Below are 51,001 nucleotides of genomic sequence, written 5' to 3'. Positions count from 1 at the left end.
AACAGGGTATAAGATAAACAGAGTAGCAGCAGCTTGTATGTGAGTGGCTATGCGGGCGTGTAGAGTCAGTATAAATGTATGTTCATGGTGTGTGAGTGAGAAGATGATTGATGGAGTGAGTGTGTGTAGAGCTCTGTGAGTGTGCGTAGAGACAGAGCAAAACAAAGAATATAAGGTCAATGAAGATACAAGGTGAACTCCGATAATCTGTGTAGCTATTTTGTTAGCTATTTATCAGTCTTATTGCTTGGGGATAGAAGCCGTTCAACAGCCTGGTAGTTGATGCACTGGTACCGCTTGCAATGCGGAAGTATAGAGAATAGTCTGTGGCTTGGGTGGTTGGAGTCTATCAATTTTCCGGGCCTTCCTTTTACACCGCCTGATACAGAGGTCCTGGATTGCTGGGAGCTCGGCCCAAGTGATGTACTGGGCTGTTCGCACCACCCTCTGTCGTGCCATGTAATCGAGGGCGGTGCTATTGCCATACAAGGCAGTGATGCTCTCAATGGTACAGCTGTAGAACTTCTTGAGGATTTGAGGGCCCATGCAAAACTCTTTCAACCTCCTGAGGGCGGAAGAGGCTCTGTCTCGCCTTCTTCACAACTTTGCGTGTGTTTGGACCATTTAAAGTATTTTTTTGGGACACCGAGGAACTTCTCAACTAGCTTCTCAACTATGCTTGCCCCCATCCACATGTCACATGCACAAATACAGTGAAATGCCTTTCTTGCAAACTAAAAATCCAATAATCAATAACAATGTACAGTTGAAGTCGTAAGTTTACATACACCTTAGCCAAATACATTTAAACTTAGTTTTTCACAATTCCTGACATTTGATCCTAGTAAAAATCCCATCTTAGGTCAGTTAGGATCACCACTTTATTTTAAGAATGTGAAATGTCAGAATAATAGTAGAGAGAATTATTTATTTCAGATTTTATTTATTACATCACATTCCCAGTGGGTCAGAAGTTTACATACACTCAATTAGTATTTGGTAGAATTGACTTTAAATTGTTTAACTTGGGTCAAATGTTTCGGGTATCCTTCCACAAGCTTCAAACAATAAGTTGGGTGAATTTTGGCCCATTCCCTCTGACAGACCTGGTGTAACTGAGTCAGGTTTGTAGGCCTCCTTGCTCTCACATGCTTTTTCAATTCTGCCCACACATTTTCTATAGAATTGAGTTCAGGGCTTTGTGATGGCCACTCCAATACCTTGCCTTTGTTGTCCTGCAGCCATTTTGCCACAACTTTGGAAGTATGCTTGGGGTCAATGTCCATTTGGAAGACCCATTTGCGACCAAGCTTTTACTTCCTGACTAATGTCTTGAGATGTTACTTCAATATATCCACATAATTGTACTACCTCATGAAGCCATCTATTTTGTGAAGTGCACCAGTCCCTCCTGCAGCAAAGCACCACCACAACATGATGCTGCCACAGTTGGGATGGTGTTCTTCAGCTTGCAAGCCTCCCCCTTTGTCCTCCAAACATAATGATGGTCATTATGGCAAAACAGTTCTATTTTTGTTTCATCAGACCAGAGGACATTTCTCCAAAAAGTATGATCTTTGTCCCCATGTGCAGTTGCAAACCATAGTTTTCTATGGCGGTTTTCTAGCAGTGGCTTCTTCCTTGCTGAGCGGCCTTCCAGGTTATGTCGATATAGGACTCGTTTTTTTACTGTGGATATAGATACTTTTGTACTTGTTTCCTCCAGCATCTTCACAATGTCCTTTACTGCTGTTCTGGGATTGATTTGCACTTTTCTCACCAAAGTACGTTCATCTCTAGGAGACAGAACTCGTCTCCTTCCTGAGCGGTATGACAGCTGCGTGGTCCCATGGTGTTTATACTTGCGAACTATTGTTTGTACAGAGGAACGTAGTACCTTCAGGCATTTGGAAATTGCTCCCAAGGAGGAACCAGACTTGTGGAGGTCTACATTTCTTTTTCTTCTGAGGTCTTGGTGATTTTTTAAAATGTTCTAATGATGTCAAGCAAAGAGGCACTGAGTTTGAAGGTAGGCCTTGAAATACATCCACAAGTACACCTCCAATTTATGTCAATTAGCCTAACAGAAGCTTCTAAAGCCATGACAAACTTTTCTGGAATTTTCCAAGCTGTTTAAAGGCACATTCAACTTAGTGCATGTCAACTTCTGACTCACTGGAATTGTGATACAGTGAATTAAAAGTGAAATAATCTGTCTAAACAATTATTAGAAAAATGACTTGTGTCATGCACAAAGTAGATGTCCTAACTGACTTGCCAAAACGATAGTTTGTTAACAAGACATTTGTGGAGTCGTTCAAAAACGAGTTTTAATGACTCCAACCTGTCCATGTCTGCTCCTGCTCTTCCCTTCCCCTGGCGCTTGAGGTCACCAGTTTGCCATCCATCACACATACCTACCTTCCGTCTTCACACGCATCAGCGAAATTGGACTCACCTGGACTCACTTATCATCTGATTTTTTCATCCCCTATATTTGTCTGGTAGGCTCACTGGGCAGCTTTCGGCTGGCTTTCCCTTTTGCGTGATATTGATATAAAAATGTTTGCATTGGGCCTTTAACCTTTATTTAACTAGGCAAGTCAATTAAGAACACAAATCTTATGTACAATGATGCCATACCGGGGAACTGCCTTGTTCAGAACGACACATTTTTACCTTGTCAGCTCGGGGATTCAATACATCAACCTTTTGGTTACTGGCACAACACTCTAACCACTAGGCTACATGCCGCCTTACATTCATGTTTATGATAAGAGGGAATCTTTTGTGTAATATTCCCCCCTAGGATATCCCATACAGTACTATTTTCAGCACAGGGCAGTGTACATTGTAGTCTCTGGTGACAGACTGTTAAAACAAACAAGTTACAGTCATATGAGTAACCAAATCGTGTAGCTGGCCAGCAGGCATGTGGGATTTGGTTCTGGGTTCTCAATATTATACATTCCTACTCCGTCTCCTCACATAACAATAGTCTTGTCATTTAAAGGTTATCACTGAAATGACTGAGTATATTGTTTGTTAATATTTACAAGACAAATGAATGACCTTCAAAGGTAACTCACATAGTTTTTAATGTACTATTTTAATCTAACTTCCTGAAACCCTGCCCTCATTTCCTCTGCATTTACCTGCCTATGTTCCGCTAGTCACTACCTGCATATTTGGGCTGTGTTGTTACACATATAAGCACCTTATCACTGGTGATGTGAATTGGTGGTGGTATTTCATCAGAGAACATATCTATTCCAAACCCTTTGTCTTATTTTTTAGCCTGTTGAATGAATGAGTGAATGGGTAACACTTTATAATAAGTATCATGAAAAAACATGTTTTTTTCTACTTGGGTAAGATGGGAAGGTGCATCCATCTTCTGCTCCAAGGGAAGGATCTGAAGTTCGGACAGCTGCTTTCTTAGCATTTAAAAAATAAATAAATGAAGAAGGGAGTTTCCCTTAACTCCATGCTTTTTACTGAATTCTGGACATGTTTTAGATAACTACTTATTTAAAGTAGGCCTTTAAGCATTACGCACAAGTCATACGCCTTTATAACATTTACAATAATTGATGAAGCATTTAGAAGCATTTATAATGGCATATTTATGTGTTACAAATGAAGGTATACATATTGTGTGACCCATCCCTTTATTAGACACATCTTCAGGAAATCAAGTTACAATGATAAACACACTTCGAGTGATACATGATACTTTTTACTTAAGTCTTTACACCACTGCTGCTAACCGACCACCCCCTCCTCAAAGTATTTGTTTTGCTCCCACCCTCCCCCCACCTTCCCACTTCTCTCTCTTGCTCTTGTCCAGTTAAAACCCTCCCCTTCTCCCTCCTCCAATCCCTTCTTCCCTCCCTCTATTCTCAGTGCCAGTATTTCACAGGCAGGCAGGGAGAGAGGCAGTCAACTTGACCTTCACCAGAGCAGTTGTCGACCCTATCAGTTTGATCAAGGAAGGGACTAATACATACTCCCTCACACCGGACACACACATACTAACACACTAGTGGGGAGACCAGGGCAGAGACCAGACACACACACTCACTCACCTGTGCTTTGTAGATTGGAGACACACCTGCAGTCCAGGAAGCGGATACACACTCAAACTCACCCACTCACCTGGACTATATTCTTTACGCTCCAGCTCTACTGGTTCACCTCTTTCCTGACTCGACTGAAGGAACAACAGGTAAAGTCCTGTTTTCGGTCCCTTCCTCTCTCCGATGTCACTATCCTCTCTAGTCTCCAACACACTCTACTTTCTTTCCTCTTCTTTCCTGTCCTCTCACTCTCCAGTTATCTGTCTCCCCTTCTCCTCAAAACACTCCCAGAGCCTCATACAGGGACAGGGAAAGTAGGCTAACAGCTCTGCAGTTAGCTCCCAGAGATACTGAGGTAAACACCCAGAGGCAATAGCAGTAGTTAAGGTTGTTGAGGTAGCTGTACAAGTCTGCTGTTGTAATTAATAAAGCCACTTTTCTATAGAAGAGCTATGGAGTAGTTATATACAGCTGAAGCAGCGGTAGTTGGAGAGCGTTGGACTCCAGGACTGGTTGACTGTGTGTTCTGTGTTCCAATAGGACTGTGTGTGTTGTGTACAAAGGAGCCTATCATCCTGCTCTCTCTGCTCTACTCTCAACAGAACTCTGTTTACACTGTGGGAAGTGAGTGAGAGCTTGTCAGTCTGTACTTTCTCTCTTGCTTTCTTTTATTCTTTATTTCTTACTCTCTCTCCCTACCTATGTTCTCTCTCTCTATCTATTTTCTCTCTCTTTCCGTTGTCTTAGTACTGTGTAATCAAGTGACAATGCCAGAAAAGCCGGTGTTTGGAAGATGTATTGGCACGGGTGTTGTTAAGCCCAACTCTATTCCTCCAAACACTGACTCCGAGGGCATTGTCAACGGTTACCGACATATTCAAATAATGATTGACATATGTATATAATTAAAAAAAAAATGTATTCATACTATTTCATCCTTCAACAAGATATAGTCCCGACATAAATCTAGGGTTGCTCCCCAAGCCGGCTGGTCATTTGTTCTATCAGTTCGGTTGTCAGAGAGACGACGACCCGGTCGTTCAGTCTTTTTGTTCTGTATCTATGGAACAAAAACACCCAGACCATACTGGCTGGCAACGTTCTTATCCCTTGCTTGCTAGCTAGCAAACTATGGATAACTTACAGCCATGTCAAACAGCTAGAATAACAACAGTAGCTGCATTTGTTTTAAGCTGTTTTCTAGTGAAATTTATTTGAATACTTCCATAACAATTTCACCTGGCATAGAAACTGTTCTCTCTCGTCAGGACACTGTTGTTCAGAGGAGCTAGCCAACAACACAGCTAACACAATCACTTCAAACTGAAGCTGGAAAAACTGCAAGCTAGCTGCACTTCGTTTCTTTGAGCTTTTTTTCAATTGACATTTCTTTGTATATATATCCATAAAAATGATGCCAGCTGATTCATGTTTTCGACTGGCTGAGAAATGCGGCCTGCCTGTCTGTCATGTTCATTACTATGGGACAGCTGGAGATCGAATTGGAATATTGAACCAATGTTGCAAATGTCTGATAGACAGACAGCAATATACTCCACCGTTGACAGCTAAATATTAGTCTGAAAGAAATGTGAGAAAATGTCTAGATGCTCTTAATAGTGGAGATTAAGTTTATACATTTCCCGACTGGGCTGATGAGACAGTGGATTGCGCAGTCAGATGGAACAGAGTAAATAGGTATTTTAACGTTATAGATTTAGCCGGTGGTAACTTATGGCATAGACACCGGCTCGAATGCGGTTTTAACCAATCGGCATTCAGGAAAAGACCCACCCATTGTATAAATAAATATAATGTACTGAAACTTGTTGGACAAACAATGACATTGCAATACTGTGTTTGAGCTCATGCAAAACCAGTAAAAGCATTTCTCTTTACTTTACAAACAGAATACCGGTATGTTCAGTCACACAATCTTAGTAAGCAGGACCAAGGTCAAGTTTTTTTTATGTCACATGCACAAATTCAGTGAAACGCCTTTCTTGCAAACTCAAAACCCAACAATGCAATAATCAATAACGTAAAAAAAACTACTATAACTAACAACTATAACTACTATAAAAAAAAACACAAGAAATAAGAAGAAATATGTAAGTAAATAAGCATACTATATACAGGGTCCGTTCCAATACCGTATTTACAATGTGCAGGGATACTGTAATGATGGAGGTAGATATGAATAGGGGTAAGGTGACTAGGCAACAGGGTATAAGATAAACAGAGTAGCAGCAGCTTGTATGTGAGTGGCTATGCGGGCGTGTAGAGTCAGTATAAATGTATGTTCATGGTGTGTGAGTGAGAAGATGATTGATGGAGTGAGTGTGTGTAGAGCTCTGTGAGTGTGCGTAGCGACAGAGCAAAACAAAGAATATAAGGTCAATGAAGATACAAGGTGAACTCCGATAATCTGTGTAGCTATTTTGTTAGCTATTTATCAGTCTTATTGCTTGGGGATAGAAGCCGTTCAACAGCCTGGTAGTTGATGCACTGGTACCGCTTGCAATGCGGAAGTATAGAGAATAGTCTGTGGCTTGGGTGGTTGGAGTCTATCAATTTTCCGGGCCTTCCTTTTACACCGCCTGATACAGAGGTCCTGGATTGCTGGGAGCTCGGCCCAAGTGATGTACTGGGCTGTTCGCACCACCCTCTGTCGTGCCATGTAATCGAGGGCGGTGCTATTGCCATACAAGGCAGTGATGCTCTCAATGGTACAGCTGTAGAACTTCTTGAGGATTTGAGGGCCCATGCAAAACTCTTTCAACCTCCTGAGGGCGGAAGAGGCTCTGTCTCGCCTTCTTCACAACTTTGCGTGTGTTTGGACCATTTAAAGTATTTTTTTTGGACACCGAGGAACTTCTCAACTAGCTTCTCAACTATGCTTGCCCCCATCCACATGTCACATGCACAAATACAGTGAAATGCCTTTCTTGCAAACTAAAAATCCAATAATCAATAACAATGTACAGTTGAAGTCGGAAGTTTACATACACCTTAGCCAAATCAAATCAAATTTATTTATATAGCCCTTCGTACATCAGCTGATATCTCAAAGTGCTGTACAGAAACCCAGCCTAAAACCCCAAACAGCAAGCAATGCAGGTGTAGAAGCACGGTGGCTAGGAAAAACTCCCTAGAAAGGCCAATACCTAGGAAGAAACCTAGAGAGGAACCAGGCTATGTGGGGTGGCCAGTCCTCTTCTGGCTGTGCCGGGTGGAGATTATAACAGAACATGGTCAAGATGTTCAATGTTCATAAATGACCAGCATGGTCGAATAATAATAAGGCAGAACAGTTGAAACTGGAGCAGCAGCACAGTCAGGTGGAAGTTGAAACTGGAGCAGCAGCATGGCCAGGTAGACTGGGGACAGCAAGGAGTCATCATGTCAGGTAGTCCTGGGGCATGGTCCTAGGGCTCAGGTCCTCCGAGAGAGAGAAAGAAAGAGAGAAGGAGAGAATTAGAGAACGCACACTTAGATTCACACAGGACACTGAATAGGACAGGAGAAGTACTCCAGATATAACAAACTGACCCCAGCCCCCCCGACACATAAACTACTGCAGCATAAATACTGGAGGCTGAGACAAATACATTTAAACTTAGTTTTTCACAATTCCTGACATTTGATCCTAGTAAAAATCCCGTCTTAGGTCAGTTAGGATCACCACTTTATTTTAAGAATGTGAAATGTCAGAATAATAGTAGAGAATTATTTATTTCAGATTGTATTTATTACATCACATTCCCAGTGGGTCAGAAGTTTACATACACTCAATTAGTATTTGGTAGAATTGACTTTAAATTGTTTAACTTGGGTCAAATGTTTCGGGTAGCCTTCCACAAGCTTCAACCAATAAGTTGGGTGAATTTTGGCCAATTCCCTCTGACAGACCTGGTGTAACTGAGTCAGGTTTGTAGGCCTCCTTGCTCTCACATGCTTTTTCAATTCTGCCCACACATTTTCTATAGAATTGAGTTCAGGGCTTTGTGATGGCCACTCCAATACCTTGCCTTTGTTGTCCTGCAGCCATTTTGCCACAACTTTGGAAGTATGCTTGGGGTCAATGTCCATTTGGAAGACCCATTTGCGACCAAGCTTTTACTTCCTGACTGATGTCTTGAGATGTTACTTCAATATATCCACATAATTGTACTACCTCATGAAGCCATCTATTTTGTGAAGTGCACCAGTCCCTCCTGCAGCAAGGCACCCCACAACATGATGCTGCCACGGTTGGGATGGTGTTCTTCAGCTTGCAAGCCTCCCCCTTTCTCCTCCAAACATAATGATGGTCATTATGGCAAAATAGTTCTATTTTTGTTTCATCAGACCAGAGGACATTTCTCCAAAAAGTATGATCTTTGTCCCCATGTGCAGTTGCAAACCATAGGCTTTTCTATGGCGGTTTTCTAGCAGTGGCTTCTTCCTTGCTGAGCAGCCTTCCAGGTTATGTCGATATAGGACTCGTTTTTACTGTGGATATAGATACTTTTGTACTTGTTTCCTCCAGCATCTTCACAATGTCCTTTACTGCTGTTCTGGGATTGATTTGCACTTTTCTCACCAAAGTACGTTCATCTCTAGGAGACAGAACTCGTCTCCTTCCTGGGCGGTATGACAGCTGCGTGGTCCCATGGTGTTTATACTTGCGTACTATTGTTTGTACAGATGAACGTGGTACCTTCAGGCATTTGGAAATTGCTCCCAAGGAGGAACCAGACTTGTGGAGGTCTACATTTCTTTTTCTTCTGAGGTCTTGGTGATTTTTTAAAACGTTCTAATGATGTCAAGCAAAGAGGCACTGAGTTTGAAGGTAGGCCTTGAAATACATCCACAAGTACACCTCCAATTGACTCAAATTATGTCAATTAGCCTAACAGAAGCTTCTAAAGCCATGACATAATTTTCTGGAATTTTCCAAGCTTTTTAAAGGCACATTCAACGTAGTGTATGTAAACTTCTGACTCACTGGAATTGTGATACAGTGAATTAAAAGTGAAATAATCTGTCTAAACAATTATTGGAAAAATTACTTGCGTCATGCACAAAGTAGATGTCCAAACTGACTTGCTAAAACTAGAGTTTGTTAACAAGACATTTGTGGAGTCGTTCAAAAACGAGTTTTAATTACCTTTCATGTCTGCTCCTGCTCTTCCCTTCCCCTGGCGCTTGAGGTCACCAGGTTGGCATCCATCACACACACCTGCCTTCCGTCTTCACACGCATCAGCGAAATTGGGCTCACCTGGACTCACTTATCATCTGTATTTTTTCCTCCCTTATATTTGTCAGTTCCCCAGCTCTGTTCCCCGCTGCCTCATTGTATTGTTTTTGTCTTTTTTATAAATTTGCTGACGCTGGTCCTGTCTCGTTCACTTCGATGCATCTGCTTCTTTTTCGAGCATATCAAAGTGCTAATTAATAAATAGTTCCAGATTCTCTATTATCCAGAATGTTTGTTTCGTAGTTATCAGATAATCCTACATTTTTGTGATGAATTCACGGGACAAGCTGTGCCTACCACGCTGCCGCATACCATGTCATCACCCTATACGGCCCTGTTTGTAACCTCAGGTTGCACTGTGGAACATCCAGATGCTCTTTTGCGAACTTTTTGTTTTTTTGACAGCAGTGGCTTCTTTTGTGGTGTCCTCCCATGAACACCATTCTTGTTTTATGTATCGATGACTCGTCAACAGAGACGTTAGCATGTTCCAGAGATTTCTGTAAGTCTTTAGCTGACACTCTAGGATTCTTCTTATTGAGCCTTCTGCACGGTGCTCTTGGAGTCATCTTTGCAGGATGGCCACTCCCAGGGAGAGTTGCCACAGTGCTGAACTTTCTCCATTTATAGACAATTTGTCTTACCGTGGACTGATGAACATCAATACTTTTAGAGATACTTGGAGGGGACAATGGTTTTGAATGCTGAACTGTAGTCAATGAACAGCATTCTCTCATAGGTATTCTAGGTGGGTGACGGCAGTGTGGAGAGTAATTGAGATTGCATCATCTTTGGATCTGTTGGGGCAGTCTTTGTTTCTCTACGAACATTACCGATTTTCTGACTCAGAATAGTGTGTTATGTGTGGTTTTGCATTATGGAATTTTTAATGTTTTTGGTGATCTGTCTCAGAGTTTTATGTGTATCATCTTTATTGATTTAGGAAGAGGATGTGGAATTGCAAGATTCAAGTAATGTATTATGTGTTGGTCAGGTCTTTAAAGACTTTGATAACCTTATCAGTGGTAGCTCAGTTGGTAGAGCATGGCGTGGTTTCGATTCCCGGGACCACCCGTAAGTTAAATGTATGCACGCGTTACTGTAAATGCATATCTGGGTCGTTCTTGAATTGTGGTGTCATTTGGTAACGGAAATGTGTAAAGAATTTACAAATCTAGGTACATCTAAATAAACTAATATGGCAGCGTAGCTCTTTCAACTGACAGCCTCTGTCATCCCATATAGGGGTTGAAAATGGCAGATTTTGTCATTGATAAACTACTACATTTGAACGCAGTGGGTGTACAGTAACATGCTATACGTGATGTCAGAGCTCAGGTTCTCCACCACAGCGCTTCATTCGTTTTGACTAATAGCCGTTAACTTGAACACAGAACACAACAAGAAGATGCCCTCATCCCTCCCGCTAATTGGGCTACTTTTGCACATTTGTTGTTGACCGAGTCAGGGAAATGCTGTAATCGAGGTTGTCCTGAAAATAACGAGCCTATGTTTGTAGTATGGTGAAGAAAACTTGCCTCGGAACACTCAATTGAATGCACTCAAAACTCCATTCTATGCGCACCAAAATTACAATATGTTTGTCTGAAGTGCCTTTTGAAAGCCTAACACTGCAAGATCGTATTCTATAATTTAGCTAGCCATGTTGGCATTAGAATAAGCTTTCAAATTATGCCCACCTGACCCAGATTGTGATTTATATTGGAAGGTTTTGGGATTGCGTAAACAACAACAGTAATTGTGTGACGTGGGACGCAGGGCTGTTTTCCAAACAAAAAACTTGCTACAGTTCCTCAATGTTAAAGCTAGGAGAGATAAAAATAAATAAATAGCACTTTATAGTTAAAGGCTCTTTCCTTTTGTCATAAAAGTACATTTAAATGACTTAACTGTGCACAGTTTGGAAAGGTGTTTGGCCACTTAGAGACAACAGTTAAACCTCTCATTCAAACCATTGTAATCGGGGTTTTTTTCAGCTTGCAATTTCTCAAATTCCAATGAATAATATTATGTTACTGAATGTTTCCAGAGTATTTTCAGATTTCATTATTGACAAATGCTGTGAAAATGACAAATGTAAAATGCACATAAAATCGTATTGTAATTTTTGGATTCAGTCTTGTCAGGTGAACTGTTGTGTCCTCGCCTTTAGTTGGACAATTTCCCCGTAATCTTCAGTGTTCTCTTTCAATTGCTACCATGGTTATGCATATGCTTTTTAGAGTTCTTCTTTAAAAAAAAGAAACATTTCAATTTGGCCCTATTCATATGCTCTAGACAAATTTCCACGAGTGTAAGGGGTTAATGACTTTGAATAATTTTGACCATTATGATAATATTGTGCCACCAGTAGGAGTAGTAACACCAATGATGGTTACACCAATGATTTTTTTCGTTTTATTTTGTTTTACCTTTATTTAACCAGGCAAGTCAGTTAAGAACAAATTCTCATTTTCAATGACGGCCTAGGAACAGTGGGTTAACTGCCTGTTCAGGGGCAGAACGACAGATTTGTACCTTGTTAGCTCGGGGGTTTGAACTTGCAACCTTCCGGTTACTAGTCCAACGCTCTAACCAATAGGCTACCCTACCCTGATGGTAACACCAATGAAAAAAATTGGAGGTTATTAAGGATTTTCTTAAACGGAGGCCACAGATGCGCAAATCTAAGGTCATTAACCGTTTGAAAATAATTGACTTAAGCAATATGATTAATAATTTTGTTCACAATGTAATAACATCAAGTGCTTTCTCACATTCAAGTGACACATTTAGACACCAAATTATAAATGGAATCCTCAAATTTATGACCTACTAAAAGGGTGTGATTAGAAAATAATTTTCTTTAAAATCGACCCTTCCCTCGATAACAGTTTGCTATTGGAGGGAATGATTTTCAAGGTGGTAACTCCAATGACATAGAACTGGGGGACAGACATTATACTAGTAAAAAATTGGTATTGTAATAGCTGCCTTCGTTTTTATTGATCTATACAATATACTATCTATCTCTCATCGATACTCGATACATCGATAGTCATCGAATGGTGTTCATGGGAGGACACCACTATCACTAATCACTTTCTAAGCATTCAAAATAATAGATATCTCTAAATCCCCAAAACATCTCTCTACAATTCTACACGTCACTACTGGTACAAGCCAATTTTCTAACCCTAAGTACTTTAAACAATGCGTAAACAAAGTTTTGCAGTATGTTTTATCATTGATATATTGATATCATTGATATGTTCAATATAAACAAAAACATCATTCTTTTGTCATTTTAATGTGTTTTTCATGGTTGCATAGGCAAGGGACACAAATGCCACCACAATTCAAGAACGACCCGTCTACGAAATGGCATGTACTATGGTAGAGCCTAAGATAGACATGGTCTCTAGAAAGATGTTGTGCCAAATGTTTACAGATTATTAGGGAAGCGCTTTACACATGAACAGAAGAACGTTTCCCTTGTTATCACGTTTATGGTTTCCTTCAAGGCAGGATTTCTTACAATTGCTATACAATACTTTATTATACAATACTTTACTATACAATACTTTACTATGCAATACTTTTACTATACAATACTTTACTATACAATACTTTACTATACAATACTTTATTATACAATACTTTATTATACAATACTTTATTATACAATACTTTACTATACAATACTTTACTATACAATACTTTACTATACAATACTTTACTATACAATACTTTACTATACAATACTTTACTATACAATACTTTACTATACAATACTTTACTATACAATACTTTACTATACAATACTTTATTATACAATACTTTACTATACAATACATTTACTTTCCAGTGCCTGCACTTTTTCACAACAATCTCATTACTTCTGTGTTTTTCTTGGCTTTCTCCTCTGTATCCGTGTGTGTTTCCACCCTCACCCCAGTCTCTCTCTGCTCTGTGCGTTTGCAGGCCCAGCAATACTGAGATTGTGCCATAAGTTGATTGCTCCACACAAATTTCTCCATCCTTACCCTAGCACACCCTCCGGCCCTGTCTCCAGCTGCAGTGATGGGAGCATATAGGAGAGTTTGGAGGTTGGGGGGCTGCGTCGGGGCGGTGTTGGCCTGGATTGGGGCACTGTTCCTGGGTTCCAGCTTGGCCCAGCCTCCCGCTGACTCCTGTCCTACGGGAGTCACTCCCTTGAACCTGAGCCAGCCCCAGTACCAGTCAGTCCCAGGAGCAGACACAGGCTTCATGTCCGGGGTGGTCCAGTCCTTCCTCCACACCGTCCAGCCCAACCCCTTCCCCAAAGGTCAGTCTAGGGCTGAATTTGTCTGGTAAAAAGTAGTGTACTACAGTATACAAAGGGAGCAGGGTGCCATAGTCAAAAACAAAACAAGTGCACTATAAAGGGAATATTGTGCCATTTTGGACATAGCCTAGTCTATATATCATACTGACCTCATATTGACCTAGCCAGTTGTGTGTAGCCACTATGTACATCCCATACAAATACATGGGCTTCCTCCAATTTGCAGAGTGAAAATGGTATAGAGCTATAGGGGAATTGTATTATAATTTTTCTTCTGTTGCCAACTAATCTCTTGTGAACAGACTACGTAAACATTAGGCAATATTTTATTTCTAGGTTAACTGAGATTAGTTTCCATCAGGAAATGCACTGTTTGCTTTACTCCTAACTCTCCCCAAAGATATGAGCATGTGTGCCTATAGTGATGTAATGAGGTTAAACATTAGAGCCAACCAGCGCTCTTTAACCATAGAAACTGGCGACGCCGTTAGCCAGTAAGTGCGTTCATGGGAATGCCTTTGGTGTGTTGTGGGTCAGGCTGTCAATGGTTAACTACTGTAGTCAGATGAAAGTATTTTGTAGATGGTGTGTTTCCTTTTATTTAGTGAGTGACTCATACACATGTTTACCCCAGAAACCACAGAGCAGAGTAACAGCGTAGGCCTGTGGACAATACTCCACTGTAGTTTGTCTCACTGACAGAATCTGATTGTCCATCTCCCTTGTCACGACAGTACATTTCACTATGATGTCAGAGCTGGCTCAGTTTATCTATTGCCTCCTTGTTAGAGCCATTATTGATTCTGTTTGACAAACAACAGCGAAGGTCCCTCAGGTATATATATATACACACACACACACACACACACACACACACACACACACACACACACACAAGTTAATCAGTCATTGACCTTTGCCCAGGTGAAACTCGTCTTAGATCAGAGAGCTCTCAGGTTGCTATGCACGGATTGGATAGCGATAGTCTCTCTGATCATGGCTTCTATCCAATCAGGATTGGAGGTATTATTGCTGCTTAGTATTTCAACCCTTGTTTGCGCATGTTTTGGTTTTATGTTTGTTGAGAACACTGACATTCGTCTGTTATTATGTGCCAGGCAATGAGCAGAAAATGTAAAGAACTTTAAATTTCTGAACCCAACTGTAAATACGGACTGATTCTCTCTCTCTCTCTCTCTCTCTCTCTCTCTCTCTCTCTCTCTCTCTCTCTCTCTCTCTCTCTCTCTCTCTCTCTCTCTCTCTCTCTCTCTCTCTCTCTCTCTCTCTCTCTCTCTCTCTCTCTCTCTCTCTCTTTTATATATATATTGAACATGGTGACAGTAGCCTTGTTCTAGGCTTTATTTCTTGTGATTCCTTGTGCGTTTTATTATGATGGTGACAGCTCTTCCGTAGTTGATTTACTCAACATGTGTGGTAGTCACCAACACACATTTGTGCAACAGAGAAGAAAAACACTCATTTAAAAAAAAAAAGTGGTTCACACCTCGTTGTTACTCTGTAACAGTTTTCACAATTCAATGCAACTTATCTAGTCCGTCAGCATTCACTAGACTGTGAGTGGCCTCTGTGTGAGAGAGAGACAGAAAGAGGGAGCGAGAAATGCAGAATTAGAGAGAGAATGTGAAAAAGCAGAATGTCCTCCTTCCCAACTAGACAGTGATATATCTCCTCTCAGGTTTCTCTCCAGAATGCCAGCTGTTGGTGTATGAACAATAACCATAACTACCAGGGTTAGACAAGACAATGGTGGACAAGCAGTTCTTTAATGTGTGGTTGGCTCAGGTCTTACAACACCGGTATGGTTACCCATGGTTTCATGATCCTTAGGTTAGGTTACATCTAAATAACATATGGGTAAGTTTGATTTCCTATCTCACTGTTGTCAGAGAGAGGGAGAGAGAGAGAGAGAGAGAGAGGGTGAAGGAGGAATGAACGAAGAGAGGGAGGGAATGCGGGTGGGAGAGATCAGAGGGTTGATGTAAAAATGTAACGCCTGATCTCCATTCAGCCTTGTGAAAGTGTGAACTCTGATCCTCTCACATGAACACGCCAGAAGATGTTTATATGTTTATAAAAAAGAAACTTCCCTTTATCAGGACCCTGTCTTTCAAAGATAATTAGTGAAAATCCAAATAGCTTCACAGATCTTCATTTGTATAGGGTTGAAACACTGTTTCCCATGCTTGTTCAATGAACCATAAACAATTAATGAACGTGCACCTGTGGAACGGTCGTTAAGACACTAACAGCTTACAGACGGTAGGCAATTAAGGTCAGAGTTATGAAAACGTAGGACACTAGAGAGGCCTTTCTACTGACTCTGAAAAACACCAAAAGAAAGATGCCCAGGGTCCCTGCTCATCTGCGTGAACGTGCCTTAGGCATGCTGCAAGGAGGCATGAGGACTGCAGATGTGGCCAGGGCAATAAATTGCAATGTCTGTACTGTGAGATGCCTAAGACAGCGCTACAGGGAGACATGAAGGACAGCTGATTGTCCTCGCAGTGGCAGACCATGTGTAACAACACCTGCACAGGATCGGTACATCCGAACAACCGCAACAACAACTGCCCGAGTTACACCAGGAACGCACAATCCCTCCACCAGGAACGCACAATCCCTCCACCAGGAACGCACAATCCTTCCACCAGGAACGCACAATCCCTCCACTATAACACTGGATGGATGGATGGATGGAAAGCTGGCAAGTTACTTAGCTCCAGAGGCTACAAAGAGGGCTAACCCTAGCACGATGAATACATAGTGCTGGTTCTCTACGGATCAGCTGGACAAAGTGTACTTCACTGAGGGTGTGGCGGCCCGGTCATTGAATGTGGTCACAATGCTGCTGATGTATTATATTGATTTGCTACAGGAGCTGAATAAGACCACAGAGTCGGAAGTCGGTTTCAGAGCTTCTCGATGAAATCCGTGCTGCTGTTGATTTTGTACTGCGTCCGTCCTGCTGTACTATCCTGGCTATGGTGAGAAGTATGTGTTCACCACCACCTCTGCTTGACATTGTCCTGGATTCCTGACAGGGACAGGAGGATGTATTTGGATGAGCCAGTTTCACCAACAAGGGCAATAGTGCTCCCAAGTGGCTCAGTCAACTGGGACAAGTTACTGGTTTGCAAAGTCCCCCAAACCCGGTGTGGGCTGGGTATCAGAACAGCAGTAGCAAGAAAGCGCATTGTTTCTACAAAAGTTCCTCTGTGTTTATTGGGAGTGCGGTCTCATCCAGTTGTGGGTATAATAAACAGTTCCTTCCCCTAGTTCAGACACACGGTTGTCAAGTAGTGGATATTAAATCCCACCCACTCTGGGTGGTGCTCTGCCCGTTCAGGAGACAATGCATGGGAGACTGGCAGCGTGCATGGGAGACTGGCAGCGTGCTCCGTCCAGTGGCTGGCATGCACAGTTTCACCATGGGCGATGAGGATGGTGACAAGGGGTTACAGTCTGTAGTTCGCTGTGCGTCCTCCTTTTCTTGATGTCATTATGTCAATGGTCTCCGAGGTCCTAGCACCTGTCTTGAGAGAGGAGATTTCCTCTCTCCTTCAAAAGCAGGCTATTCGGCTGGTTCCCGTGTCAGTTCCCAAGAGCGATGGAACGTTGAGTCCCAGCGTTTGGTTTATTCATATAGATCTGAAAGATGCATGTTTTCATGTGGCTACACATCCTCCCCACAGAAGGTTTCATTTCAAGAGGTTTCATTTTGAGGGTGTGGCCTACGAGTTTCTGGTCCTGCCTTTCGGACTCTCCCGATCGCTCTGCACCTTTTCTATGGCAGTGGAGGTGACGTTGGCACCGGTGCAGTGCCAGCGGATCAGAGTATTGGCCTATCTGGATGACTGGCTGGTCATAGCGGAGTCGAGGGAACAGGTGGAGCTCCACCCTGCCACGCCGGTTTCCCATATTAAGTCTGTGGTGCAAAGTGGATTACAAGAACAGTTGTTTGACTCCGTCTCAGTGCTTTCAGTGTCTGGATCTCATTCTGGACATGGTTCTGAATCCGGTGTTTATTGTCCCAACAAAGGAGGGTCGCATTCCGGCTCTGTCCGGCACGGTTTCAGCTGGGGCACTCTGCGCCTTTTCGCTTGTGCCTGCGGTTATTGGGTCTGATGGCCTCTATGAAAGCTGTGGTGCCTCGAGGACTTCTGTTGAGGTGTCTGTTGAGGCGCCAAATGATTGCTACGCATCTGGACACATCTCGCTACTGCCATTGATTGCTCAAGATATAACCGTCATGCCTAAGGGAGTTGACTCCATGGAGGGACCCGCGTTTGTTGTTGCAAGGGGTTCTCATGGGCCTGGGTAGTGTGCTGCATGTTGATCACGACAGATGCATCTTTACTGGGATGGGGAGCGCTTTGTGTGGGCTACTCGAAAATAGGGATTTGGTCAACAGCGCAAAGGGCGCTGCATATCAATTACCTAGAGCTACAGACTGTTTGCTAGCCCTGAGGCATTTCCTTCCAATGTTGGAGGGACAGAATGTGTTGGTAATGTCCGACAACAGGCTGGCGGTGGCGTACATCAACAGGCAGTAGGGGGACGCTCGTATGAAGCAGTGCGCATTTTCTGTCACTCAGGGCGATGTATCTTCCCAGATCTCTCAACATGGGGCAGTTCTACTTTCCAAGGGGGAGTGGAGACTGCACCCCTCTTTCCCAGATCGCTCGAAAAATGTGCATTGTCATTTGTTCTGCTCAATGACGGTTATGGGTGCTCCCGTTTGGGAACAGACGCTTTGGCGTGTCAGTGGCCTCGGACCCTGCTCTATGCGTTCCTCCGCTGGGCCTGATTCATGCCCATGTGGAGAGGGTCCATCAGGAGGGTCTGGTGTTGATTCTGGTGGCAACCCCGTTGGCCCGAGCAACCTTGATTCCCAGAGATCATCCATCCGCCTGTTGGACAGGGATCCATGAAGGGTTCTGTGTCGTTGGGATCTATTGTCCCAGTCGCAAGTGAGAATTTGTTACCCACGGCCGCAGATATGGATCTGTGGGTTTGGCCCCTGAAAGGCTGAATTTGACGGCTAGGGGTTTAACCTCGAATGTGATTATGTCCATACACTCGGCCCGTGCGCCCTCTACAAGACGGTTGTATAACATATAAGTGGCGTGCGTTTGAGATTTGATGTCAGGTTAAAGGAGATTCTCCTTTTCAGAGCTCTTTGGTGGACATTTTGATGTCCTTCCAAGAGCTTTTTGAGCAGGGCCTTTCTTTTTATACATTTGAAGCTTATGTGGGAGCCATCTCGACGTGTGATGTAGGTATTGTCAGTTCTACCCCAGGGTCTCAAATCAAATTTTATTTGTCACCTGCGCCACATGCGCATTTGTCACATGCGCCCCTCCCCTCCCCTCCCCTCCCCTCCTGTGTGTGCATGGGCTGTCATAGGCGTGCTAGGCTTGGGGAGTGATTGTATGTTTCCATAGTATGTTATACAGAGTGACAACGGAAAAGGAACGTACAGTTATGAATATAACTACTATTCCCCGAAGGAGGGAACGAGGTATAACATACTATGGGAACATACAATCAATCCGCGCCTACAGTGGAATTGGGCTCGCTGAAGAGCGGTACTTAATTGAGGAAATGTATGCGACCCACAGTATTATAGTCAGGAAGGCGGGACTTCCGAGGGCGGGCTTGGCATCCGTTTGGCGGGATTTCAGTTCTTCAGGTGAATATGATTAGTTGTTGACTCCCCATAGTATGTTATACCTCATTCCCTCCTTCAGGGAACAATAGTTATATCATAACTGTACGTTTTCATAATTGCTTTCATATGCCGTATGATTTCAAGATCCTTACATATGTACGTATTGTGTAGTGCTTATCCAGATCCTCTGTCTTCTTTTTTTTTTCTCCCTCTCCATCTCTCTCTCTTAGATTTGCTGGTGAAATTATTGGAGGAAAATGGCAATATATACAATGATGACAAGACCATTAAAGAGGTGAGAACAGATGCGCGTAAGACTCCTGTCCACATCACAGTCAATCTATTGTCTAGTGATATTTGACAGAGTGTGACGTCACATCGAACAACAATGACTCTTCATTGTTAAAGATAGAAGATTGGTCTAATGAATATTTCTGGTCATTCGGTTTTCATAGTATTGCATGAGTAGTAGATGACAGTGTAAAGTACGCTAACACTACACAGTAATGTGCAACGTTAATATATTTGAGCAAAGTGTCACCATCCTTCTCTTCACCAATGATGAATCAGCCAACTTTTTTTCTTCTTATTTACACTGTGCTCATAATCCTATATATCATACTAGTGTATCTGTGTGTTTATGTTAATGTGTGTGTCTGTGTATGTTAACTGTGTGTGAATCTCCTCAGATCCTTCTCTATGAAGTTGGTTTCCTAGTGTGTGCTGCTATAGGGATCGTGTACATTATCCTGATGCCCCTGGTGGGGTTCTGCCTGGCCTGCTGTCGCTGCTGTGGACACTGTGGGGGACACATGTACCAGAAGCAGACTAAAGCTGTCCACTGTCACAGGAGAGGATTCTACTGGGCTACGTTACTCACCACGCTAGTCATACTGTAAGTGTGCGCGCATATTTTAAGCCTTTGGATAAGAAAAAATAACTGGAACATTTTTTATATGAAGTGAAACAATGAACACACACTAACTTTTCTGTGCATGTGTGTGTAGTTCAGGGAACATCTGCATGTTCTTCAGCAACCAGTTTCTGAAAGGGAGTGTCGAGGACAGCTCTGTAGAACTCAACAATACACTTGACAACCTCCAAACCTACCTCACTGCTGTCCCACAGGTGTGTGTGTGTGCGTGCGTGTGAGAGAGGACTTACCTGTGATTTTCAGAAGGGAGTAGAAAACCTAAGTAATAAATGAAGAAGGAAGACCAGTTTAGTTTCTAAAACATTATAGACATGTCAATACAGACAGTTTTATAGATAAACAGTGGGGTCTTAAATTATTGACACCATTGATAAAGATGAGCAAGAATGACAATAAAATAAATCATTCAAATACTGGAGCTATGGAGTATGCTCTACAGGCAGCAAGTGGCACCTTAATTGGGGAGGACGGGCTCATGGTAATGGGTGGAAGGAATAAATAGAATGGTATTGAACAAATCAAACATGTTTTCCATGTGCTTGATACCATTCCATTCACTCTGTTCCACCCATTATTATGAGTTGTCCTCCCCTCAGCTGCCCTTGGTATGCAATTTCTTTGGGGGGGGGGGGGGGGGAATTACATTGTTTTATACTAATACAATTGCTCAGAGAAAGAGATTTTGTTTAACAAGTGATATGTTTTTTTTCTCAAGAAGGTTAGGGGTCAAATTTATTGACACCCCTAAAGATTATTATGAATCAAGTTGTCACAGGTTTAAATTTTGGCCCCATGTACCTAGGACGCAATGACTACATCAAGCGTGACTCTACAAACTTGCCGTATGCATTTGCAGTTCGTTTTGGTTGTGTTTCAGATTATTTAGTGCCCATTAGAAATCAATGGTAAATATTGCATTGTTATTTTGGAGTCTATTTTACTGTAAATAAGAATAGAATATGTTTCTAAACACTTCTACATTAACGTGGATGATACCATGGTTACGGATCATCCTAAATGAATTGTGAATAATGACGAGTGATTTTAAACAGTCAACAGTGGGTCAAACATCATACCCCCAAAACATGCTAACCACCCCTGTTATTTGCAATGGTGAGAGGTTAGCATGTCTTGGGGGTAGGACCTTTGACCCTCTGTCACACCATTAGTTGCCCATTCACCTTAATGGTTAACTGACGGTCAGGCTTGCACTGTCAACACTTTTATCTGGTACAACAGAGGGAGAGGGACGTCGGGGGAAGAGGGAGAAGAAGGCAGGGGAGAGAAAGGGAGAAAGGGGGCAAGACTGGGGAGAAAGAGAGAGGAAGAAGGGGTGGAAGAAGGGGGGGGGGGGGGAAGAGGGAGAAAGAGAGAGGGAAAGGATGGAGAGAGAAGGATAGGTTAATGGTAGGGCAGGTTGTGTTGTTAGAACATGTCAATCATTCATTTTGGCTGTCGGTAGTGGCTTTGAAGTTTCAGTTTTGTGTTCAGAATGTGCTTGAGAGTCTCCTCAATGTTATGTCGTCTCTCCTGTGTCTAAGTGTGTGTGTCTTCTATCTCTGCTCAGCAAATTGATAGTGTGCTGGTAGGGAGCAATGAGACAGTGGATGAAGTCACCAGAAGCCTCAATAGTGAGTACCCAAGCTTCTAGTCACATAATGCATCACACGTTCTGCAAAGTACAAACACAATGAAACAACTGTAATGCTAATTGTCGTTTTGACCCAGTAGTGACTAGCTGCCATTCACAATTTGGGAAACACCAATGACATACATCTCTACCTTCTCTCTCACTCACAGATATAGGTAATCTGCTGGGCAAGGAGATCCAGAGAAGGCTAGAGGGCCCCCTGAAACCTGCCCTGCAGTCTGTCAGAGATATAGCCAATGGTACAACTCCATCCTGTGTGTGTGTTTTTGTGTGTGTGTGTATATTCCTCTTCTGATATTCTAACAGGGTTTTCTATGTGTGTGCGCTTGTGTGTGGTGTTTGTGTGTATATTCCTCTTCTGATAGAGGTTCATTTGAATTATCTACATTAATTGTTTAACAAAGTGCTTTTTAAAGTCTTCTGACATTTTAAAATGTGTGTATGTTGTATTTGTATCCTAGTGGTGAACAGTACCAGTGTCCTGCTGGTGAGGTTAGACTCTACTCTAACCCAGGTCCGGTCTGATGTATCTGTGGTCCAGGCTAATGTTAGCTCTGTCAGAGACCGCATCAACAGCACACTGAGAAACCCTAACTGTACTGCGTGCTCGGCCTATCAGTCAGAGCTACAGAAACTAACATTTGCCACCACTATCGCTGTGAGTACAACTTAGTTTCATGTTGCCGCCTCTTCCTCTTTCCACGTTTCCACGATTGTTCTGGTTCCCCAATTGTCACCCTGTAACCACCGGTGTGTGTCTTTTCATCATAATGGTTTGTTCTTGATAAGGAAGGATTCAGGCCTTTTGTTAAACACAATCAAGCTCTTCTGTGTTCCTGATAACATGTGTGTGTGGTTTTCGACAGTGTGTGTTGTGTGGTGATGGACTGTGTTTTGAGGAAATTGCCTTGCAACAGGAGGAACACATTACTGGGTTAATGAGATCGACACGACACAGGCAAATGAGTAGACTCATTGACTCATGGTGTTATCTTTGGATGTCAGGTTTCAGTCTGTAAGCTGACCTGACTTGTCCTTTCTTCCGCCTCCTCCTCCTACTCCCTCTGACGCACTCCCCCCCCCCCCCCCAAACAGGCTACCACCAACGAAGGGCTTGGGTTTCAGGAAAATGACAGCTCATAATGCATGCTCACATGCACACACACCTTATCAGTAACACAAGACGAAACCAGACATTTCTGTCTGTAGCAGTTGATGTTACTCTTCAATAACACAGGCCCTTAAGCATATCAGGGGGAGAACAATTGGTTTATTCAAAGAGGAGGACAAATCATAGATGTTTTGCTGAGAGGTAGATGTTCATTCTCCCCTGTCCTCAGTGATTCTCTCCACAGAACAAAGGGACAGTATGTAGTTTTATAACCCAGCTCTAGCCTGTGGTTGACCAATTAGAATTCCTTGCAATTAAACTGTGCCAATGGCCAAGTAACAAGTATCCGATTTCAGGCTCAATGTATACCAATGAGAATTTGCCATATAGCTACAGACTGAAATTCCTCCCATGTCTCTGACCCATTGGTCTTTAATCCCTATTACAGAAAATAACACTATTTCCATTGATCGTTAGTACTCTATTGACTTTTAGTCCTCTTGAACTTTAGTACTATATTGACCTCTCATCCTCTGCATTGTGTATTTATCTTCTAAATACATGTCCAACAAAAGGCCTGAATAGTTCCATATCAATGTTGTTTTTAGACTTCAGTTTATTTTATCATAGACAATGCACTATTTCATTAATCCCTATCACTGATCTACTTCGATAACGAGCATCATTTTAAAATGTGATGATCTAGTTTTGTGGGTGGAGTTTAAATACTTGGTCGATGTATATAGCATAGAAGGGTGTAATTGTCTTTAGGACAGCTGTTTTTTTAGTCAAGACTTTCGTGTTTTTAACGTAATATGTAATTGTTGTACTGTATGTGGGTTTATAGTTTTGTTTAATGTTGTGTTAGTGTATGTAAGTTGTTTTGTCTGAAACGTTGTTCCCCCTGCTGCTATTGGCCAGGTCTCTCTTGGAAAAGAAAGACCTGGTTCAATTTCTCAATGAGAAAAACCCATATAAATAAAAGTAAAATCAAAAATAAGGCAGGCAATGTCAGCATAGTTGATAGTTCTGGCTTTGCTGCCCCCTTCTGCCAAAGCATAATAATGACATTTACTGCAAAGAAGTCATTGAAGATTATGAGCAGTTTGCAATCTAAAGTGTGTGTGTGTATGTGTGTGTGTGTGTGTGTGTGTGTGTGTGTGTGTGTTCCACAGGTCCCCAGTCTGAGTGAGCTGCAGTCGGCCGTTAATAACGTCACCAAGGCTGATCTAAACTCTAAAGTGAAAGAGGTGAGTCTGTCTGGACTAAATAGACACATTTTTTCAAGACTATGTATTTGGATCGTTCCATATGGGCTATGGAAGCTATCAATTAACTAGTTGATTTTATATGCAACAAATGTTCAATATCCAAATTAGGTGTTTTGTGGCATGCCAGGCAAAGTAATCATACACAATGGCACCTTTCTTGCTGTGTCAGTACTGCGTACTGTATGCCATTGTGGAAAACATGAGTAGAAATAGGTCAGGTCAGTGACCACAGATAATGTAACTCATTTATAATCAAAGGGAATCCCTATTTTGTAAGTACAGGTTAAGGTAACCTCTGGATGGAAGACAGTGAGTTAGTGTGTGTGTCTGCTTTTTAGAAGAATGTCGCTGGGGATGGCTGCTGTTTTAAGGGCTCCTACCCAATTGGGCTATCTTGTGTGTTTTTTCCCCCGCATTGTTTGTTACTTATTTTGTACATAATGTTGATGCTACCATCTCTTATGACTGAAAATAGCTTCTGGATATCAAAACAGTGATTACTCACCTCGAACTGGATAAAGATTTTTTGTTTAATGAGTTTGACACGAAGGATATAAAAGGCCCAAATCCCCGTCATTCGCATGAAGAAAATAAGGAAATACAGGGGGCGCAGATCAGGGTGCCTTGTGAGAGTTTGTCGGCGAGTGAGTAACCCACCTCTACCATCCATTCTATTGGCCAACATGCAATCACTGGAGAATAAACTGGTTGAGCTCCGTTTGAGACTATCCTACCAACGGGACATTAAAAAGGGTAATATCTTAGGTTTCGTGGCTGAACGACAACACGGATAATATACAGTTGGCTGGGTTTTCCGTGCATCGGGGAAAAAAAAAAACCTCATTATGGTAGTTAACCCTGGCGATGAACACTTCAGTATGTGACTTAACTTATTATTTGATTTTTCTATTCAAGATGAGTGGTTACGTCCGGTAAGATGAGGGGTGGTGGTGTGTGTCTATTTGTCAGTAACAGCTGGTGCGCAATGTCTAAAATTAAGGTAGTCTCGAGGTATTGCTCGCCTGAGGTAGAGTACCTCATGATGAGATTACGTCTCAACGAGTTGTATAAGGCCATAAGCAAACAAGAAAATGCTCATCCAGAAGCAGGGCGCCTAGTTGCCAGGGACTTTAATGCAGGCAAACTTAAATCAGTTTTACCTCATTTCTACCAGTATGTCACATGTGCAACCACCTTTACTCCACACACAGAGATGCGTACAAAGCCCTCCCTCACCTTCCATTTGGCAAATCTAACCATAATTATGTCCTACTGATTCCTGATTACATACAAATACTAAAGCAGGAAGTACCAGTGACTCGCTCAATACGGAAGGGGTCAGACAGGACTGTTTTGCTAGCACAGACTGGAATATGTTCTGGGATTCAACCAATGGCATTGAGGAGTTTACCACCTCAGTCATCAGCATCATCAATAAGCGCATCGACGACGTCGTCCCCACAGTGACCGTATGTACATATACCAACCAGAAGCCATGGATTATAGGCAACATTCGCACCTAGCTAAAGGCTAGAGCTGCCGCTTTCAAGGAGTGGGACACTAAAAAAATCCTGCTATGCCCTCAGACAAAACATCAAACAGGCTAAGTGTCAATACAAGACTAAGATTGAATCCTACTACACCAGCTCTGACTCTTGTCGGATGTGGCAGGGCTTGCAAACTATTACAGACTACAAAGGGAAACTCAGCCTTGAGCTGCCCAGTGATGTGAGCCTACCAGACGGACTAAATGCCTTTTATGCTCACTTCGAGGCAAGCAATACTGAAGCATGCATGAGAGCACCACCTGTTCCAGATGATTGGCTGATCACATAGCCAATGTGAGCAAGACATTTAAACAGGTTAACATTCACAAGGCTGCGGGGGCCAGACGGATTACCAGGACATGTGCTCAGAGCATGCGCGGACCAACTGTCAAGTGTTTTCACTGACTTTTTTTTTTTATCCCCACCCCCTTTTTCTCTCCAATTTTGTGGTATTCAATTGTTAGTAGATACTATCTTGTCTCATCGCTACAACTCCCGTACGGGCTCGGGAGAGACGAAGGTTGAAAGCTATGCGTCCTCCGATACACAACCCAACCAAGCCGCACTGCTTCTTAACACAGCGCACGTCCAACCCGGAAGCCAGCCGCACCAATGTGTCAGAGGAAACACCGTGCACCTGGTGACCTGGTTAGCGTGCACTGCGCCCGGCCCGCCACAGGAGTCACTAGTGCGTGATGAGACAAGGATATCCCTACCGGCCAAACCCTCCCTATGCGTCGCCCAATGGACCTCCTGGTCGCGGCCGGCTCACTGACCTTTTCAAATTCTCTCTGACTGAGTCTGTAATACCTACATGTTTCAAACAGACCACCATAGTCTCTGTGCCTACAAAAGCAAAGGTAACCTGTCTAAGTGACTACCGCCCCTTAGCACTCATATCGGTAGCCATGAAGTGATTTGAAAGGCTGGTCATGGCTCACATCAACACCATCGTCCCAGAAACCCTAGACCCACTCCAATTTGCATACCTCTCCAACAGATCCACAGATGACGCAATCTCTATTGCACTCCACACTGCCTTTTCCCACCTGGACAAAAGGAACACTTACTGTGCCTTGCAAAAGTATTCATCCCCCATGGCGTTTTTCCTATTTTGTTACATTACAACCTGTAATTTAAATTGATTTTTATTTTGGATTTCATGTAATGGACATACACAAAATAGTCCAAATTGGTGAAGTGAAATGAAAAAAGTAACTTGTTTAAAAAAAAATATATATATATATATATATATATATAATAACAGAAAAGTAGTGCGTGCATATGTATTCAACCCCTTTGCTATGAAGCCCCTAAATAAGATCTGGTGCAACCAATTACCTTCTGAAGTCACATAATTGGTTAAATAAAATCCACCTGTGTGCAATCTAAGTGTCACATGATCTGTCACATGATCTCAGTATATATACACCTGTTCTGAAAGGCCCCAGAGTCTGCAACACCACTAAACAAGGGGCACCACCAAGCAAGCGGCACCATGAAGACCAAGGAGCTCTCCAAACAGGTCAGGGACAAAGTTGTGGAGAAGTACAGATCAGGTTTGGGTTATAAAAAAATATCTGAAACTTTGTACATCCCACGGAGCACCATTAAATCCATTATTAAAAAAATGGAAAGAATATGGCACCACAACAAACCTGTCAAGAGAGGGCCACCCACCAAAACTCATGGACCAGGCAAGGAAATCATTAATCAGAGAGGCAACAAAGAAACCAAAGATAACCCTGAAGGAGCTGCAAAGCTTCACAGCAGAGATTGGAGTATCTGTCCATAGGACCACTTTGAGCAGTACCCTCCACAGAGCTGGGATTTATGGAATTGTGGCCAGAAAAATCCATTGCTTATAGAAATAAATAAGCAAACACATTTGGTGTTAGCCAAAAGGCATGACTCCCCAAACATATGGAAGAAGGTACTCTGGTTAGATGAGACTAAAATTGAGCTTTTTGGCCAACAAGGAAAACACTGTGTCCGGTGCAAACTCAACACCTCTCATCACCCCGAATACCATCCCCACAGTGAAGCATGGTTGGTGGCAGCATCATGCTGTGGGTATGTTTTTCATCGGCAGGGACTTGGCAAACTAGTCAGAATTGAAGGAATGATGGATGGCGCTAAATACAGGAAAATTCTTGCGAGAAACCTGTTTCAGTCTTCCAGAGATTTGAGACTGGGACGGAGGTTCACCATCCAGCAGGACAATGACCCTAAGCACACTGCTAAAGCAATGCTCGAGTGGTTTAAGAGGAAACATTTAAATGTCTTGGAATGGCCTAGTCAAAGCCCAGACCTCAATCCAGTTGAGAATCTGTGGTATGACTTAAAGATTGCTGTATACCAGCGGAACCCATCCAACTTGAAGGAGCTGGAGCAGTTTTGCCTTGAAGAATTGGCAAAACTCCCAGTTGATTGATGTGCCAAGCTTATAGAGACATACCCCAAGAGACGTGCAGCTGTGATTGCTGCAAAAGGTGGCTCTACAAAGTATCGACTTCTGGGGGGGGGGGGGGGGTGAATAGTTATGCACGCTCAAGCTTTCAGTTTTTTTTGTTGTCTTATTTCTTGTTTGTTTCACAATAAAAACAATTTTGCATCTTCAAAGTGGTAGGCATGTTGTGCACTGCAGGTCCTGGATGAACCTCTACATCACCAGAGGAACAGAGGAGAATAAGGGTATGGCTAAAGGCTATAAGAACTAGCCGTCTAGCACGTTCGGAACAGAGAGTAAAAGGAGCAGGTTTCTGGGTACGATAGCATAGATTCAAGGCATAACGTACAGACAAAGGTATGGTAGGAAGAGAGTACATTGGAGTTAAACCTAGGCATTGAGTACTGATGAGAGAGATATATTCTCTAGAGACGTTTAAACCATGTGATGTCATCGCATATGTGGGAGGTGGAACAACATGGTTGGTTAAGGCAATATTGAGCAGGGCTAGAGGCTCTACTGTGAAATAAGACAGTAATCACTAACCACGACAGCAATGGACAAGGCATATTGATATTAGGGAGAGGCATGCGTAGCCAAGTGATCGTATGGGTCCAGTAAGTGGTTGGGCTGGCTGGGGACACGGCGATTCAGACAGTTAGCAGGTCGGAGATAGCAAGCTAGGAGTTAGCAGGCTGGGGCTAGCAGTTAGCAGACCAGGGCTAGCAGAAGGGCCTTACAGGGACGTCACGATGGGGGAAGAGTCTGTTTTTGCCTCCACGTGCGGTGACTGCACCATCGAGAGCATCCTGACCGGTTGCATCACCACCTGGTATGGCATCTGCTCGGCATCTGACCATAAGGCGCTACAGTGGCGTACGGCCCAGTACATCACAGGGCCAAGCTTATTGCCATCCAGGACCTTTTTCAAAGATTCCAGTCACCCAAGTCATAGACTGTTCTTTCTACTTCCGCGCGGCAAGCTTTACCGGAGCGCCAAGTCTAATTCCAAAAGGCTCCTTAACAGCTTCTACCCCCAAGCCATATGACTACTGAACAATTAATCAAATGGACACCCGGACTATTTGAATTGACCCCCCCCCCCCTTTGCTTTTACACTGCTGGTACTCGCTGTTTATCTATGCATAGTCACTTTACCCCTACTTACTTGTACAAATTACCTCGACTAACATGTACCCCCGCACGTTGACTCTGTTCCTGTACCACCTGTATATAGCCTCATTATTGTTATTATATAATTATTTTGTATTTTTTTTACTGCAGTTTATTTAGTAAACATTTTCTTGACATTATTTTCTTAACTGCTTTGTTGGTTAAGGGCTTGTAAGTAAGCATTTCACGGTAAGGTCACATTTCACATTCGGCGCATGTGACAAATTCGGTGCATGTGACAAATACAATTTAATTTGAGTGTTTGTGCGGGGAGGGGGAGAAATACACAATGCACTGAGGTTTACACACAGTTGCCATGGATTAGTGAAGTGTTACTGACATGATACAGTAGTATGAATGGTCCTGTTCTGAGGGGGAAATTGAGATGAATGCTTGATACATTTTTCATGCAAGTCCTCCATTGACTTCCATGCATAATTTATGCTGGGAAACTCCTTGGAGTGTTACTGAGGATGGTTCTGACTGTGTGTATGTCAGGGAGAAGACTTCTTTGCCAGTATTCCCCAAAAAGTGACCAACGACACCAAGGACGTGGTACAGAGTGAGTATATTACCTTCAATGTCACTACTAACTGTTAATAGGACTAAGACACCACAACTACTGTGATTATTATTTGACCCTGCTGGTCATCTATGAACGTTTGAACATCTTGAAGAACGATCTGGCCTTAATGGCCATGTACTCTTATAATCTCAACCCGGCACAGACAGAAGAGGACTGGCCACCCCTCAGAGGCTGGTTCTTCTAGGTTTTTTCCTAGATTCCTGCCTTTCTAGGGAGATTTTCAGAGCCACCGTGCTTCTACATCTTGTGGCAGGCCAGGTGGTTGGGTCAAAACGTTTACACAGGACAGACACGGACAGAGTTGGATTAGCTCAGTTTCAAAGGTGTTTATTAAAATAATAGTTCAAAAGAAAAGAATAGGTCTCCCCCAAGAGACCCTCTCCGGTATACCGTCTTTTGGGCTCCGGGTCTTGCTGTGTCCCGTGGGGATAAAAAAAAAAAACGGAACTCCCTCCTGTTACGTCTCAAACTGTCCCCAACTATACGGGAGTCCTTTCTTCCCCCAGTCTCTCTCCTGTGTGCTGCCCTTCTGGCAGCTCTATGGGACTCGTACGGCTGGTGAGAAATCAGCCCTTGATTACTCACCAGCCCCAATTAGTCCTGGCCGGAGAACCCGTCGAGACCTGGCACGTCCAGCAGAGGGAGCCATCGCCGCCACAATCTGCATTGCTTGCTGCTCTGGCTTTTAGGCTGGGTTTCTGTATAAGCACTTTGTGGAATCCGCTGACGTAAAAATAGCTTTATAAATCAATTAGATTCAGTTAAACTTCTACATTGTATAGGTTATTATGCACACCCACACTATCAAGAGTCTATGTCTACCTAGCCTTATAGCCACATCTTATGCTTTAACCTTACCTAAATACATTTAAAACTGACCTTGGATCAGTGTCTAGAGGTATATTCATCCTTCTCCCTCAGATGTGACGCAGCAGCTTGAAGACATCAAGAGACAAATCTCTGAGGTGAAGGGAAACATCCCTGTCTCTGCCCTCAGAAACATCTCAGACACACTGGGAGAGGCTCAGAGATACATCGGCATGTACTCACAACAGTCAGAGAGGGTAGAGATGATCAGGTAATGAACACACTTACACCCATATGCACACACATACACACACACTGACCTGACAGGACTGAACAGATAAGGTAAAGATCCTCTGTTTTTGTCTCTCTAGGTGGGGTGTGTGTATTATCCTGAGCTGTTCAGTTCTCCTGGTTGTAGTGTGTAACCTCCTGGGTCTGTTTTTGGGCCCGGTTGGACTAAGCTCAAAGGACGAGCCAACAGAACGATCCAGCACCGCAGACTGTGGAGGAACCTTCCTCATGGCGTATGTACTGTCACTGTGTGTGTGTGTGTGTGTGTGTGTGTGTGTGTGTGAGCGAGCATAGGCATAAGTGACGCCTGTGCCCTTAACAAAAGTAATCTAGTGAAAGAGTGATCTCAACGTATTTGTGTGTGTAGGGGTGCAGGGCTAAGTTTCCTGTTTTCCTGGCTCTTCATGCTGGTGGTGTTAGTACTGTTTATACTGGGAGGAAATGTCTACACACTCATCTGCCAGCCCTGGCGCAGTGGACAGCTACTACAGGTACACAAACACACTCACACGCCTACTCACACTCACACGCCTACACACACTCATACATCCACGACACACAATGGATTCATTGACTCACTGATTGATTGTGTGTCTCCCCCCTCCCCAGTTTGCTGACACTCCAGGCCTGATACAAGGCTTCAATTTAGGAAAGACACTGGGCCTGAAGAGCAACCTGACGCTCACTGAAGTATACAAGTATGTAGAAACATTATAAAGGGTTATACAAATGAAAGATCTGCTTTCTGGTTACTATAAGTCACTCTAAATGTAATGTTGTTTTTGTTCTGCTATTGTGCTATGTAATGATGTATTATTGTGTGTTTGTAGTGATTGTGAAAAGAACAGGCCTCTATGGACAACACTCCATCTGTATGATCTCATAGACCTCAATGCTTTGCTCAACGTGTCCAAAGTACGACTGTCACACTACAATTTCTATTGTTTCTACTCCGTCACATATGGTTCCTACTCTGTCACATAGGGTTCCTACTGATTCTACTCTGTCACGTAGGGTTCCTACTGATTCTACTCTGTCACGTAGGGTTCCTACTGATTCTACTCTGTCACGTAGGGTTCCTACTGATTCTACTCTGTCACGTAGGGTTCCTACTGTTTCTACTCTGTCACGTAGGGTTCCTACTGATTCTACTCTGTCACGTAGGGTTCCTACTGTTTCTACTCTGTCACGTAGGGTTGCTACTGTTTCTACTCTGTTATGTATAGTTCCTACTGTTTCTACTCTGTCACGTAGGGTTCCTACTGTTTCTACTCTGTCACGTAGGGTTCCTACTGTTTCTACTCTGTCACGTAGGGTTCCTACTGTTTCTACTCTGTCACGTAGGGTTCCTACTGTTTCTACTCTGTCACGTAGGGTTGCTACTGTTTCTACTCTGTCACGTAGGGTTCCTTCTGATTCTACTGTTACGTAGGGTTCCTTATGATTCTACTCTGTCACGTATGGTTCCTTCTGATTCTACTCTGTTACGTCGGGTTCCTACTGTTTCTACTCTGTCACGTAGGGTTCCTACTGTTTCTACTCTGTCACGTAGGGTTCCTACTGTTTCTACTCTGTCACGTAGGGTTCCTACTGTTTCTACTCTGTCACGTAGGGTTCCTACTGTTTCTACTCTGTCACGTAGGGTTCCTACTGTTTCTACTCTGTCACGTAGGGTTCCTACTGTTTCTACTCTGTCACGTAGGGTTCCTACTGTTTCTACTCTGTCACGTAGGGTTCCTACTGTTTCTACTCTGTCACGTAGGGTTCCTACTGTTTCTACTCTGTCACGTAGGGTTCCTACTGTTTCTACTCTGTCACGTAGGGTTCCTTCTGATTCTACTCTGTCACGTAGGGTTCCTTCTGATTCTACTCTGTCACGTATGGTTCCTTCTGATTCTACTCTGTTACGTCGGGTTCCTATTGTTTCTACTTTGTCACGTATGGTTCCTACTGTTTCTACTCTGTCACGTAGGGTTCCTACTGTTTCTACTGTGTCACGTATGGTTTCTACTCGATCACATATGGTTTGAACTTTTTCTATCACCATATACTGTCTATTGATGATCACTGGGAATCACTTTACATGGGGATTTAATTCCCAAATGAATCATCTTATGTTTCCACTTCCAAATTGGTGTAAAGTCCATATATTAAACCATCTGCTCTCCTAGGACAATTCTTCCCCTAGTCCTTCTAATCATGTGTTTACCTCTCCCCTCCCCAGTACACAGAAGAGATTCAGCAGCACTTTAACAGGAATGAGATCAAACTGTCGACCGTCACCCTGCTCACCCGCGACATACGCAATCAGCTACAGAGCTTCTCTGACAAGGCCCATGATGTCGACTTCAGCTCTGTCACACAGCAGGTACAAAGTGTGTGCGTGTGTGTGCGCATCCGTGTGACCTTTTGTCTCGTAGTTTGTATCGAATTTGGGTATACATCAGATCATATGACATACTGTAACGGTTTCGACGTCTGTTTTTAGATCAACAATATTTCCAGCATTGATCTGATTGAAACAGCAGACAGGCTAGACCAACTGGCTGCTGCTCAAGTGAGTAGTAAAACCCACTCAGTCATCATCGTATAATGTGCTCCTCAGTGTTGGACTGTGCATTTGTAGAAAGACAGTAATGTGAAGCATGTCCCACCGTCTCCCTCCAGACTGGTGTTAAATTAGAGCTGACACGGGAGGCTACAGACCTGAGAGAGATCCAGTTCTACATTAACACTGCCATCATCCCACAACTGGTACGTCCGACCAGCCTGGCGCTGTCGGCTTCTGCTCTGGACAACGTCAGCTAAATGTCCCATGCGTGTGGCCGTACTATATGTACAGCTATCTGAACTATCTGTGACGTGTTTTCATCAGTTCTTCGGAGGTCATTATTCAGAGCAGAGTCACGTTGTTTGTACGTGTGGATATAGTATCGGTCGGTCTTTTGTGTTTCAGACTCATTTGAACTCCACCATAGATGCCCTCGGTGTCATAGCGTCACATATCGATGTGAGTATTACTGCAGGATGTTCAGAAAGCATGAGCAGCGAGTGTTCTTTCGCTAGCCCACGTCACAATGTAGCTGTGCAATGCACGCTCATCCCTCTCTCTTTCTCTCTCCCTCTCTCCTTTAGCGCACAGTCGGAGATGTGTTGAGGGAAGTGGGAACAGCTCAAGACTTCCTCAACACTAACACTTCACAGATTGTCAAGGCCGTGAGTAGCCACACGCAAGCGCATCCCGTCACGGAAAGAATACTTTACAAACCAGAAAACGACGTCATAATGCCACATTCTGTATGGTGAAGAGGGAGAGATGAGTTCCGATGAGTGTGACAAGCACAGCTCTCTGTCTGATTTAGCCTGTAGCACCACAGCCATTGCTCACATCTTAGCTCACAAAGCCCACTTCACATAGTAACAGGGAAGTCCACCTGATTCTATGCTGCAAAGCTCCACTGACTCTCATGACTTCTAAGTGTATTGAATATACATCTGTCTCGCTCTCTCTCCTCTCTCTCTCTCTCACTCTCTCTCTCTCAGGAGAGTAGGGGGTTCCTAGACTGTCAGATGGGGTACTTCACGGCGTATGCTGACTGGGCTAATTTCACGGTGTGTTCACTTAGTGTACTATTATTACTGTATCACTGCATTACTCTACCGTGTGTTTGGTTTAATTTTAGGTTTAGCCTCAACCCTACGTGTAAGAATGTGTGGTTGATCATCTTCTGTTAAAACAGGCCTGGGTTTCAGGCTGGGTATATAAAATACAATTGATTGATACATTTGATTGATTGACACTTCTGTGTGTGTGTTCTGTAGATCACTCAGCAGGTTGGTCTCTGTGGCCCAGTGGCTGAAGCTATGGACTCAGCTGAGGTTATAGTCTGCTCAAACATGGTGCAATCTCTGGTGAGGAAACTATTACACACACACAGAGAGAGAGAGAGAAAAGGATTCACTGTGCTAATCCAACATGGTTTATTAACCTACGTGTGTCTGTTTGTCCAGAATGCATTCTGGTTCAGCCTGGGCTGGTGTATGATCTTCCTGGTCCCCAGCATCGTCTTCTCCATCAAACTGGCCAAGTTCTACAGGAGGATGAAGCACAGTGATAACTACGAGTGAGAAGCTAAGATATTTACACGCATGCATCCGATGATTGAACTTAGGTACTCGGTGGGCCCCCATATCATCTTATCTTCTTATTCAATACGACATAAAAGGCTGAACTGATCCTTTGTCAGCACTACTACTGCGTGACTCTTGGTGAATACGGGCCCAGGACACTATGATTGATTGAAACGTTGTTGCAGTAAAGATGGTATGGGACGAAGATACAAACTCTTTTTTTGTTCTTGTTTCATCTTTCTCCCCACAGCAACCACATAGCCATGAGCATCATCCCCCGAGCCCAAGTCCAACCCTACTGAGCTGAGGGAAAGAGGACTGGCCAGGACTGTTACTGCCCTCAGGGACTATAACCATGACTGTCACAACTCCCTGACAAGAGGATCATGGAACATTTCAAACAAACTCTGTCACCTAAATAAGAATTTGTTAACGGACTTGCCTAGTTAAATAAAGGTTAAATAAATCAAATTAAAATAAACCTTCATTGAAATCAAATGATTGTCACTACCAGGACTCTGGCACCCCTACTTAAAACTACTACATGGAACATTCTGAACAGGACTAAAGCCAGTCGCATGGTGTATTTCAATAAGGAAGTGCTACTCTCCCTCAGTGATAGACTGAAACGCAGGAGCGATCTCGCACTCACTCGATGGACAGAGGAACTGTTTTCTGTAGATGGCATATGCGCCACACATGCACCTCATGTTTCCATGCTGTGTGTCAGGAATTAAAGGCCACATTCTCAATGTCTGCAGTACATACACACACACACACAGAGTTCCTCTCAGGAGTGTTGCAGGATAACATTTCCCACGTGGTTCATGATATCTAATGGATTGACTGTATGTATATTGTATGTTTTCAACCAATATTTTGGTTTCAATGTACCATAAAGAACATCACTGGCATTTTTTAAATATTTGAAAGGATTTCGTTATTGGAAATGGGACAAACCCTGCTAGTACCACCTGAATAATGATATATTTGATATAATGATAAAGTATATATGAAATCAAATAGGGTAGGTATTCAATATAATGTTTATGATCATTTCATTGTGAGTTGTTTTTTTTGTCTTAAAAAAAAGAAGTTTTTTTAATGAATTATACTGACTGAAATATGTGATTCCGCTATGATAAAATGGTGTGCCAAATAATGAGTAGGATGTTTGTATGTTACGAAGCACTTTATTAGGTCTGTTTTATATATATATTTTAGCATTGTGAAAATTACTTTAATTAAAGATTTGCTACTGATAGAGATGACTGTGTGTCAGCTAATTCTTTCTCAAATGTGTCACTGTTATAGTATTTTGTACTAGATCATGTTTCTGATAGGATAGCAACAACGGCCAACAGAAACGAGTTCTGCATTAGACTATTGTTTACATGATGCAGTCTAAAAATGGAACAAATCAATCGATGCGTGTAGTTTTACAGCACAGATCCACCTGAATCAGTGAACACAGCCTCTCAGCATCACCATGGGGAGAGAGGGAGGTGGGGGAGGAGAGGGGGATGGAATCATGGATATCAGGGGTGGAATTTGAACCCAAATGACACATCTGCAGTGTGTTCTAGCCTCTTGGAGCAGCCTTGCTCTCTCTCACCCTCAGTCCTCCTCTCTCTCCCCACAGCAGGATTTTCTAACAAAGAGATAAGAGTCCCCATTGTCTTCAGGCTGTTGGCATCACTCCAAGGGCTCCTCGACTTGAGAGTGCAGACTCAAATCTGACGCAAGACAATGAGTGGGTGCCTCCGCCACCCTTGTCCTCTGTGCACCTCCCTTCCCTCCCACCATTCTCTCCCTTCTCCATAGACGCACACACACACACACGGTTCCATAGCCGTGACAATAAGGAGTGGTGCCGCTCAGCAGACATGGTATGGTCATTCTTCTCATAGTTAACCCGAAAGGAGAAACACAACGTTTAACCAACTGTACTGGTTCACACACAAGGCTGTGTGGAGCTGTAAAGAGATTTGGTCATTGCTGGGCTATGGCCATGTTGAGGTTGACATCCCAAGTTATGAGAGCAGTGGGTCATGTGTCTTGAATGTAAATGTAGTATTTCCTCCATTTCTGTGACTGGTCTGTTATCTTGCCAACTTGCCAACTCCTATGGCACGAACAGATCTGGTACCAGGCTAGTTTAAACAAAGGGTGACAACAATGTTTTTGTAACTTGGTGACGTCAAGGGCCTATCAAACACAACGACCTGTGGGAGGATATGGTGAGGATGACAAACTATTCACAAAAACAGAAAAGGGGCACTTCTCACAGTGACAAATGTACTGGACACATTCCAGATCGACAAATCCTAAAGGCTTGCGTAGAACATCAGATCTTTACAATCTTTACCACATCACCGTTTTATAATGATCTTGTAAAACTTTGCAAGCTTGCACATAATATGGTTATCTGGAATGCACCCAATGACACAACTACTGTAGTTAGCCTGGGTACCTGACTGTTTCTGCTGTTAGAAACACTACATTGTTGCCTTGGCAAGACAACGTCCAGTTAGCGTAAATCAGAAATAGCCTGGCAAAATACTATACAATCTAATCAAACAGTTTATTCCAAAATAGCAAACATACACAAACACGAGACCATGTTGAAGTTGTAACTTTGATTGAATAACACACGTATGTTGCACTCATAATTACCCAAAACCTGTTGTATCTATGTGGCTGAAAATGAAACACTGCAGGACAGTTTTCAGAACTGATCAGGAAATAAACATTTGGATAATAGGCCATACAAATGGGGAACTCAGCCTGTCAAAATGGAGCAAAGGCAAGTAAACAAAGACTTCATTTTCAGAGCACATTCACCTGGAGCGGCTGGTAGCCTAGTGGTTACAGCGTTGGGCCAGTAACGGAAAGGTTGCTGAATTGAATCCCCGAGCTGACAAGGTAAAAATCTGTCGTTCTTCCCCAGAACCCCACTGCCCCACTGTTCCCCTGGTAGGTTGTCATTGAAAATAAGAATTTGTTCTTAACTGACTTTCCTAGTTAAATAAAGGTTCAATTTAAAAACATGTCTGGATTGAACAGTAGGATACTAGGCAATGGGATTTTCTGTTATTGTCCTGTTCTAAAGCTTTACACATCCATTCAAGTCATTGAGCCATCTAATCCTACTGGTTTCAGTTTAATTCTGGCACAAGCTTCACTTATTGATCAGTCAATGTCAATGATTGGCCAGAGAGAATATACACAGTCTGTGATTAAAAGGCATTGAAAATCAAGAGATATTTTGGCCCTCCAGGACCTAGGACATACTCATCATATGCACAGTGAAACATCGAACAGAACATCGTCACAGCATCTCATATCCTGCATCCCAATTCTCAACCGTTTTCGCTCTAGTATACACTCCCCCACATGGATTTAAAAGCATAGGATTGGTGTAATAACCCGTGCTTACACTAGCCCTATGCTGTTTAATCTATGTGGGGTATTTCCTTGAACCACTTAAAGGAAAAGGAGGGAGAATTTGGGCACAGAACAAATTCATCTTTGGCTCCCATAGCAGGCGACCAGTTTTTCCTGGCCGAGTCATGTGATCAGGAAAAGCTCATCGCCCCGTCTCATACACCATCCCATGGTCCTGACTGCTGTATCTATAGCGGTGGTGGTGACTGCATTAGAGCAGACATGTGTGAGGATCAGCAGCTCTCTGAAGGAACTCAGTCTGTCCAGTAGCATTCTGGAGTCTCACTGTGTCTGCTTCAGCAGGCCACATGTGGTGAGCGCTGCATTCAGTCGGTATATATTACCAATTTACAGTATACAGGGCCTTCAGAAAGTATTCACACCCCTTGACTTTTTCCACATTTTGTTGTATTACAGCCTGAATTTAAAATTGATTGAATATAGATTTTGTGTTACTGGCCTACACACAATAACCCATAACGTCAAAGTGAAATTATGTTTTTAGACATTTTTACCAATTCATAAAAAAATGTAAATCTGAAATGTCAATAATTATTCAATCTCTTTGTTCTGACAAAATACGTTCAGGAGTAAAAATGTGCTGCATGGACTCACTGTGTGCAATAACATGATTTTTGAATGACTACCTCATCTCTCTACACACATAGAGATAGTTGTTATCGTCCCTCAGTCGAGCAGTGAATTTTAAACTTAGATTCAACCACAAAGACCACAGACGTTTTCAAATGCCTTGCAAAGGGCACCTATTGGTAAAAAAAAACATTGAATATCCTTTTCAGCATAGTGAAGTTATTAATTACATTTTGGATGGTGTATCCATATACCCAGTCACTACAAAGATACAGGCATCCTTCCTAACTCAGTTGGGGAAAGGAAGGAAATCGCTCAGGGATTTCACCATGAGGCCAAGAGTGGAAACAGTTACAGAGATGAATGGCTGTGATAGGTGAAAATGAGGATGGATCAACAATACTAACCTGGATGACAGTGAAAAGAAGGAAGCCTGTACAAAATAAAAAATATTCCAATAAATGGATCCTGTTTGCAATAAGGCACTAAAGTAAAACTGGAAAAATATTGGCAAAGACATGAACTATTGGTCCTGAATACAAAGCGTTATGTTTGGGGAAAATCCAGCACAACATGTCACTGAGTACCACTAGTCATATTGTCAAGCATGGTGGTGGCTGCATCATGTTATGGGTATGCTTGTCATTGGCAAGGGAGTTTAGGATTAAAAGAAACGGAATAGAGCTAAGCACAGGCAAAATCCTAGAGAAAAGCCTGGTTCAGTCTGCTTTCCAGTAGACAAATTCACCTTTCAGCAGGGCCTCAACCTAAATCAGTGTTTCCCAAACTGTGGGGCACCCCCCTGGGGCGCGAGGGGTCGGCAGAGGGGGCGCAGGGGTCTGCAGGGAGCGCTATTTATAACTTGTCCGAAATGTCCAGATCAGCTAGTCCATGTCAGCTAATGTTTTTTAGCCCATAGATTATGTTGCAATGTTTGAGTCCTCAAATATCACACAAATACACATTAGACATGGCAAAATGTATAGAATTGCAAGAAAATAAGCTTTAAAACAGCAAAATATTCTCTGCATCTCATGACAAGATTGTAAGAATTGCGGGAAATAAGCTTTAAACCTAAAAAAGGGGTGTGAATAGTGCCTGTGCTCATAGAAATAGATGTGGCATGCATGGGGGCCTGAATGAAAAAGATTGGGAACCCCTGACCTAAAACACAAATACACAAATATACACTGTTGCTTACCAAGACGATATTGCATGTTACTGAGCGGCCTAGTTAAAGTTCGCTTATATCGGCTTGAAAATCTATTGGCAAGACTTGAAAATGTCTGTCAAGCAATGATCAACAACCAAGCAGAATACGAAGCTCGCATTGAAAAGACTGGTATAGAGGCACAAAAGTATTTTAGTGGTATGATATTGTTCAGATCTATCTGACCACTTCAGGAGGGGGTCAGGGATGCACTGTGCCCGATTTCTCCTCTGCAATCAGGCCACCGAAAGTGCATACAGTGGGCAACATCATCAGCACTCCTCCCACGTCTCTAGAAAAACGAGTCATCTCTACATCATAACGTTGGAGGAAATACGTTCCTAGCATGTGGGGAATGTGTTTGCTGTCCTCAAATGCTAGCCAGCTAGCTACTATTTAGAATAAAAAATGTGTTTGGCTAGAGTTATGCTAACTTGTTTGCAATCCCTTTAGCGTTGCTTGCTAGCTTGTTGGCTAACTAGAGGTTAGCTGGCTACTTACATTAGCTACAACCATCAGTTGTTGTATTATCCACCGTTCGTAGAATGCACACTGTCATTTGAATATAGCACCGGAATGGACATGGTGGACAAATGTAAATGTAGAAAGATGAGGTGTTCAGAACTCCATTCTCAGAATACAAAAGCTGCATAACTGTCAAGTCTAGACACGGCCTTAGAGATTTACCCAGAAAGAGACTCACAGCTGTAATCGCTGCCAAAGGTTATTTTACCAGGCATAGACTCAGGAGTGTCAATACTTACGCAAATGAGATATTTCCGTATTTAATTTAATACATTTGCAAAAATGTCTGAAAACATGTTATCTTTGTCATTGTGGGATATTGTGTACATGGGTAAGAAAGAAAATAATATATTTAATCCATTTTGAATTCTAGCTGTAACTATAAAATGTGGAATATGTCAAGAGTATGAATACTTTCTGAAGGCACTGTATTTAAGTGCTAACGTCCGAGAAGCCGGTGTTTTCGAGGATATATTGGCATGGGTGTTATTCGTCTCGGGCCAATATATCCTCCAAACACCGGCTTCTCGGGCATTATCACTTTTATACAGCGGGTTAGCGATATATTCAAATAATGATTGACATTAACATTAAACACGTTATTTTGATGACTTTCACAAGATCTAGTCCGGACACAAATCTAGGCTTTGCTACAAATGCCCGACTGGTCGTTCATTCTATCGGTTCGGATGCTTGAGACGCGACCCAGTCGCTCAGTATCTCTGGTCGCTCGTTCTAACTACCATACTGGCTGGCAACGATCTTATCCCTTGCTTGCTAGCTAGTCAACTACGGCTAACTTACAGTTACATCAAAAAGTGCAGCCAGAATAACAGCGAAGTAGCTGCATTTGCACAATATGTATTCTAGTGATATTTATTTTGGAGACATCCATAACAATGAGCTAATGAGGAGTGATTTGCCTGACATAGGAAATGTGCTCACTCATCAGGACACTGTCGTTCAGAGGAGCTAGCCAACAACACAGCTACAGTAAGTAACCCAATCACTTCAAACTGAAGCTGGAACGACTGCAAACTAGCTGCACTTCGTTTCGTTTGACCACACTTAAACTGTATAATGAAAGCAGTTGATGGGTTACTAAAATAGCTCTACCTATTGATTGGTAGAAGCTACTCCTAATCTGCTTTCAGATGTGAAAAGCAGAGAAATCGAGGAAGATTTCATATACTCAAAATTTGTCTGACTTGTTAGGGGAGTGTTCAAACATTGGGGGGGGGGGGGGGGGGGGGTTAATGCATTACTAAAACAGCTGTATCGTTTTATTAAATAGCATAGAAGTAGACAAAGATGTCATACCCTCTAACTTTTTGCATAACTTGTTGGGAAAGTGGTCAAAACGTAATTTGTTTATAAAAAAACACCAAAATATTTACAGAAAATGTTGTTTGACGCAGTTACTAAAACAGCCGTAACTTTAAATTGGAATAAAAATGTTGTTCTGAGTTCAGATTTTAAAAGCAAAGTAATAGAGGAAGAGTTCATATGCTCTGAGTTGTTGGCAAATTTGTCAAAGTAGCTGATTTGTGTCAAAAGTTGCATTGTTGCATTTAAAGTTAATGGAATGTTGAAAGTGATTTCACAAAATGGGGCCTTTTAGAATGTTGAGGAAAGCCCATGAAAGTGGATGGAGGACAAAACGGACAAAAAGCATAAATAGTTTAAAATAAATCGAACAGCTATATAAAAGCACACTATTCCAGACCGACCTGCACTGTTTTAAAAATATTGAGTGACGTTTCTAGCTTAAACAGTGTAGGAGTAGCTTTCCAAAGAAAAAGAAAGAAGAAGGTCTAAGATTTAAAGTGGGGACTGTTGCTTCGCAAGCCTCATTAAAAATGTATATTCTTTAGAGGTGGTTCCACAGCTCTGTTAGCCTGAGTCCCGGATCTGTCTGTACCTCGGGTTACTGCACTGCACAAAACTCCACTATATAAAGCCTTGACGAAAATGTAACCTCCTGTTCTGAGGATGTGAGGACGACGGTCCGATGTCAGAATGGTTCAGATAATAACTACAGAACGAAGCCAACATCAGCGTGAGCTTTGGTTGTGAATGGTATGAACTTTGAACTCTTATTCAATACAGAAGTGATACCTTCTAGCCGTTGAGTTAGCAACAGCAGCTGCAAACGAGGGTTAGGAAGGAACAGACAGAGTATCCCGTCTATCACACAATGATGTTACTACAACGTATCCAATTGACCACCAGAGACATTCTTCAAAGGACAAAGTACTCGGTTTGGCAACACGGCCTTCCATCTACCACCAACCTACCGAAGCGCAGCTCAGAGTAAATATTTATTGCATTTTCCTTTTCCAAATGACCGGTAATTTAGAATATATAAGATAATGTATTTACGATAGCACAGCTTCTTCCTTTGTCACTCAGTCTTCCTGCTCTTTCACTCATACCCAGCCCCTTTTCTTTTGTGTAACAAGCTGTCATATCTGTTCCGCCCGCTAGGGACGTTTTCCTTTATGAAGTAATTTGTAATCAAGTTATGATAATTATGTGTATGTGTAATTCTGTGTGATTAGTTAGGTATTTAGTAAATAAATAATTCAACCCAATTTTGCATTGCTGATTCAACTTGTTAGCCATGGTTCGTGAAGATAACCAGGAATTTACAACTTTCAGATGAGACTGAATTAAGGTGACGATTAATATTGACTGCTATTGATGTAAAATATTACTAGGTCTTTAAGAGTTTATTCGGAAGATAACAGCTCTATAAATATTATTTTGTGGTGCCCCGACTCTCTAGGTAATTACATTTACATGATTAGCTCAATCAGGTAATATTAATTACAGAGAAATTATTTTATAGAATAGCATGTCATATCACTTAATCCGGCATAGCCAAAGACACGACACTAGTCTGTGGGCGTGTGCACGTGGTGTGTGCATGTCTGCCTTGTGTGTGTGCGTGATATGCCTTAGTGGGGTTGGGGTAGACCCAAACCAAGGGCATAACAGTTATCCCTAATTCAATTACAGGTGCTTGAAGATGGTTAGTCACCTCTACTCTACAGGGATGTTTGGTAGGAATGTACTAGGTGGGACTGAAGAAAGGTACTAGAGAGAAGGACAGGGGAGAGATTGGAGAGAGGGCTAAGAAGAGAATGGAAATAGAGAGAACGCAGAGAGTGTTTTAAGAAGTAGGAATATTTTATTGTGTTTTATTCGTAGGATATTCATCTACCGCTAGAAGAAAATGGGCATACTTTTTTACAGAAGAGCTGTATACATTTCTTGAATAATATGTTTCACCATAGATTTTTTCCACTGCTGCTGGAAAAGGTGTCACTATGTCAATGTTATTGTCAAACAGACAACGGTTCAGTGCAAGAGAGCTGTCATAGGTGAGTTCCCCTGCTAATGCTGTGTTCAAAATAACTGGGAACTCGGAAATCTCTGAGAAACTACAATGTTGTTGATCCATCCTCAATTTACTTCTATCACAGCGATTAAACTCTGTAACTGTTTTTATAGTCACCGTTGGCCTCTTGGTGAAATCCCTGAGCGGTTTCCTTCCTCTCTGGCAATTAAGTCAGGAAGGATGCCTGTATCTTTGTAGTGACTGGGTGTATTGATACACCATCCAAATATTTATTAATAACTTCCCCATGATCTAAGGGATATTCAATGTCTGCTTTAAAACATTTTACCCATCTACTAATTGATGCTCTTCTTTGTGGCATTGGAAAACCTCCCTGGTCTTTGTCGTTGAATCTGTGTTTGAAATTCACTGCTCGACTGAGGGACCTTACCAGTGGCGATTTTAGCATGTAAATCTTGGTGGGGCAAACTAAAAAAAATGTTTTTAGATGCATGCCAGCAAAGCCACAACACAACACTAAACAATACATTAATTGCACTATAACAGTGACAAACGATGCCAATAAACTGTTAGGGCCTACATAAAGCTGTCCCAACAACAGAGCTTTCTTTTCAGCACCATGGAGTGAATCCTTACTACTGCTACACCTGGCTGTCAGCGCAGCCTTGTCTGGCAGCAAAACAGTTCATTCAGCCTCATTTACTGCCTTTTAAAAATACATAGCTGATATCGCTGACTTGCTTAAACAAATGTGGTTTCTACTGACAATTGAGATGTACAAACTACGGCATAAGGGGACAACAAGCGGATACGAGGTGTCATGACTTTCTCTCCTTGGTGAGGATCAAAGTGCGAGATCAACTGACAATGGCTGACAGATAGTTGGGCCGGTTTTATGACTTAACAGCCGGTCGTAAATTTAGAGAGAACTTTCTCTCTCTTGCCCTGCAGTATTGGGAAGGTAAAATCCCTTTGTTACCGAGAGACTCTTGCCGCCCAAAACATCAACATCAAACAATGGACACTGGGACAATGTATTTCAACATCCAAATGTTAGGAATGATGAGAGATGGAATATGGAAAATGTCTATTTTGTGATGTCATTAAAATTGTTATGAAGATGTTATAACGGAAACATTGCAACTTGAAGAGATTTTACACGGTATGTTAGGTTTACACCCTTTACGTTGTGTAGAAAATATCAAGAATAAAGAGTGTTTTTGCGATGATAAGATTGTGATTTTAGTTCTCTAACGAGATCATAGTAAATGATGATACCTTGCCTCATAACTAGCCACGCCCCAGGGAGCCTAGAGAGCATGTCAGCATGACGTAAATGCCCCCTTCCTACCCGAGGGTGTAAAAGGATTGAGCTAAGAATTAACATATCAGACTACACGGACCATAAGCTGCAGCTTGATCCGCATTAGTCACGACCCCGAAAGATGCAACACAAGGTTGAAGAAGACAAAGGAACCTCTTAACAATCAATGCTACGGTTGAGTAGCTGTACTGTATCTAAGAAGGTGGATTTAAGTAGGACCATCCAGTTATTCTCTTCAAATCATCGTTTACCTGCACTGCTTTCATGACCACTCTGGGATCATCGACACGGCTGAATAGCCCGTTCTCAGAAGACCACTCTTCCAGAACGAGTGCAAGTAAAACAGACAACCAAGATGAAGGACATTGTGACCTCTTATGGCCAATCAGAGACATACACCTGAGAACGAAGGAGAAGGCCATCCGAAGAACAGGCTCCCCTTCTCAACAAGCGGAACCCTGCCCATTAAGGCCTGGGCCCAACAGAGATACCCAACAGAGATACCCAATGAAGACCTTCAACACGTAAATCTGGAACCTCTCTTTCTAAAATTATCTGCCGCCATTGTTGCAACCACTATTACCAGTCTGTTCAAACTCTCTTTCATATCGTCTGAAATTCCTAAAGATTGGAAAGCTGCCGCGGTCATCCCCCTCTTCAAAGGGGGTGACACTCTAGACCCAAACTGTTACATCACTGACCATTTTGAATCCTAACCTACCTTCTCCGCTGTGCAATCCGGTTTCCGAGCTGGTCACGGGTGCACCTCAGCCACGCTCAAGGTACTAAACGATATCATAACCGCCATCGATAAAAGACAGTACTGTGCAGCCGTCTTCATCAACCTGGCCAAGGCTTTCGACTCTGTCAATCACCGTATTCTTATCGGCAGACTCAATAGCCTTGGTTTCTCAAAGGACTGCCTCGCCTGGATCACCAACTACTTCTCAGATAGAGTTCAATGTGTCAAATCTGAGGGCCTGTTGTCCGGACCTCTGGCAGTCTCTATGGGGGTACCACAGTGTTCTCGGGCCAACTATTTTCTCTGTATATATCAATGATGTTGCTCTTGCTGCTGGTGATTCTCTGATCCACCTCTACACAAACGACACCATTCTGTATACATCTGGCCCTTCTTTGGACACTGTGTTAACTAACCTGCAAACGAGCTTCAATGCCATACAACACTCCTTACATGGCCTCCAAGGGCTCTTAAAGGCTAGTAAAACTAAATGCATGCTTTTCAACCGATCGCTGCCCGCACCCGCCCGCCCGACTAGCATCAATACTCTGAACGGTTCTGACTTAGAAAATGTGGACAACTACAAATACCTAGGTGTCTGGTTAGACTGTAAACTCTCCTTCCAGACTCATATTAAACATCTCCAATCCAAAATTAAATCTAGAATCTGCTTCCTATTTTGCAACAAAGCCTCCTTCACTCACGCTGCCAACATACCCTCGTAAAACTGACTATCCTATCGATCCTCGACTTCAGTGATGTCATTAACAAAATAGTCTCCAACACTCTACTCAGCAAACTGCATGCAGTCTATCACAGTGCCATCCGTTTTGTCACTAAAGCCCCTTATTCCACCCACCACTGTGACCTGTATGCTCTCGTCGGCTGGCCCTCGTTACATATTCATCGGCAGACCCACTGGCTCCAGGTCATCTATAATTCTTTGCTAGGTAAAGCTCCGCCTTATCTTAGCTTACTGGTCACCATAACAACACCCACCTGTAGCAGGCGCTCCAGCAGGTATATCTCACTGGTCATCCCCAAAGCCAACACCTGCTTTTGCCGCCTTTCCTTCCAGTTCTCTGCTGCCAATGACTGGAACGAATTGCAAAAATCGCTGAAGTTGGAGACTTATATCTCCCTCACTAACTAAGCATCAGCTATCTGAGCAGCTTAACGATCGCTGCAGTTGTACACAGCCCATCTGTAAATAGCCCATCCAACTACCTACCTCATCCCCATATTGTTTTTATTTACTTTTTTTTGCTCTTTTGCACACCAGTATTTCTACTTGCACATCATCATCTGCACATCTATCACTACAGTGTTCATTTGCTAAATTGTATTTACTTCGCTACTATGGCCTATTTATTGCCTTACCTTCCTTACGATATTTGCACACACTGTATATAGACTTTTTATATTGTGTTATTGACTGTACGTTTGTTTATTCCATGTGTAACTCTGTGTTGTTGTTTGTGTTGCACTGCTTTGCTTTATCTTGGCCAGGGCGCAGTTGTAAATGAGAACTTGTTCTCAACTGGCCTACCTGGTTATTAAATAAAGGTGAATACATTTTTTAAAAATCGGTAGTTTGGGCAAGGTAATAGGGCTACTGTTAGCATAGTTTCCAAATGTATCCAAGTGTTGCTTCTCTTTCTCTCTTTCTCGCCCTCTCTCCTTAACTCTCCATCTTGTGTAACAAGTTTTCATATTGTGTTAGTCTGCTAGGGACTTGTTACCTTCATATTAAGTTTCTAATCAATAACCTATACCGTGTGTGTGTGTGTGTGTGTGTGTGTATCTCATGTTATCATTTAGCTTGTTAGTAAATAAATAATCAAATTTGTGTGGTACAGAATGATCAGTGAGACCCAGGTTTGTGCAGATTTATGAAGTTTGCGAAGTTCTGAATGAGACTGATGAGGTAATAATTAATTATTGACTGTTATTGATGTAAGAGATAATTATATATCTTTAGGGTTTAAGTCGGGAGACAGTAACTCGTTAAACACATTTTCCCGTGGTGCCCCAAATTCCTAATGAGTTAATTGCTACATGATTAATTTAATCTAGGACCAATTTAACATAGTAGGTAATTATTCGATAAATAACAGTCATAACATTATGATAGTCACGTCACGACAGAGGCAATCCGTAATTCCGATTAAGACATTTAAAAAAACAAATTCATATTTACAGTGATGGCTTACCCTAGCCAAATGACACTAAGCCAATTGTGTGGCGCCCTATGGGACTCCCAATCACAGCTGGTTGCAATACAACCCGGGATCGAACCAGGGTCTCTAGCACAGAGATGCAGTGCCTTATACCACTCCGCCACTCAGGAGCCCATTAATGAGTGAGCTAGGACAGACATACTCAATATAACTATTTGTTCAATGCTGTTGAATTGAACAGAGACAGAATTCAGAACATGGGCCATTTTTACAGTGTTCTCCCTATACACCAAGTCAGAATCATAGGATAAATAAAGGGGTCATATAAGCAGATAATGAAAGCTCTTACAATATTTCTCTAAAACAGGCTATAGGCTACATGTGTACCATCAAGTCAGAACAGTACTGTAGGCTAAGTTAAAAGGGGGAAAGGGTACATGGGATACTAACAGCTTACTACACAACATACACTTAGTATTACTTTCCTAGCTACAGTATACATATCTCCCTGAGATATTACATAATTTATGCAGCTTTCCTAGCAAGACATTTTTCGACTTACCTTGTTGTTCTGTGCTCAGTTGAACAGGAAGGTGGTAAGACGGTCCTTGTGGGCAAATGTTGTCATCAAAGTCTGACATTCTCTGTATTTATGGTGCTTTCAAGACAACTGGGAATGCGCAAAAAAAACAAAGTCAAATCATGACATCAGTGATCATCAGGTTGGAGCTCGAGAAAGAGTTCCCGAATTCCCGATTGGCAATTCCTAGTTGGATGACCGTTCAAAACACATTTTTCCAGTCAGAGCTCATTTTTGTCCAAATTCACAGATGTCCTGAACTCACTGAAGTCTGAGATTTCCCAGTTCCGATTTTCCAGTTGTTTTGAACATGGCAGAAGTCATGCTGGATTGACAGCATGGCCAGTGTTTTCAAACTTTTCTGGCCCGTGTTGTTGAGTGTTTATCCTTTTAAGCTTTGAAAAGAGACCCTTAAACCCAGACTTGGACCACACACCCACTCCACTGAATAGCTGGCAAGGTGATTGCTTTGCAACACTTCCAGTTAGCTACTGATTCCTTCCAAACCACTCATTGTTGAATTTGCGGTTTCCAACTTGGGGTGTAAGGTTTATGTCCAAAGGCCAATGAGCACCGATTCGTTTTATCTATAATTTCTCTTCATATGACAAGGATTGACAACGATTTGCCAGTAGATTGTCAAAATCTAATTAAATCTAATTTAATTTGTCAGTTGCATACCAGTCGCTAATGCTCTTGATGGTGCACTTGTGGAACTTTTTGATGATCTGAAGACTCATGACACATATTTTCAGTCTCCTGAGGGGGAATAGGCATTGTCAAGCCCTCTCCACGACAGTCTTGGTGTGTTTGGACCATGATAGTTTGTTGGTGAGGTGGACACAAGAAACTTGAAGCTCTCAACCTACAGCCCCGTCGATGAGAATGGGAGCATGCCCGTCCCTCCTTTTCCTGTAGTCCACAATCATCTCCTTTGTCTTGATCAAGTTGAGGGAGAGGTTGTTGTCTTGGCACCACACTGACAGGTCTCTGAATTCCTCCATATAGGCTGTCTCATCATTGTCGGTGATCAGGCCTACCACCATTGTGTAGTCAGCAAACTTAATGATGGAGTTGTGCTTGGCCACTTATACCCCGATGAAGACAGCTTTCCTGTCGAACCGTTGGACATTCCATTTTTGCATCTGAGCTCTTAGAGTGTGCGGCTCTCCTTTATTTTCAAGTTTTCCACTCCGCTAGCCAGCACCTTGCCTAAATAGGTGTGCTTTTCTTTTTCCTCTAGATTGTGCTTGGCCACTCAGTCATGGGTGAACAGGGAGTACAGGAGGGGACTAAGCACACACCCCTGAGGGGCCCCTGTGTTGAGGATCAGCGTGGAAGATGTGTTGTTGCCTACCCTTACCACCTGGGGGTGGCCCGTCAGGAAGTCCAGGATCCAGTTGCAGAGGGAGGTGTTTAGTCCCAGGGTCCTTAGCTTAGTGATGAGCTTTGAGGGCACTATGGTGTTGAACGCCGAGCTGTAATCAGTGAACAGCATTCTCACGTAGGTGTTCCTTTTGTCCAGGTGGGAAAGGGCAGTGTTGAGTGCAATAGAGATTGCGTCATCTGTGGATCTGTTGCGGCGGTATGCATATTGGAGTGGCTACTGACATGAGTGCTACGGGTCGGTAGTCAGTTAGGCAGGTTAACTTGGTTTTCTTGGGCACAGGGACTATGGTGGTTTGCTTGAAACATGAAGGTATTACAGACTCGGCCAGGGACAGGTTGAACATGTCAGTAAAGAC

The 51,001-nt window shown here is 42.7% G+C and overlaps 1 protein-coding gene across 5 annotated transcripts; it reads left to right on the top strand.

Annotated features, from left to right (window-relative positions):
- Window positions 1-3,913: 3,913 nt before the first annotated feature.
- Window positions 3,914-36,561, top strand: LOC109889739 (prominin-1-A). Of its 5 annotated transcripts, none has more exons than XM_020481403.2 (24): window positions 3,914-4,228; window positions 13,399-13,650; window positions 19,573-19,637; window positions 20,032-20,237; window positions 20,350-20,470; window positions 21,844-21,907; window positions 22,077-22,166; window positions 22,389-22,585; window positions 24,214-24,288; window positions 29,977-30,040; window positions 30,986-31,142; window positions 31,243-31,395; window positions 31,530-31,653; window positions 31,772-31,860; window positions 31,993-32,077; window positions 33,387-33,530; window positions 33,651-33,719; window positions 33,830-33,916; window positions 34,119-34,172; window positions 34,298-34,378; window positions 34,706-34,774; window positions 34,985-35,074; window positions 35,174-35,286; window positions 35,544-36,561. In XM_020481403.2, the coding sequence occupies exons 2-24, from the start codon at window positions 13,407-13,409 to the stop codon at window positions 35,593-35,595; spliced, it is 2,493 nt and encodes an 830-aa protein (XP_020336992.1). In that variant the 5' UTR covers window positions 3,914-4,228; window positions 13,399-13,406; the 3' UTR covers window positions 35,596-36,561. The 5 variants fall into 5 exon arrangements, with proteins under 5 accessions (XP_020336992.1, XP_020336989.1, XP_020336988.1 ...); XM_020481400.2 differs by having other exon boundaries at window positions 13,375-13,650; XM_020481399.2 differs by having other exon boundaries at window positions 13,308-13,650.
- Window positions 36,562-51,001: the final 14,440 nt, after the last annotated feature.

The sequence above is a fragment of the Oncorhynchus kisutch genome, linkage group LG4, assembly GCF_002021735.2.
Source record: "Oncorhynchus kisutch isolate 150728-3 linkage group LG4, Okis_V2, whole genome shotgun sequence".
NCBI classification, from domain to species: Eukaryota; Metazoa; Chordata; class Actinopteri; order Salmoniformes; family Salmonidae; genus Oncorhynchus; species Oncorhynchus kisutch.
Note: the sequence above shows the minus strand (reverse complement) of the source record. Positions and strands in the feature narration are given on the sequence as shown.

What these genes read in the sequence shown, in the direction of transcription:
- LOC109889739 (XM_031823280.1), top strand. Translation starts at nt 9,756, where the DNA reads ATGAACACCATTCTTGTTTTATGTATCGATGACTCGTCAACAGAGACG. An exon ending in ATGACAAGACCATTAAAGAG is followed by an intron (nt 19,638 to 20,031) that starts GTGAGAACAGAT and finishes GAATCTCCTCAG; the next exon opens with ATCCTTCTCTATGAAGTTGG. An exon ending in TCAGCTCTGTCACACAGCAG is followed by an intron (nt 33,531 to 33,650) that starts GTACAAAGTGTG and finishes GTCTGTTTTTAG; the next exon opens with ATCAACAATATTTCCAGCAT.